The sequence below is a fragment of the Rattus norvegicus genome, chromosome X (genome assembly GCF_021556685.1).
Source record: "Rattus norvegicus strain SHRSP/BbbUtx chromosome X, alternate assembly SHRSP_T2T, whole genome shotgun sequence".
Taxonomy (NCBI): Eukaryota; Metazoa; Chordata; class Mammalia; order Rodentia; family Muridae; genus Rattus; species Rattus norvegicus.
Window position 1 is genome coordinate 158,251,351 of NC_141554.1, and position 72,089 is coordinate 158,323,439.

The 72,089-nt window shown below is 40.6% G+C and overlaps 1 protein-coding gene and 1 pseudogene across 2 annotated transcripts; one reads left to right on the plus strand and one right to left on the minus strand.

Annotated features, from left to right (window-relative positions):
• Window positions 1–3,214: 3,214 nt before the first annotated feature.
• Window positions 3,215–3,866, minus strand: LOC103694086 (low molecular weight phosphotyrosine protein phosphatase pseudogene; annotated as a pseudogene).
• A 43,465-nt stretch (window positions 3,867–47,331) lies between these two features.
• Vma21 (vacuolar ATPase assembly factor VMA21) lies at window positions 47,332–56,633 on the plus strand. 2 transcript variants are annotated; one of them, NM_001402260.1, is made up of 4 exons: window positions 47,332–47,580; window positions 47,717–47,945; window positions 51,813–51,922; window positions 52,578–56,633. In NM_001402260.1, exons 2-4 carry the CDS (start codon window positions 47,836–47,838, stop codon window positions 52,718–52,720), a joined length of 363 nt encoding a protein of 120 aa, NP_001389189.1. In that variant the 5' UTR covers window positions 47,332–47,580; window positions 47,717–47,835; the 3' UTR covers window positions 52,721–56,633. The 2 variants fall into 2 exon arrangements, with proteins under 2 accessions (NP_001389189.1, NP_001389190.1); NM_001402261.1 differs by lacking the exons at window positions 47,332–47,580; window positions 47,717–47,945 and adding an exon at window positions 48,010–48,186.
• The last annotated feature ends 15,456 nt before the right edge of the window (window positions 56,634–72,089 follow it).

The window sequence follows — 72,089 nt, forward strand, 5'->3', positions numbered from 1 at the left end:
GCAGGAAACAGAGAGCACACTGGGAATGCTATATAGCTGTGAAACCTCAAAACTTGACCCTGTGACTGAATTTCTCCAGAAAGGCCACACCTCCTAAATCTGCCCAAACAGTACCTCCACCTGGAGACCTGATACTCAACCATCGGAGCCTGTGTGAGGCATTCTCAGCCAAAGTACCAAGGTAAGGAAGGATGTTTTCTGTAAAGTTTGTAATATTTTAGGACAGGAGTCCTGCTGGCAGAGTAGACACAGTAGCATGCAGTTGTGCATATCTTAAGGTAGAAACAAACCTAGTAAGTATCCAAGCAGGAATCCTAGCCCAGTTCTCCACATCCAACCTCTCGGTGCGAAAAATATCTTGGCTGGGTTCCCTGCTCTCCACCCTCCCACCATTTCATTCTACGTTTGTCTTCTCTTACCAATTGCTGCAGGACTGCCCTGGGGGTTTCCATCCCCAGCCCCTGTGTGTAGCCTGTCAACCGTCCCCTGGACTCCTGCCCTACCTGTGTAAACACCAAGCTGTTCTTTTAATATTTGATTTAAAACTTCAGATAATTCCATTTTCCTCCACAATTAATTTTAAAGGTCTTAGCTTGCTATTTAAGGCTCTCTGAAGAGGGAACGACTCCAATCTTGTTGGCAAAAGACTCAAGAGAACTGACTTTTAGGTTTCAAGTTTATGCCAGTGTCACAAATTAGAACGATGGTGATTTCGCCCTTGTCTCCTAGCTTGTTGCCAAGAGACCCTTAGAGCTCTGTCCCTGATTCTCTCACAGGTGTTCTCAGTGTCTTCTGCCAGCCTTGCTACATTTCTGTGACTTAAGTCAGTGTTTCTTCAGCCACTATACCTGACTTTCTGAACCCTTTGTGACACGGGTGCTACTATCAGAAAATGAAAGCCAACCTGGCATGTAAAATTTATTTGTGAAATACTTTCTGTGAATGATCACAGAACTTATTAGATTTTAGTGGTGACCTCAGAGGTAAAGGTTCCCTCTGTTTGTTCACACTGGACACTGGTCCTTTTCTACTTAAAGGGAAAAAACTGTTTACATGAATTATAGTTTGAGGGGTCATTTCTAACACTTACTAGTAGAACATAATGAATACTTAGTATGTGCTAGGTTCTGAGGTCACAGTGGCAGACAAGACAGAAGGATCTACTTTAATGAAGCTTACAGAAAGAGACATATACTAGCGCAAGGTAACTAGTAAGCAAGTATTTCCACACAATTCCCAAAAATGACTGTTTAGCCACTGTTTGTCAATGAACATTCTCAGAGCCTTTCTAGCCACAAGGCTCCCACCACCCTGCCATCACCTCTCTTCAGTTACTCAAGTGATGTAATTGCATTGGTATGCTTTAATTTTATTATAACTTTGCAAATGTTCAACTAGGACACATGTCATTAGACAAGTCATGCCTACATTTAAAAAAGTTTAATGGCTATATTTTAAAGAAATGTAATTTGATTGAATGTAAAAAGTTAAGTTTCTCTGTTCATGAGCTTTTATAAATACATGGTGCTGTTTGGGACAGCCATAGAACAAAGCAGCCACCAGAACTCTACACTCCATGGATTTGTGAGTAAGATATATACATGTAAAATTTCAAGAAAACAATAGGATTGTATGACATGAAAGAGAAATCTGAGGTTCTGAAGCAACTACTGAAGTAGGACAAAGACCTTTTGACTAATCTATTTCCTCCTTGTGGCTAACTACTTGGCCTTTCCCTTCCTAGTTTTTAACTTGTGAAAACCCTGACCAAAACTCCACAGGAGCCAGAAACAGGCAGTTAAAGTCTCTGCCTTTGCTGGGAAGGACAGCAAGCCTTTCTGTAGGAGGGTGCTGGGATAGGCGCTTTCTTCTGGAGTCAGGTTTAAGCTTTCTTCCTTTGAGAGAGTGGGCCCTGGCCACGCAGATACCTGCATAGTCCCAGGTCTCTGGGCTTCCTTTCAGACATCGGGATGCCTCTTCTAACTAGAAGTTCTGTACCACTGGAGTGCACCAGTTGTGTCCAGAGATCTGAGACAGGCTAAAACAGACAATCCTCACCTTTACAGCTAGGAAGCGGGTAGGGAGCACTAGCTATATGAAGAAGGCCCAAGGATAAGGATAGTCCTGGAGTCTCTCAGTTGGACATCCATCGACATCCATCACAGCAATGTGCCTTTGTCTCGTCACTTTACTTTCTAATATAGAAGCTAAGTCCCCAAACCTCACACTATTCACAATATAGCAAATAAACAGGCACACGGAGCCAATGCTTAAGGTATCTGGTTCATTCGTCAATAAGAAAGCAGGTAAACACTGGGATTTGCATTTTTTGTTGTATTTGACAATGTCCCAGTTTAATTCACAATCATTTCTGACATGTATACATATAAATTTGAGGTCCCTTTTCTGAAAATACACTAAAATTACTATGCTTGCCTGTAACTTTGTAAAATGTTGATGAGAGAACACTTACAAACACACACCACTATTTAAGCATACTTGCTTTCTTTTTGAAGAAGCAAAGTGGCTCAAATAGGAGCAAAGCTCAAAAAACTACACAAAACCCAAGTAAGATTAAAGGTGTTAACTTTACCAACCTGTTGCTCCCATCTGTTAGTATTTGCTTATCTTTCAGATAGGGAGTCACTGTATAGCCCAGGCGGGCCTGCTGGAGTTCTAGGCCCATCATCACATCCAGGTTCTCCTCTCTCAAATACCTGAATCCCCTCAGCGTGTCTGGGTTTAAACTCCTCCATTGTTAAAGGGAAGGCTATCATGGATGGACATACTGTCACAATAAGAGACTAGAATAGAGAGTGTAAGGAAAGCAAACAGCACACTGGGTGCTAGCCATGCACACACTCCAGTTAGACCAAACTACCCAGGCTTGCTGGGCTTAGAGGCTGATCTGGACCTTGTAGGTAATTCTTACTTTATTGGGTTTTCTTTTGTTCCATAGTTGTGTGTTCCACTATTTTGTAATTATGGCAAGGTCAGAGATTTAGTTAGTGTAAGAATGCTAAGCCACACCTCAAACTGTCTGACTCGAATGTTTTTATCCTTCTGAACATATGTCTAATTTCCATGAACAATTATTTTAAAGATATACAGTAAGCTAGCTGAAAAGAGAGGTGGGGTATGGGACTAAGGACTGCCATCACTCTTGGGCACAGCACTGAGGAGTGAATTGCTCAATGGTGCTGGTTAGGACTAGCTAGTGAGTCTTCTCCAGGAAGGCCTTGCAGCACCTAAGGCATTGCTGGTACACCAGCTCCAAGTCAGAGTCATTGCCATGATAGTGAACTTCAATAATGAGCTCTTTCTGTGGCTCATAGCTCCCAAGTAGCTCAATTTTAGCTTTGCAGTTTTTGACTTGATTACTTTTTGTATTCAAATCTCTCAGATTGCTTTCATCCATACATAGTATATAATCGAATGTGGCAAGGTCTTCTCTTGTAATCTGCTGTGCAACATGTTACATGCGAACACCATGTTTTCTCATACAGTTCTGCCCTTGATAGTCAAGGGGTAGCCACACTGTCTGTCCTCTAATTATCTGAAACCTTTTCATCAGTTACTGACTTTCTGAACACTGCTTCTGCGATGGGTGACTGGCAAATGTTACCGAGACACAGGAACAGCACTGACTTAGACCCAACCTCTGCTATGTTTCAGTGCAGACCCTGGTGCCTAGAAACTCCATACCTATATTTTAATACTCCATTTGTCTCCCCTGGAAGAACCAGTTGAAGTGACATATGGGAGAGACAGTGTGAAGAAAAATGTCCACGGAGTTAAAATGCCTAGAGGATACTTTTGGAAAAGCTACCAAAGAGAGACCACAGTATACCTCTAGGCCTTAGCATCGTACCAAGACAATGGTGTGTGTGTGTGTGTGTGTGTGTGTGTGTGTGTGTGTGTGTGTGTGTGAGAGAGAGAGAGAGAGAGAAATGGTAGAACACAGTAGTCTCAGAAGAGATATTAAACCATCTAGTTCAGTGCTCAGCTGCACAATGATTTAAGATGTCTTTTCCATCCAAACCTGTGGAAGAGTACGTACATACCACACCATGCAGCCCTGGTCCCCAGAAAGCAGCTGCAACTATGCAACTACTTTGGCTACTATGGGTTAGTATACAAATGTAAGTGCTGTGAATTACTGAAATATAAAGTGACTTCTGATAAACTGAGCATGGTGGCACACACCAAAACCCCAGCATGGTGGAGGTGTAGGCAGAAAGATCAGATGTTCAAAGTCATTTTTGGTATAAGGTGATTTTGGGGCTAGCCTGGGATGGATATATATGTACATATATGTATATATATGTATATGTATGTGTATATGTATGTATATGTATGTGTATATATATGTATATATTCTGTGTCAGAAGAGTCTGAGAAATAACCACTTTATGCCCTGGATGGGTGAGGCAGGAATGGCCATTTCTTCTGGCCAGTGATTTGTTTTGGGTGTTCCCCACATGTGGAAGTGATTTCTGGGTGTACTCAGCCCAGAATCCTTCCTGCAGCAGATGGGATGTTGTGTGCTCTGAGACAGTTGGCTTGCAGATTCCTACCTGTACAGCAAGGAAGGCCTCTGGTTTTCTTCCTCCTGCTTCTTTATAATAAATTGCCAGACTAAAACTGAGCTGTTCAATAAATATTCTGTTTTATTACTCTTTTATAACAAGCAGAGGCTCAGGCCTCGGCTCCATAATTTATGATGGTGTTTTGTCTCCCACTCTCTTCTTTTTTTTTTAAAGATTTATTTATTATATATAAGTACACTGTAGCTGCTCCCACTCTCTTCTAGGGTTATCAAGATATAAAAAGTTTTGGCAGGCTCTTAGGTCTGATATGAAAGCCAACTCCTAGTTCTTCTATCTCTCTTGTTTCTCTCCAGTGCATCATGTTGATTCCTTTATCACCCAAGAGGTCATTTGCTCAGAAACGTTCTGACTGTTCAGGTCCCATAGAAGAATTCAATAATCCTTTATCATCTATAAAACTATAGATCCAAAGTCTATAGACACTTCCATGCCCCTTTACTGCTCAGATATCTCAAATGGCTTTTTAAAATTATGAAATATTTCAAATCTGTTTTTAAAAGTGTGGAAAGAAACACAGAAGGCACACCTGTGCTCACCACAGAAGGTTTGAGCTGTTCCGGGAGCATGGACTGCGAGCATCTGCAGAGTCCTGGATTCTGCTGAATCTACTGTCTCCAAATGTTCCTCACATTTTCCATTCCAGAGGCTCTCCAAAATTTTCCAGAGAATCACCTTTCCTCATTTCCAGGGCTGCTCGTTTCATCTATTTATGTCTGTATACCACATGCATGCCTGGGGCCCACAGAGTCCAGAAAAAGATACTGTGGCCCTTAGAACTAGAGTTACAGATGGATGTAAGATGCCATGAAGGTACTGGGAATTGAACTCAGGTCTTCTGGAAGGGCAGCAAATACTTTTAACCACAGAGGCAGCTCTTCAGCCTCTGTTTTATTTATTCTTGAGTCTATGGAAGACATAATGTAGATTAAACTGTTTCCCAGTTTTCACTACTGCCAGACTGAATTCTCATTCATTCCCTGGTCCTATAAATTTAGATAATCTCTCTGCGGGTCCAAAACTTCGCTATGCTTGTCTCCCTTTCTTCTACCACTATCAGACTAGGTGGTTAAATACTATACTGTGTTTTGGAGAGCGAGGGAAATCACATGCACAAGATAACTCTACCATCTTTACTGAAAGTTTGAGTTGAGCCTGAACTAACCAGTAGAAGCAAACTAAGGCAGGAGAAAGGCACTTTAGACAGAGGGAGCATGTTCAGAAGATCTGGGAGGTGTGTTAAGGACACCGTATGTATCCTGAGAACTCTGGTGGCTCTGTCATGAGGTGTAGGGGCTCTGATGTCATGGCTCATCATGCTTACTGCTTATTATTTCCCATTTCATGATGGACTGTACTGCCACGCTGTGAGCCAAAATAAACCGTCCTCACTTAAGTTTCTGTCCTCACACATTTGTTTACAAAAGCAAGAAAAGAAATTATCACCATCTGATGGATTGGCTGCACGGTCGGGACTGTGCTGGCTGAGTGAAGTGATTGCCTCAGAAACAGGGTTTAAGGGAATGGTCAGAATAAATATGATTCCAATGATGTATTTAAAAATTCAATATTTGAGACCTGGCTGGTGTTTTCATGAATTTTACTTGACATGAAGCCAGAATTTTGGTGAGACAAATAAGCCAGAGTTTCCTTTTTTTTTATTAAGGATTAATTAGTTTATTGTTTATCTTTTTTTGCTATTTTTTAAATTTTTTTATTAACTTGAGTATTTCTTATTTACATTTCAAGTGTTATTCCCTTTCCCGGTTTCCGGGCCAACATCCCCCTAACCCCTCCCCTTCCCCTTCTTTATGGGTGTTCCCCTCCCCATCCTCCCCCCATTGCCGCCCTCCCCCAACAGTCTAGTTCACTGGGGGTTCAGTCTTAGCAGGACCAAGGGCTTCCCCTTCCACTGGTGCTCTTACTAGGCTATTCATTGCTACCTATGAGGTCAGAGTCCAGGGTCAGTCCATGTACAGTCTTTAGGTAGTGAAAAAGCAATTATTTTAATGAGCACAATTGGATGGGTACTGTGGAAATAAACCATGCAGCTAAAATTATGGTTGCAGAATAGGATATACCAACTGGACCATTAGGAACTTCGTCCCATAACCTCATCTAGGTCAGAACATAGATCTATGTAGCTGTATCTAATATTGTCTTGTTTCCTCATGGTCTAGCCAAGGGCAGGTGGGCTCACTGGGGCAGTAAGGCCTAGTCAATAAGGATGAAACAGGACAAGCCTTATTTACATATGGGCGGTGCTTCTGGCACAGAGCAGAAATGGGAAGGTGGAATGTGGTGGCAGCAGGAGGACATTAAGCCATCAACACTGGAGTTTCAAATCCTAAGTACTAGCCATACTGCCTGGTAGGCATGGTCCATTCTGAGGAAACTTAGGACCCAGAAAGTGTATAGAGCAGAGTTTTCATATACGTCATGTTTGGATCTGAAATATGTGGAAAGGACTACTGTGAAGGAAAAGAACATAGAAGATTTGATATTTCTTTCCTGAAATGTTGACTCTGATATTAAATGATGCTAAACTAGAACTACATTCAGGTACATGTCAAATCTTGATGGCTAGCAAGTATTTTAGTTAGTAAAGAGAATGAATGATTTTAGGAATATCAAAATGCCAAAACAGAGTACATGAATTTGGGAAGGAAACAGGGTAGGGAGCAAAAGCAGGAGTTGAGGACAAGTAGTGGTAGACGGGAATGATGAAAATACTTTGTATAAATGTATGCGAACTTTCAAAGAATAAGTTAACTAATATAATTTGGTTTAGATATGTCAAATAAAATATTTCTGGTTAATTGATCAATAGGTAGAAGGGTCACAGCCATCACCTCTGTTCTCTGCCACCTTCCTTACATATCAACTTCCTCATTCTCTGTCTCTTCTTCTACCCCTTATGAGGGCATAAATATAGGAACAGCAGCTCATTTTGATAGCTTCAAGACCACCACATCTGCAAAGACTGCTTTCCCCAATACGTTCACATACACATATTGCAGAACAGATTAATGTCAGTGAAGCAAATGTTCCAGTTGTTTGGAGGGACACCATTCAACTCATGTCGCCTTGTCTTGTCTCACATTTGTTCTGCATTTGTCTTGGTAGAGAACAGCTGAACTAGTACAGCTGTTAGTGTGGTGCACTTTGCCAAGCCTTTCAGAGGATTCAAAAGCCCAATGAAGAGGCAACAGCTCTGCTGGGAAAGAGACCACAGCAAATCTCAGGTAACTGTAAGATGGTTTGCCTTTCTTACCATTGCTTGATATTTCCAAGTTCCTACAAATCTGTTGCTGAGAGATGCTTGCACATCTGTTCATGAATAAATAAATGGTCCTTTTCTTTCAGTTGAAAGAGATTGGGTCTTATAGATGAGTGTCATGAGTCCTTTTGTGGGTAGTTTTCTCACCTTTCAACTGTGTTCACATGGTCTGGCACAATGAAAGAAAGAAAGGAGGACAGAAGAAAGACTAATGGAAGATAGGTACCTCTCCCATCTAATGCTTCAGTCTTCAACTTTTAACATCCTTCTTAGTTGCAGATCATTCCTGGATTACAAGGGCTTCCCAAGTCTTATATTTTTCATACAACTGGAACATTTACTATAATTGGGATCAGTCACCAAGATGCTTTCTAGAATGACTCTATAGTCTTAGAAAAACTTAGTCTTGGGTTCATAATGAGAGTGTCTTGCTCATACATGGAGGAATACTCATTTGTTATTTGGGGTGGACTATCTCCCCAGTACCCTTGCTTGCTCTCATACCTTTAGTCCTGGAGCCAATGAATAGTCCTTTATTCTGTGGGGAGCAAAAGTGAGACCAGAAGAATCATGTCACATGCCCTAGCTAAGTCTTTAAGCACTCGCAAACTCATGCACATCCCATGCATATTTCCAGAGTCAACGTTTAGAGGCAGCTTGTAATTGTCCATTTCTTTGAGTTTGACTCGTCTCTTTTCAAAGAAATTGATTTTTCCCATGGCTCATTTATTAAGTGTTCTTTCCAAATTGAAGTTAGTAATAAATGCTCACCAGAGAGGGAAATAAGTCTTATCTTTTACAATCTGCTTCAAATTTTATTGGCTAACAAAGACAAGAGAAAATCAAGATCCTGCTAACATTTCCTAAGCAAAAAAAAAAAATACCCATAAGATGTCTTTTTAACTTTTAAAAATGCATTTTTTCGGAGAAAGGGATCAAGATGGAGACGATGGAGCAGGATGACCCAGATCGAGGGGGACTAGGTCAATTTTATCTTGTCTAGACCCGGTGAGAGAGAGACCCAACCGCCTGGTCAGGTGGGCACTCCTGAGGCTGCAGAGCGGAAGAGACCACCAACACTGCTCACCCCTGCCCACATCCCTGGCCCAAGAGGAAACTGTATAAGGCCTCTGGGCTCCCGTGGGGGAGGGCCCAGGAGCGGCAGGACCTCTGCGCCTGAGACACCTCCGGAACCTGAAAGAAACAGACCGGATAAACAGTTCTCTGCACCCAAATCCCGTGGGAGGGAGAGCTAAACCTTCAGAGAGGCAGACAAGCCTGGGAAACCAGAAGAGACTGCTCCCTGCACACACATCTCGGACGCCAGAGGAAAAAGCCAAAGACCATCTGGAACCCTGGTGCACTGAAGCTCCCGGAAGGGGCGGCACAGGTCTTCCTGGTTGCTGCCGCTGCAGAGAGCCCCTGGGCAGCACCCCACGAGCGAACCTGAGCCTCGGGACCACAGGTAAGACCAACTTTTCTGCTGCAAGAAAGCTGCCTGGTGAACTCAAGACACAGGCCCACAGGAACAGCTGAAGACCTGTAGAGAGGAAAAACTACACGCCGGAAAGCAGAACACACTGTCCCCATAACTGACTGAAAGAGAGGAAAACAGGTCTACAGCACTCCTGACACACAGGCTTATAGGTCAGTCTAGCCACTGTCAGAAATAGCAGAACAAAGTAACACTAGAGATAATCTGATGGCGAGAGGCAAGCGCAGGAACCCAAGCAACAGAAACCAAGACTGCATGCCATCATCGGAGCCCAATTCTCCCGCCAAAACAAACATGGAGTATCCAAACACACCAGAAAAGCAAGATCTAGTTTCAAAATCATATTTGATCATGATGCTGGAGGACTTCAAGAAAGACATGAACACACTTAGGGAAACACAGGAAATCATTAATAAACAAGTAGAGGCCTACAGAGAGGAATGGCAAAAATCCCTGAAAGAATTCCAGGAAAACACAATCAAACAGATGAAGGAATTAAAAATGGAAATAGAAGCAATCAAGAAAGAACACATGGAAACAACCCTGGATATAGAAAAACAAAAGAAGAGACAAGGAGCTGTAGATACAAGCTTCACCAACAGAATACAAGAGATGGAAGAGAGAATCTCAGGAGCAGAAGATTCCATAGAAATCATTGACTCAACTGTCAAAGATAATGTAAAGCGGAAAAAGCTACTGGTCCAAAACATACAGGAAATCCAGGACTCAATGAGAAGATCAAACCTAAGGATAATAGGTATAGAAGAGAGTGAAGACTACCAGCTCAAAGGACCAGTAAATATCTTCAACAAAATCATAGAAGAAAACTTCCCTAACCTAAAAAAAGAGATACCCATAGGCATACAAGAAGCCTACAGAACTCCAAATAGATTGGACCAGAAAAGAAACACCTCCCGTCACATAATTGTCAAAACACCAAACGCACAAAATAAAGAAAGAATATTAAAAGCAGTAAGGGAAAAAGGTCAAGTAACATATAAAGGGAGACCTATCAGAATCACACCAGACTTCTCGCCAGAAACTATGAAGGCCAGAAGATCCTGGACTGATGTCATACAGACCCTAAGAGAACACAAATGCCAGCCCAGGTTACTGTATCCAGCAAAACTCTCAATTAACATTGATGGAGAAACCAAGATATTCCATGACAAAACCAAATTTACACAATATCTTTCTACAAATCCAGCACTACAAAGGATAATAAATGGTAAAGCCCAACATAAGGAGGCAAGCTATACCCTAGAAGAAGCAAGAAACTAATCGTCTTGGCAACAAAACAAAGAGAATGAAAGCACACAAACATAACCTCACATCCAAATATGAATATAAAGGGAAACAATAATCACTATTCCTTAATATCTCTCAATATCAATGGCCTCAACTCCCCAATAAAAAGACATAGATTAACAAACTGGATACGCAACGAGGACCCTGCATTCTGCTGCCTACAGGAAACACACCTCAGAGACAAAGACAGACACTACCTCAGAGTGAAAGGCTGGAAAACAACTTTCCAAGCAAATGGTCAGAAGAAGCAAGCTGGAGTAGCCATTCTAATATCAAATAAAATCAATTTCCAACTAAAAGTCATCAAAAAAGATAAGGAAGGACACTTCATATTCATCAAAGGAAAAATCCACCAAGATGAACTCTCAATCCTAAATATCTATGCCCCAAATACAAGGGCACCTACATACGTAAAAGAAACCTTACTAAAGCTCAAAACACACATTGCACCTCACACAATAATAGTGGGAGATTTCAACACCCCACTCTCATCAATGGACAGATCATGGAAACAGAAATTAAACAGTGATGTCGACAGACTAAGAGAAGTCATGAGCCAAATGGACTTAACGGATATTTATAGAACATTCTATCCTAAAGCAAAAGGATATACCTTCTTCTCAGCTCCTCATGGTACTTTCTCCAAAATTGACCATATAATTGGTCAAAAAACGGGCCTCAACAGGTACAGAAAGATAGAAATAATCCCATGCGTGCTATCGGACCACCACGGCCTAAAACTGGTCTTCAATAACAATAAGGGAAGAATGCCCACATATACGTGGAAATTGAACAATGCTCTACTCAATGATAACCTGGTCAAGGAAGAAATAAAGAAAGAAATTAAAAACTTTTTAGAATTTAATGAAAATGAAGATACAACATACTCAAACTTACGGGACACAATGAAAGCTGTGCTAAGAGGAAAACTCATAGCGCTGAGTGCCTGCAGAAAGAAACAGGAAAGAGCATATGTCAGCAGCTTGACAGCACACCTAAAAGCTCTAGAACAAAAAGAAGCAAATACACCCAGGAGGAGTAGAAGGCAGGAAATAATCAAACTCAGAGCTGAAATCAACCAAGTAGAAACAAAAAGGACCATAGAAAGAATCAACAGGACCAAAAGTTGGTTCTTTGAGAAAATCAACAAGATAGATAAACCCTTAGCCAGACTAACGAGAGGACACAGAGAGTGCATCCAAATTAACAAAATCAGAAATGAAAAGGGAGACATAACTACAGATTCAGAGGAAATTCAAAAAATCATCAGATCTTACTATAAAAACCTATATTCAACAAAATTTGAAAATCTTCAGGAAATGGACAATTTCCTAGACAGATACCAGGTATCAAAGTTAAATCAGGAACAGATAAACCAGTTAAACAACCCCATAACTCCTAAGGAAATAGAAGCAGTCATTAAAGGTCTCCCAACCAAAAAGAGCCCAGGTCCAGATGGGTTTAGTGCAGAATTCTATCAAACCTTCATAGAAGACCTCATACCAATATTATCCAAACTATTCCACAAAATTGAAACAGATGGAGCCCTACCGAATTCCTTCTACGAATCTACAATTACTCTTATACCTAAACCACACAAAGACACAACAAAGAAAGAGAACTTCAGACCAATTTCCCTTATGAATATCGACGCAAAAATACTCAATAAAATTCTGGCAAACCGAATTCAAGAGCACATCAAAACAATCATCCACCATGATCAAGTAGGCTTCATCCCAGGCATGCAGGGATGGTTTAATATACGGAAAACCATCAACGTGATCCATTATATAAACAAACTGAAAGAACAGAACCACATGATCATTTCATTAGATGCTGAGAAAGCATTTGACAAAATTCAACACCCCTTCATGATAAAAGTCCTGGAAAGAATAGGAATTCAAGGCCCATACCTAAACATAGTAAAAGCCATATACAGCAAACCAGTTGCTAACATTAAACTAAATGGAGAGAAACTTGAAGCAATCCCACTAAAATCAGGGACTAGACAAGGCTGCCCACTCTCTCCCTACTTATTCAATATAGTTCTTGAAGTTCTAGCCAGAGCAATCAGACAACAAAAGGAGATCAAAGGGATACAGATCGGAAAAGAAGAGGTCAAAATATCACTATTTGCAGATGATATGATAGTATATTTAAGTGATCCCAAAAGTTCCACCAGAGAACTACTAAAGCTGATAAACAACTTCAGCAAAGTGGCTGGGTATAAAATTAACTCAAATAAATCAGTTGCCTTCCTCTATACAAAAGAGAAACAAGCCGAGAAAGAAATTAGGGAAACGACACCCTTCATAATAGACCCAAATAATATAAAGTACCTCGGTGTGACTTTAACCAAGCAAGTAAAAGATCTGTACAATAAGAACTTCAAGACACTGAAGAAAGAAATTGAAGAAGACCTCAGAAGATGGAAAGATCTCCCATGCTCATGGATTGGCAGGATTAATATAGTAAAAATGGCCATTTTACCAAAAGCAATCTACAGATTCAATGCAATCCCCATCAAAATACCAATCCAATTCTTCAAAGAGTTAGACAGAACAATTTGCAAATTCATCTGGAATAACAAAAAACCCAGGATAGCTAAAGCTATCCTCAACAATAAAAGGACTTCAGGGGGAATCACTATCCCTGAACTCAAGCAGTATTACAGAGCAATAGTGATAAAAACTGCATGGTATTGGTACAGAGACAGACAGATAGACCAATGGAATAGAATTGAAGACCCAGAAATGAACCCACACACCTATGGTCACTTGATTTTTGACAAAGGAGCCAAAACCATCCAATGGAAAAAGATAGCATTTTCAGCAAATGGTGCTGGTTCAACTGGAGGGCAACATGTAGAAGAATGCAGATCGATCCATGCTTATCACCCTGTACAAAGCTTAAGTCCAAGTGGATCAAGGACCTCCACATCAAACCAGACACACTCAAACTAATAGAAGAAAAACTAGGGAAGCATCTGGAACACATGGGCACTGGAAAAAATTTCCTGAACAAAACACCAATGGCTTATGCTCTAAGATCAAGAATTGACAAATGGGATCTCATAAAACTGCAAAGCTTCTGTAAGGCAAAGGACACTGTGGTTAGGACAAAACGGCAACCAACAGATTGGGAAAAGATCTTTACCAACCCTACAACAGATAGAGGCCTTATATCCAAAATATACAAAGAACTCAAGAAGTTAGACCGCAGGGAAACAAATAACCCTATTAAAAAATGGGGTTCAGAGCTAAACAAAGAATTCACAGCTGAGGAATGCCGAATGGCTGAGAAACACCTAAAGAAATGTTCAACATCTTTAGTCATAAGGGAAATGCAAATCAAAACAACCCTGAGATTTCACCTCACACCAGTGAGAATGGCTAAGATCAAAAACTCAGGTGACAGCAGATGCTGGCGAGGTTGTGGAGAAAGAGGAACACTCCTCCATTGTTGGTGGGATTGCAGACTGGTAAAACCATTCTGGAAATCAGTCTGGAGGTTCCTCAGAAAATTGGACATTGAACTGCCTGAGGATCCAGCTATACCTCTCTTGGGCATATACCCAAAAGATGCCTCAACATATAAAAGAGACACGTGCTCCACTATGTTCATCGCAGCCTTATTTATAATAGCCAGAAAATGGAAAGAACCCAGATGCCCTTCAACAGAGGAATGGATACAGAAAATGTGGTACATCTACACAATGGAATACTACTCAGCTATCAAAAACAACGAGTTTATGAAATTCGTAGGCAAATGGTTGGAACTGGAAAATATCATCCTGAGTGAACTAACCCAATCACAGAAAGACATACATGGTATGCACTCATTGATAAGTGGCTATTAGCCCAAATGCTTGAATTACCCTAGATCCCTAGAACAAACGAAACTCAAGACGGATGATCAAAATGTGAATGCTTCACTCCTTCTTTAAATGAGGAAAAAGAATACCCTTGGCAGGGAAGGGAGAGGCAAAGATTAAAACAGAGACTGAAGGAACACCCATTCAGAGCCTGTCCCACATTTGGCCCATACATATACAGCCACCCAATTGGACTAGATGGATGAAACAAAGAAGTGCAGACCGACAGGAGCCGGATGTAGATCGCTCCTGAGAGACACAGCCAGAATACAGCAAATACAGAGGCGAATGCCAGCAGCAAACCACTGAACTGAGAATAGGTCCCCTATTGAAGGAATCAGAGAAAGAACTGGAAGAGCTTGAAGGGGCTCAAGACCCCAAAAGTACAACAATGCCAAGCAACCAGAGCTTCCAGGGACTAAGCCACTACCTAAAGACTATACATGGACTGACCCTGGACTCTGACCCCATAGGTAGCAATGAATATCCTAGTAAGAGCACCAGTGGAAGGGGAAGCCCTGGGTCCTGCTAAGACTGAACCCCCAGTGAACTAGTCTATGGGGGGAGGGCGGCAATGGGGGGAGGGTTGGGAGGGGAACACCCATAAGGAAGGGGAGGGGGGAGGGGGATGTTTGCCCGGAAACCGGGAAAGGGAATAACACTCGAAATGTATATAAGAAATACTCAAGTTAATAAAAAAAAAATAAAAGCAAAGTTTTCTTTTCTTTTCTATTTAATAAAGTTTTATTTTCCCCCAAAAAAATGCATTTTTTCACAGAATACATCCTGACCACAGTTCCCCTCCCTCCACCTCCTTCTCCCTCAGAAAAGAGCAGGCCTCTGAGTGATCTCAACTAACATGGCATAACCAGCTGCACTAAGACTGGGCACAACTCTCCCCACCCCCACCCATTAAGGCTGGACCAGGCAACCCAGAAGGAGGGAAGGTGTCCCCAAAGCAAGAAACAAAATCAGAGAAAGCCCATGCTCCCACTGTTATATGAGTCCTACAAGAAGATTAAGCTCCACAAACAGCATATATGCAGAGGTCCTAAAGCAGCAGCATGCAGGCTCCATGATTGTCAGTTCAGTCTCTGTGAGCCCCTATGAACCCTGCTTAGTTCAGTTTGTGGACCATGTTCTCCTGTGACCACTTTGCTTCCCACAATTGTTCCTCCCCCTCTTTTCAGGGTTCTCTGAGCTACAAGAGGAGGAACCAGATGGGAATCTCCAATTTAGATTATCTGCCTAATGTTTGGCAGTGGGTCTCTACATCTGCTCCCATCGGCTGCTGGAAGAAGCCTCTCCGATGATGATTGTGGCCGGGGAGGCCTCGTTGTTGAGCAGACTGTGGCCAGGGAGGCCTCGTTGCTGAGCAGATTGCCAGGCCTGAAGTACTGTGATCTGGTCTTCAGAAAAGAGAGTGAAGTTTATAAGTGTATAGAAGTCAGGCCGTTGGAGGAGGCGTGGATCTGAGGGAGATAGGATGTGGGGAGGAACAGGGAAGAGTGGGGGTAAGGGAAGCATCTTAGATGATGATCACTCTGGAGGTCTGGCAGCCTGACTGAAAAATGGCCCTTCCCTGTGTCAACTGCATCAATACTGCGTGCTGGGGCTCTCTTCCGAGGTCACCAAATTTTTGGTCTTCCAGAAAGCATGGCTCTTATCTCTTGGAGTCCTATTACCTAACAGCAACTCTCAAATATCTGAATGTCTCAACTCTATGAAACTAGGGCTTCTTTCTTTCTATATATATATGTGTGTGTGTGTGTGTGTGTGTGTGTGTGTGTGTGTGTGTGTGTGTAACTCTATTCTATTTCTTACTGAAACAATGGAGTTAGAGGTCATTGACTTATCAGTCTGTGGACTGCCAAATCAAGTGTGTATTAGCATTACAAGAGGTGAAGCACATCTGATAGCAATACTCTGGAGAACTCATGCTGGAAGATCTGGAGTTCAGGGATAACTTTAGCTACATAGGAAGTTTGAGGCCAGTGTAGGTTACATGAACTCCTAATTCATAAGAGTAAAATAGTAATAAGATAATTAAATAAATCAATCAAAATCAGTAGGTAGAGACATGCCTAAAATATGGGAAATTGAGAGAAAGATGTAGCCTCTACTGAGTCCAGCCTTTCTCTAGTCTACCCGATAATTTCAGGCAGCTGAATACTGGATATCCAGCTGCCATTTGATATAACTTCTAAAGTTTTAGCAATTGGGGGACAGTTTCTTCACCCCAGTTGATCTAGGGCACAAATTAGATGTGATATTTATTTTTCTGAGACTGTCTTACTTCATTTAACATGGTGCCTTCCAGTTACATCCATTTTTTTGTATAATGAAAATATTTTCAGGATGTGTAAAATGGGGATTAGGTTTTTGTCCTGGAAGGGTAGCAGAACTTTGGAGAGAAATTAGATGCTACTCCAAAGAAATGACTGTGTATTTGAACACCACTCAAATTTTATTGAAAATGAAGAATGCTAGCACCGACCTGAGATTCATTATCCATCTGGCTCAGCCCAAACACCTTGACTTTTCCTGCCTCCAATACTATCTACATTAAGCATTTCCTACATGATGTCTAAGGTGAGGAACAAAGCAGACTAAATAGCTCTTGGTGTAGTTTGTGTGCTTGTCTATCCTGTAATCTCTTCAGGACTATGACAGTATGTGGCATTCTCATAGGGACAGTACTCTTTTTGGCTCACAACTATCATTGAAACTCGAAAACAACAGGCACCTAGGAACTGAGTTTATGACTGCCTCTCCATTGCCCACAATAACAGAACAGTTTCTCAGTACCTGGCTGAACATGAGCTGGTCTGCTGCAAAAGAAAATAAAAGCCAAATTACAGTAGGTATACTGTCCTGAGAATTCCATCTTAGGGGCTACTCCTTTTGGAAAGAGTATTTCTAGTGCCTTCTGTCTGGTGTGGTGTGTGAGGAGGAAGTAATAGTACTGGAGGGAGTGGAACAGTCTTAAAATGTTCATTCGTCACAAGCAGTGATGGCTCAAACTGAGCCACCTGAAGAGCACCGTCATAGTGACTAAGAGATGAGGTCAGCCACTCATGACCTGGGCTTCAGTGACATGGAGGAACTTTCTCAAATTCTTGGTTTCCACAGGCAACTTGGAATACAGCAAAACTGTGCTTGGAATGCACAGAAGCCTACACCATGAGTGGCAAGCCCATATGCGCAGTCACTGAGCTGAAAAGATAGACTAGGTGTATAGTGCTTGTCTTGCAGGCATGGGAACCTGAGTTTAATTCTCAGAACTCACATGACAATGCAGCTTGTAATCCCGGGGTTTAGGATGTGGAGGCAGAAGGATCTATAGGGGTCACTGTCCAGCTACTCCAACCTTTTGGTGAGCTCCAGTTTTCAGCAAGAGATTGTGTCTCAGAAAACAAAGTGGACTATGTCTGAGGAGGAATGATACAGAAAACTTTCTGGGGCACACATGCACACGCTTGTGTGTTTCTGTGCAAGAGTGTTTGTGTGAGCACACGCGCGAACGCGCGCGCGCACACACACACACACACCTTTAAAAGTGTAGCTGATAACTGCTGAATGTTATCTCACTTCATGCATAGGTGTCCTATGTCAGTGTCACCTTTGGCTAGGGCACTTGTCTCTCTCCATGTTCCCCTTTTGGAAAGAGAATTGTAAACTTCGGGAATGTGGAAAGGGCAGACATACAATGGCCAGACTATTTATTTCATTTTTCTTAATTGGAAGTGAGAGCAGAAAACAATAGCTTGAGTGCTAGCTTTCAAGTTAGCCATGGTTGTTTTTCTCAGAAGTATCCATTTTATTGCTGAATAAACACTTGGTCAGTGTTGATGTTCCACAAACATCAGGAAGACAACTCAGAGAGGAGAAACCAATTAGGTAATTTTTTCTCTAATTTTTCTATGGATGACACCAGACTTGTATATTTATATTCCTTTTTCTTCCGTGTGAAGAATGAATAATAGATTGTGATTTTCTAATTAAAGCTGAGACCTAACTAGGTCAGAACTGTCAAGGCCTATAAGGAGGGAAAGATTCCAGACCCTATTCATACCTCAAAGAAGTGACCTTTTGCTAGGAATTAATCATTCGGAGATCATATTTCTCATGTGCTTACCTCACAGGAGGAAGTGATTAGAGACTAAAATTAATTGCAACCTAGGATTAACCATTTGGTTTTATACAGTGGTTGAACTTTATTTTTAGAGTGTAGTAGCATTGATGCCTTTATGATGAGATGTTTCTTTACCATGTTGTTAAATCCAGGAAAATCCCAGGAAAATGGGACACATTTTAAAAATAAAAATAAAAACAATCCCCAAACTAACAAACCAAATAAACAAAAAACCCACCTGAATTCTGAGACAGGAAAGCAAACACTGACCTGGATCAGAAGGGCATGCTAAGAAGGTGCTGCTTAGTTCTTAGTCAGAAGTGGGTTACATCGCTCTGAAGGCTCAAGGGCAAAGGCCAGAGCCACTACAGTAGGGGACACTGCCAGTGGCTGGAAGGAAAGATGCAGTGACTGAGGTGCTCATTTCCCACCATCATGGCCACACCAATGCCAACACACTTTTTGAAGTTCTAGTTACTAATGGAGGACTGTCCAGACAAGAATTGGGAAGGAGTCTTCCACCCTGTGCATTGGAAAAACATCATTTGGAAGGCTGAAGGATGCTTGATTTGCTCTTCTCCTAGGGTCAGCACAACCAGGCCATGGCAAGGCCTGAGAAAGCACAGCTGAGCATATTGGAAAACAATAGGAAGTTCTGCAGGAAAGCCCAGTTTGATCTGTCTACTGGAGAGACTTCTAGTTCAGGCGTCTGATTCAATAAGCAGGACATGGCTGTTGCAGCATAAGGGGATCATTGGTAAAATGTCAGGAGACATACAGAGGAGGGTGCTGCCTTCCACCTGAGCCAGCTTTGTAGAGAAGGAACTTGGGTAATTGCTCTCTTCTCTGACCGCCCACAGCTCATTGTTTATTCCTATGGTAGAGTACTTGGCAGGCTGGGCTGCAATTGTCTATTTATACGTCTGTCTCTCCAATCAGCCCCCCATCCCCCCCAGAGGGCAAGGGGCAGGCTTTGTTCCTTCCCTTTCCAGCGACCAGACACAATCTCTGCACAAAGAAGTGCTTGGGGAAACTCTCCTAAAGCCAGCCAGGCAGCAGGCAGTGCAAAGCTGCTTCTGAAAGGGCAGAAATTCGGTTTCCTTGCAGAAGACAGAACGAAAGGACTCAAAAGATATCAGCGTGCTGCCTGTGCCACCTCTCCTGTGCCACCTCTCCTGTGCTGTGAGTGCCTTCAGGACATCTGTGGCCCCCTGCTTCTGTGCTTTGCTCAGAGCTCACCAACATGGAGCACTAAGGTGTTGAGATTCCTCCTTTCCCCAACAACTCATAAAAATACAGGGAAGATGAACTCCCAAACTCCTACTACTTCATAGCCAATGTGAAGGAGAAAAATGCAATGATGGAGAGATCATGCTATCAGTCTTGAACATTATCCTCTTCTTCATGGGACAAGCAGACCTCATGTAGCATCTACTGCGATGCAGTGGGAGATGCACCGCTTGCAAATGACCAAACCATTCAACCTAGCCTTTCAACCAGAGAAAGTATGGTGGCCGAAAAATTAAGTTAAACAACCTTTCTTGTATTTAAAAACTTGTTTTGTACACTTCCAACATATAGGTATGTGATGTAAATCAGACAGAGTCCCTGTATTTAATTTGCTCTCAATCTATAGGATAAGTGAACAGGAACAGTGACCATATGGTGTCTTAATGCTATGATTGTGAAAAATAGAAGTAGTCAATAGAGAAGGATTAAAGAATAGGGACTAGGGATTGCTTGAAGTTGGAATCCTTTTCCCTTGGGGGCACATACTGTGTTGTAGGAAACCGAGGATAGAAATAATTGACATCCCCTGGTTGAATCTGAAAAGGGACATTTGTGAGGAGCCATGTATTATGGAAAGCCAGAGAGATATGTGATATATGACATAAGAAGTCCGCAAATTGAAAGGCATTTTTAATATTGAAATGCATTTGACTATAATTTAGAAAACACTTAAATAGGGAGGGACTATTAGATTGGAAGCTTTAGTGAAACATTGTGCTTCTGCTACCCCTGTCATCTACTCATACACGCTTACACTTAGAAGTCAGCTGATGGCACCTGTGAGAGACACTTTCCCACAGTGCCTTCTGTGTGCATGAGCTGGGGTACCAAGAGATAAGAGTGCGTACAGCCTTGTTCTGGAGAGGAAAGCATAGAACAGAACTTCTCACTGTTACTCATCTGTCACTTAAAGACAACTTATTTTCTTAGTTTTGCTTTACAATTTTATTCTTGAAACAGTGGTAGATGCTTGTTCAAGTCAGATGCAAGAGTGATACATTTAACTGCAGCAGAGAGCTGGCACAGCATGAAGGCAAGTTGTTTAGCCCCCACAATATAGATTTGAATGTCCCACAGAACTGGGTTGAAATCTCAGGTCCATCTCTTACTAGTTGTGTGGCTTGGGTAAGTGACTTGACCTCTCTGTGTGCCAGGTATGTTGTCTGTCAGGTGAAATTATCAGCATCTGCTTTAGGCATGAGTTGAAGAATTCCCTGAGATATATATGCAACACCAGTCTGCTCTAAATATATAATATGTGCAAACTAGTGTCATCATCAGGATCATTCAAGGTGTGGGATGGAGCTGCCTGTGTTTTCTTGTTAGGTTCTCATGTTGTCCAGGGATACCCAGCACACATTTTCTGCACTGTGAACACAATATTTACTTGATGCATGCTCTTCTCCTCAGGCTAACACTCTCCTAAAGCAATTTCTCTCATCTGCTGCCATGTTCCCAACTGCCATCTGTTGCTGGTGATTCTCCAAACTTTAGTTTAGTGTAGATACCTCTTGTGAGAACCTAGATCCCTTATCCTTTCATTTGAATTCACGGGTTCCTACACAGCTCGACCTTATATGTCCAAGACATAACTCTCCTGAGGAAGTTTTCAGTTGCAGGGAAACCTCATGTTTTCTATGGCAACTAAGAGGCACTTAAGGGAGGAATTGGCATGGGTCGAGCCTTCAAATAAGGAAGAGTAGGATTAAATGTAAACTTAGTCAGAGGACTAGGAAATCATTTCAATGAAAGACAAGAGAATAGACTCAAGAGAGTTTCAGGGTGTCCAATAGAGCAGAAGGTTCAGTCTCATACCTTCAAATTTCCCTTTTTTACTATTTCCTTTCACTCCTTAGTAAACACTCATGTTTTGTGCATTAAGAGCCTCTAGGCAGATCTGTTCACTGATCCCAGCATTGCAGAGGCACGGTTAGCCAGATCCCCTTGAATTCAAGGCCAGCTTGGTCTACCTAGTGATTTTCATGACAGCCAGAGTTACATAGTAAGGCACTGTCTCAAAAAGCAACAATAGCAAAAACAAAAACAAATCAAAAAATATAAAAGGGCCTATAGTCTAGGTATGGACACAACACACTTGAAATTTCTCCACCAAGAGCCTCTGAGCTTGGTATAATAGCATTTATTTGTAATATCAGCCCTGGGAAGGCTGGGTCAAGAAGATTGTGATCTCAAGGCCAGCCTGGGCTATTGAGAAAGTTCCTGTCTCAAAAGACAAACCAGAACAAAAATAAAAATAAAAGAGCCTCTGAGTGTGGCTGTTTCCCATCAGGGAAATGCATGAGTGGCTCTGTGATCCCACCATGAACTGAATGATAACCCTTGCTGATAGAAGCATGCATGTGGAAGAAACAAGTGTGTAGACTCAGTTCTGTGTTAGCAAAGTCACTTTGTAAAACAAGGGCCAGAGAGCCTGAGCAGCATCCACAGTCAATTACTACATGCTAAATTAGCATCAAAACTGCCTGATCTTTTCATAAATAATTATGGCACCAATACAATGCAAAACCAATGATTTTTAGCAAGATATACATATGCTGGTTGCAATTACTTTTTGTTAGCATTTTGAGAATTTTAATTTTTGTGTTTTTGTTGTTTTACTTGAAACAGATCTTTGCTATGTAGCTCTGACTTGTCTGGAACATGCAACATAGATCAGATTGGTCTTGAACTTGTAGGAATCCTATCTTTGCTTTCTGGGTGCTTAGACTCCAGGTATGTACCACATCCCTGACTGAAAATACCTTTTTAGTGCTTGGATTCATCCACACCACTTATTTTTGCAAATAATTGACTTGGAAGAAGTTCTATGGCTTTTATTTAAAGAAGACATGAGTATGATCTGTTCCCTGTATCCCTCATTATCAATGATCTGCAGCCTGGTTAACTCCATCATGACCTCCCTGCCATTGAAAAATTTAGTCCTAGGCTGGATGACCATATAGCAGGGAACTAAAGTGGGGATTTAAACATCTGGACATATAAATGGTGTGATTTTTTTGCTATCTGTGAATATGTTAGTTTCCAACAATCAGTTGCACACTAGTGAAAATCTAGTAGGTAGCAAAGAAGTCATGCCTCCTCTAAACAAGGACCACCTGTGTGGTGATTATTTGTGACTTTTTCCTCTGGCCAGGAACAAATTGAAAAAGGGATTCTGGGAGCAATTAGACAAATGGGGGAATTCTTGTGTGGCTTAGGCCTGAAATCCTTTGAGATCTCACTTCTTGGACCCTTTCTTTCTAATAGTATATGTTTGTTTGTGCCTTTTTTTTATTTGGCTGAAGTTTGGAGTAAGTGGGAGTCAGGCGAGAATCCATTTCCCCCAGATGCAGGAAATTAGGAGATTGGGTGTCTTAGTTAAGCAACCCTTCAGGCCCCATCCACAACCCCTCACAGCCGCGTATCAATCTCCTGAGGTCTTCTACCCAGGATATTGTCCTGAGGAACTCTTAACTATGCTATCGTGAAAACAAGAGAGTTAGTTAATCCACAAGCTTCCCACTTGGGAACTGTTTTTCCCCCTTTTGTGTTTCTACATTTGGATATGTTTTGTGAAGTTTCAAGTTCCTGACTCCTGTATGGCTGTGCTTGGTCATGGTTGAAGTCTTAAGACAGACCTGTGTTTTACGTCCAGTTGGATGCTATCTAGTACAGTAAATTGGAGTTCTTGTCTCTTCATTTCCTTCCATATCCTTCCTTCCTTCCTTTTTCTCCCCCTTTTCCTATCTATGTTTGTTTGGAGACAGGGTCTTGCCTGACTAGAACTATGTACTCCAGGCTGATCTGGACTTTTCAGCCATTTTCCTGCCTCAGCCTCCCAAGTTCCAAGGCTACCAGGCACAATCTACCATCTTTGCATTTCCTGATCATATTTCAATAATTATCTCTCCATCTTAACTCCGTACATGTAGCACTACTCCTCTTACACCTCATTCCTTATGAGGCATTTAGTTAGAGGATAGTCAATCATGGCTTGCCCTAGTTTAATCTCTAACATTTTATCTATGCCCCACACATCTGTTACCCATTTGTCCATATTTCCACCTTTTTCTGTCCAAGTTCTAGCATGGGATTTTTTTTAAAAAATTGTTTCTCAGTGTGCTGACAGTCATTTGTCTAATTGTCTGCTAAACTAATATATTAAAGTGGTCATTTTCAATTATTGTAAACTTCAATACTAAAATTTCTCTTTAATTCTAGATTTTCAATTTTCTGCTAATAATCTATTTAATCTTGTGATTTCTCAGATTTAGTACACTGGGTTTTATTTTTCCATTTAAAATGTAGAAAGGTACTTTATTCTTTACTTTTCTATTTAGTTTTTAAATTAGCTTGTAAAGAAATGGGTTTAAAGATGGTCCTTTCATACTGACTTTGTTCTTTTGGATCCCATTCCCACTTCCTTCTCCCATGTATCCTTTGGTGCTCTGGCTGATCAACTTGCTTTCCACACCACACATACTCTATTCCAGCCATGCTTGTTTTGAAGCTCATGTTGGATATGTCTGTATGACTCAAGTTCAAGTTCCATTGCCTCTTTTTCTCTTGGCTTTTGGTCAAGAGATTTAGTTTCCTGGTGTGTGTGATGCTTTTGACTGAATTCTAGGCATTGTTTATGATTATAGAAAGAGAAGATCTTTGGCGCTGGATGATGTGACTGTCAGAAGGAAAGAGATTGCTTTGATATCTCCACAGATGTCCCTCAAATCTAAGGATGCCTTGAGTCAATTCAGAGTTGTTCTTCAGTCTTTTCCTGCACAGCTCACTTTCTAGTTCCCTCCAATCCAGGTTGGAAAACTTAGAGGTTCTGAAATTTATTTTCAGTGGACAGGGATAGCAAACATATACACAGGAGACCACAAGACAAATAATCTATAGTGATTAATCCCAGTACTCAGGTTGTAGAGGCAAACTGATCACTGTGAGTTCTAGGCCAGAGTGGTCTCTATCAAGTTTCAAGGCTACATAGTGAAACCTTGTTTCAAAAATCAAACAAATAAATCATCAACAACATAACAACAAAGAATTCATATCAGTGGATTATCTTCAATCAATAAGAAAATACATTTTGCTTAAATTTTTTATAACATTTTCTTTCACACCGAAAGTAATTTTCTTGATAACAATGATACTGTCATTTTTGCACCATAATATGCATGTATATATAATTTAAAATTATTATGTATGTGCTAAAACATCAAATTCATAACTCCTAACAAAAGATAATATGCAATCTAAGATTACTTTTCTGTCTTTCTGTATTCAATGTGTATATTTCCCCAGGGATATACAGTCCAAATATTGTCAGACAGCTTCAAAGTATTCTGCTGTATATGATTATGACTTCAGTTTGATGGACAGGTAAGTTTATTTAGCTGAATTTGTTTTCAATTTAAAGGGATTGATATTTTCTCTTTGATTTAATTTTGTTTTAAAATTCTATGAAATATTAAATGGCTCTCAATTCAACAGTACACAAGAAAACATTTAGAGATTTGATTCCTATCTTGGCCTCTTCTTTCTGTCCTTTATGTCCTGACTGCAGCTCATTGGCAGTCACATTTACTTACTGTTATATGGCTTTTGCTATGATTATATTTCAAGAATGATCCTACTTTCTTTGCATAAAATTGCCTTTTCTATACACCTTTTTGTATATTTCTTTAGATTGTGGTAGAACAGTATCAAGTTTCCTTGTTCTGGGTCATAGCCTTTTCTATAGGATCTATGTGATCTGCCAAACTGGTACCGATAGATATGAGATTGTTCTGAAATGTTTGAGGATAGAAATGTTGCTGCAACGAAGAGCCTGTGCACATATGACTGTATACTTTAGGGCAGTGCAGGAAATATTGTTGGCTCAAAAGGCAAATGAGTATCAAAATTTACTGGATAGTGCCAAATTCTGATACTGCCAAATTCTTCTCCGTAGAATAGGTGTATTTGTGTGTGTGTGTGTGTGTGTGTGTGTGTGTGTGTGTGTGTGTGTTAAATAGGTACTTTTATTAGTGTATATGTATTTATAGGAAATTTTTGCTTAAGAGAAGTGTCCAAGCCACTTGGCCTTGTCACCCCTGATTTCTCCTTGTGGCCTCTGTCTCCACAGTCTATTTTCTTCCTTTGAGTCTTATGTGGTTTTATGATGTACCCCCATCATTTCTAGTCACCTGTTTTTACCCATTCTCTATCTCCTTTTTAGACTTCTAGGCTAATCCCAGATATTTATGTTTGTATACATACACATAGAAGTTAGGATCCATATATTAGTAAAAGCACATAGGTTTTGTCTTTCCGTGTTTGAGTCTGGTCTTATTTCTCTCTTTTTCATTCTCCTTGCAGCCAGAGGGGATTCTCAAAACACTCTGCATGGAGCAGTTTTCAATCTTTCCTTTGGTCAGTCCATCCTAGAATCTGTAGGAGGCTTTGCTCTCTTCAGTCACTTGAGCAGCAGCACATCCAGCACCCCTCAGCGTTCAGCCTACTCCTACACACTCCCCACTCCTTGCTAGCATGTACCCTATATTGCCAGTTACATGGAAGTCACTCACTGGTTCTCCCCAGGGAGGGTCTCTGATGTTCTCTTGGAAATGCTCTTTCCTGAGTGTCACCTGGATGGATTTGTAGCACAGTAATGGTGTTACATTCTTACATTTGCCAGAGGTTTTAAAACTTGCTAGTTCATTTCACAAGTGTTTCTCATGCTATGTACCAAGTTTATCCTCAGATGTGGAGAATATGGCCATGGTTTCTGCCTCAGTGTTCTTCCCCTATGGGAACCCCTGCAACATTCTGTTCCACCTATTCTAGGACTACTTAAGAAGAGCCTAGGCTCTGTCTTGATGGCCTTGCACCTGCAGCCTCAGAGTGTGGTTCAGTGCCAAGTAATCTGGAGAAATAAAGCATGAAGACCTGAGGGGCAGTCACCTCTCCCAGCATCCTATTACTCTGATTCCCCTGTAACTGCCTAAAGACCAGACTTGGACCTCCCACAGATCCCCAACCTCCCTCATAGGTCTACACCGCTGGGCAGCACTGAACAACTCCACAGTGCCACCCAGAGGTTGCCAGCCACACAACAGAGATTTTATTATTTTATCTTATCTTATCTTATCTTATTTTATTTTTGCATCTGAACATGGGTGTAAGGATTTATCATCAATGTCTGCATATCTGGCATTGCATTCCTGCCCCAGCCACAAACACACTTAGGATCCCTATGACTGGAAAAGCTACCTCCAAACCTTTAGTCTTAACCAAGTGGTAGTATGAGGAGAGTAAGCCCCTGCAAAACAAAGTTGTTCATTAGATGACATAAACATCACACTCCCAAGTGAATCCAAGCAGAGGGACCATCAGTGTAACTGTCGGGGCAGTTAGCTAGTTCTCTTCAAAATGGTACCATACACACAAATAATATTCATGTGAACCGAAGAATGCAGAGTCCCACTGGACGACAGTGTGTGTAAATAATTCTTTATGTTCCTAGGAGGGATAGTATTCTAAATGTTGCACCACAGGGGAAAACAGTTCTTAAAACTTGTGCATTAAAAAGTCATAGCTAAAAAAAAGTCATAGCTACAGCTAAAAGCCAAGGTAGCATAGCAAGTAACCTGGAAAATCACCACATGCTGCAGAGACGGTGATTAATGTCCTTAATACACCAGGCACATTTGTAAATCAATAGGAGAAGACAAACACCTCAGTTGAAAAATTGGAAAAAATACACGAATAAATAACTCATCAAAAGACAGAGTACTGAGAAACACCACAAAATATTCAGCCTCAGAAACAATCAAAGTTAGGATAATTAAAATCACATGGAGATTTTCCCCACCTACCAAAGGAACAAAGATTTCAGAGTAGAACTAACTCATGGAGAGTTCTGTGGCGCATTGAACAGGCCCACTCTGATGCTGCTGGAGAAAAAGCAACATCAACGCCATTCTGAAAGGTGATTAATGTCACAGAGTAAAAAACCTTAAGCCCTGAACAGCAATGTCTCTTTTATGAATTCAGCCTAAGGACATAATGTATGAAAAATGTAACTGCTTTACACCTCATAATAGCCTTGCTTTATAATACATGCATGAAAAGGAAACTACCTAAATAAGTCTATACTCATTTTAAAATTATGGGAGGCATAAGACTTGGGAAGATGTTTATGCCATATTATTAGGTAGGAAAAGCACAAGAAAATTATATGTACAATAGAATTCATTTTTGTGGATAAAATTATGTAGCTATTACACAGACCAGAAACAAATTAAGCTTCACAACAAAACATCAACAGTGGCTGTCTCGGAGGAGCCTGCATTATCTGTGGCTGTGTGACATTTCTTGCTTTCTTCGCTTATATTTTCTTTTCATTTCAACATAGAATTATCTGTCCTGCTCTTCTTGGCCTCTATTCATTTACTTCCTTGGAGTTTTAAAATTACAAGTGTAATAGAGGCTTATTACAAAATATCTAAACCAGACAGAAGCACATGTCCAAAGGCTTTCTTTTTCATCACTCTCCTCCCCAGAGAGCTCAGCTGCAAGCAGCTTGCATATATATATATATATATATATATATATATATATATATATATATCCAGACTCATGTGTATATCTAAACACATTTATGGATAGCTTCATATAAACAGATCACACTGTGCCATGGCTTGCTTTTCTCACTAAACAATATGTCAAGGATGTTTTTCACGTCAGTTCATATAGATCTGCCTAGTTTTAAAGGTATGCTTTTCAGCAGCTTTTGTAGACAACGCCATCCAGCTTTGCATAGGGACTGAACTGAGTTGCTAGATTGTACTGAGTAGTATGCCGATCTTAACCATATTTGCAACCGCCTGGAAGTGTATGAGGATATTCTACAGAGAGATATTTATACCCCTCTGTTTGGCTATCAGACTATTGAGAAAATAGTCCCCCAAGGAATTGGAATTTACTCCATGAATCTCAGTCCTGGAGAAGAAAAGGCCAGGAGCCTGATGACAGCCAGAGGAGGAACTTGTCTCCCAGATAGACATTTTACACAGTTCTGACAACTTGTTTGACTACTTTTCAAGAGAGGCTGGAGCTGAGACAATGATGAGTTGATGACCCATGGGACCACACCTTGGCCATGATACATGATACTTAATCATGCATACCCTCTCTTGCTGTTTAAACTTAAACCTTGAGTCTGGACACTAAGACAAATTGTTATTGTTGTTCTTGTACCTCTTTGTTCCTGCTCCTAGCATCACCACATTGAATATGTAAACTAACCCCCCTTTCTACTGTTTACAGTTTCTTTTCATTTGGCTACCAGAGACCAGTGACTGAACATGGCTTGTTTGGACCCTCAGGACCCAGGCTCATGACACTAATTCCAGCAACATACCGATTCATCCAATCTACAGACAGTATTTTAAAGGATTCTGGAGACCTTTTGAAGTGGGGTGTATTTTATATTATAAAATAAACATGAGACTTAGGAGACAAAGTTATAGTTTTTAAGATTTATTTACTGTTTACATGTAGGTGTCTGTGCCTGCATAAGGTTATGGCTTAAAGTTATATGTTTGCATATCAGGTTGACAAGGGGTAAATTAAGGTGGTTGGTTTTTTTTTTTTTTTTTACTATCAACTTGTCATGAGCTAGGACAACTTGAGCTGGGTGCGTCAACTGAAGAACTGTCATGGTTGCCTTAGGAAGCTCCATCTCAATGTGGACAATGCCTTCCGACAGTAGCGCAGAGTTTCAAAAACAGCATGACAGAAGGGATATTATCCTTCTTTGCTCTCTTGACTTTCGCTTTTGCTACCAAGTTGATTTACTCTGTGGCAATTGCTGATTCTGTTGCTGATAACAGAAGCAGTGTCACCAGGCTCCCTCCAGAACGAAGGGCCAGAGGCTTTCCAGATGTTCCAGACAGCTGGTGTGAGATTTGAGATTGCTGAGAAACCCAGCCTCATGCACTGAACAACTGTGGCATCATGGGCCTCTCTAGTTTAAGAAATCCACTGTGAAATGAACTACTGGGATCACTGAAGGAACTACTGGATTCCCAGCCTTTCCAAAGTGATAGCACTATTTTAATGTAAGCTGATTTAATAAACTCATTGAATATATACATCCATAATATTGGTTGGTCTGTCTTTTAGAAATCCTGACATCTTTCCACTTACTTGAGTCTTCTTTTCTGCCTTTCATTGATGTCCTATAGATTTTACTGTCCATGTCTTTTCCATTCCTTTGTTGAATGTACTTACATGTGCTTCCCAACCTTCTGATCTCCTTTGTTTGTTTTTTTTTAGAGATAGGGTTTTTCTATGTAACCCTGGCTATTGTGAAACTTATTTTTTAAGACCCTGAATTCAGAAATCCACCTTCTTCTGCTGTGAGTAAAGACAAGCACTGTCATGCAAGGCTCAACATTCTGAACTCTTACCCGGCTGCTGGACACAGCCTTAGGGTAATTTCCCCTTTCCCTACTTCTACAGCCTGTTTGCTAATGATTACTACCCAAACCTTGCCTAAGACGTCCAGTTAGCCTTCCTTATCTTTTTCAGACGAGGATGAGGAGACTTAGGGAAGAGAAAAGCTAAAGAAGGGAAGCCTAATGGAGTCAGTGACCTGGATCCCAGTGAACTCACTGATCCTTAATCTTGATTTGCCTTCTCTTCTCCTCCCCACCTCTCCCCTCCCTTCCTCTCTCTCCTCTCTTCTCCTTGTTTTCTTTTTTGCTTACCGAGACAAAAACATCTTATTTTTCATAAAAAATCCATACACATAACTTTTGCAAAGTCAAGACAGTAAGCATAAAAGCAAAAGAAAGAAGCAAAGCCTGAAAGTATTTAACTCAGAGGGGACATTGTCAGAGGGGACATTGTCAGAGGAGACATTGCTTTTTGTTACGGTTTCTTGAACAGACAGAAGCACACTACCTGTGTACAGTTAAGCACCTTTAAGCCAGTGTGGTCTGACATTTTCCACACTGCATATCTTAGATTGTACCTTGGGGACATCACACATTGTTGCTTAAAGAATTGTGGCTTATTGGCCCTCTAAGTATAAGTAGCACACTGGTCACTTTACAATTCTCATTCAAATGCTGAAGCCCTGCCCAGGCTTTGAACATAGTTCTTCACTGAATCTTTCTAGCCAGGGAAGGGTAGGACCTTGCATTGTGCATATCAGAATTACTGGTATTCAATGGGTAGCTCAGGGATGTAAGGTTTCTGGAATAGTCCTTCCTTATGGGAATCATTTCAAGTGTTTGCTAAAAAACAGTATGGAGCTTGCTATATGAACGGGTACTCAGGGTACCCCACTTGGAGACCCCAAGATCCATAAAAAGGAGCAGTGTTTATGAGTTTTCTTTCTGCCAAATGAGAATCTCACACTACTGTTAGTCTTAAGACCTTAGGAAATTGCTGAGGCCATTTCAGGTAATTCCAAAAGTCTGGTGATAGTTTGAGGACAGGCTCTCTTCCTATCATGGCCACACTCAGAAAATGAATAGCCTTGAGCTGGAGAGATGGCTTAGTGGGTAAAGGTTCTTTTTTCCCAAGTCTGACTATCTGAGTTCGAGCCTCTGTATTCCTTGGTGGAAGGGGAGGAAAAAGTTGTCTCTTGACATCCAAATGGGTGTGACACCACACACACACACACACACACACACACACACACACACACACACACACACAACCACACATGCACACTGTGCATGCAATTTAAAAACAGAATAAAGACAACCTAGAAGCAGTTTGTGTCCCTTCCAGATCCCCACAGGTCTTGGTTCACTTCTCTCCCTTAGCTCCTGAGGATGGCCTACCTTTCTGTTTTATGATGCTCAAACTTCTCTCCTTACATAGGGAGCAGGCCAGACTTGATGAAGCTCAAGGTAAATCACAAATTCCCCAGAGGAAAGAATATCTACTGTCTGTCCTAAGATTTTATTATAGAAAACCTGTCTGTAGAGAATTTTTGTAGAGATTCATTTGTGTCATGAAAGGGACCAAATAAGTCAGTCAAACCAGAGAAAAGGCATGTAGTTGTGCTGGTGGTTGGCTGCCCTGCTATGTCGATTGCTGTGGGTACTCAGTGCCTTGGGGTAGCACCCCATGCAAGACACTGCCATATCTCTTCCCTCTGTTTCTCATCAAAGGCCACCTAGGAACAGTGGCCTGAACCTGGGGAAAGAGCACAAGACACATCACCTGGAGGGGTTCTATCATGGCTGACTTTCCAGATATGAAAGTTAGGATGCAAATAAAAGATTAACAAGACACATCTTGGGTCTTAAAAATGAGACTGAAAGAGAGACGGAGGTGCAGTACCCGCACCTGCTTGCTGGAGAGAATTGCGAATCCTTGTGACTGGGTGTTACAAGCTTGGGAGCCACATAACGAACTACTGGGGGAGAGGAGAAAGATAATATGGAAAAGAACACCCTTTGAGTATAAAATTGCAGTAGTTTTATGCAAACATATTCAGTAGGCCTTTCAGAGACTAATCACCCGCGCTTCACACAATTAGGTCTCTGCCATTATCTCATTTGAGCCTCACAGCGACTGCGGGGGCCCTAGCAGGGAGGGCAGCCGGCCCATTATCCTCATGTCTGAGATGGAGAGATGGGAAAATTGCAGCTGTTACTGCCAAAGAGACAAAAGACTGCTGTGGGCAGGACCTAGAACTCAGGGATGGGGGTCTGGAGACCACCTCACCTGCTAAATTAGCCTCCCTAGCCCCGAGACTCCACAGCTGAGCTCCCAACAGGCTTCCAATAAAGAATTTACCACAGGTGGGAGACAGGCAAAGGACAGTGCACCACAGAGCCAATAGACCCTTTCTACAGGCTCACTCTGCCCTAGTACTCTATGCTGAGAAACTCCAGGGATGGGTAAGGTCTGTATTCTGCTTATTTCAGAAAGGAGAATTCAGAAGCACAGAGAAGTTAGGTATCTTGTCAAGGTCACACAGCAAGTCAATGAGATTTCAATCTAGCTGTTTTGATTCTAGAAATCCCACTACAAATGTTGATTATGTTGCCTGCTGGCTACACCTGTTTTGTACTGTTGAATTCCAATCAATACCTTATATCCTAAGAAAGTTTTTCCATTTTCTTGTGTCCAGGGAACTAGTTCCTTACAAAAACAATGCAAACCATTGTCCACCTTTACACAAATAAACATATATGCAAATATGTCTGTAGACATACTGAAGCTGAATGAACATAAAATCATCCAATTTGGATCTTGATTTTTAAAATCATGATGCTGGTGATTCCCTAATATCATTTAATTCGTTTTTAAAACAAGAATTCAAAGTCACACATGGTGGCTCTTGTCTGTAATCCCGGTGTTTGAGAGACTAGGGCAGAATGATCGCTAGCAAGTTTGATGGTAGCCTGGGCCACATAGGGAATTTCAGGCCAGCCTGAGATGCATAAGAAGACTCTTTTTTTTAGAAAGGCAGACAACAAACATGCTACTGCACATTTAAATCATTTCAAAAATTTCCCATTATGACTACTCTGGAGGGCAGTGATAGACAGGTTTGTTCAGGACTTTACATGGTTTCAGGACTGCCACATAGGGTTCTTAGCAGTGGTGTTAGCCAGGTGTCATATTGGTTCAGGAAGACTGCCAGGTGTTGGACTTTAGCCTGGATAAGAAACAATGTCTGACCAGGTACAGGTGCCCTCTGGAAATTTCCCTGAAGTCCCGTCATAAGAATGGCCTCCTTGGTGCTACACCAGGAGGCACTGTTTCCCTCATTTTGCAACTAAGACAAGCAGCATGCTAGCCTGATGACTTCCTTAGAACAAAGGATCAGAAGCAGAAGAATACACCCAGTCAAATATCCTTATGAGCACGTGCATTCACATCTCTCTCTTCTGAGGCAGATGTTTCCTCTTCTTATAACACTATGAAGAAACAAGACTAAAATATTTGCCAGACTTACACATGAGAACCATCTTACTTAGATGTCTGTGTTTGCTAGGAACATTGAATTTTTTATGATTCATTTTTTATTTATTCATTTTGCTTGCTTTTATTTTGAGACAGTATTTCACTTAGTCCAGAATGACCTCAAGTTAGGTTTGTAGTTGAATAGGACCTTGAAGTTCTCATCCTCCTGCTCCCACACTCATGAGCTGGGATTATTGGTGTGCACCACCATGCCTGGCTGTATTACTTCTTCTTGTGTGTTTACTTCAATCTTTTGCCCTGTTGCTCTTGTTACTGTTTTATAACCAAATTGTCTGTTGCCCTCTGATTTTTATATTGTGATTGTACACACTACATATTGACAAGTGATAACATCAGCAGGCTTTGTATATTTGTGTATTTTGCTTATTAAAAGCAAACAAAGACTTAAATAAATAAAAAACAAAACCACTGTGCATATGGTTTGGAATTCTTTTTTTTTTTTTCGGAGCTGGGGACCGAACCCAGGGCCTTGTGCTTCCTAGGCATGGAATTCTTAACAACATGATCTTCCAAATAGATGTGCAAGCTTCATACATTTCTACTAAAAACAACTCCACCATATTTGCAATGGTACTTGACAATTAGGTTGGAGCCAAATCTCTAATACAAAGCAGGATGTCTGGATGAGAAGAGGGTCTAACACTGCCAGAGCTCACGGGATTCAGTGAAGGCTATTCACAATTAATAGGAGCTAAATACCTAATGATGCAATTTGTAACAACTTGAAAAATAAATTACTTGTTAATCTGATTGGCTGGCTGCGGTGGTGTAGACCTTTATGAGGCAGAGGTAGGCTAAACAGTAAGTAATGGTGCAGGCAGAATATCATAGTTAAATCTTATGTCTAAAATCTAAAATCCAAAACAGAAGGAAGTATGCATGAAAACACTTGAGAAATCTGAATGAGTACTAAGATAATCTCCTCGGAACAATGTCAGTGCCCTAGTTGAGATCATTGCTGTGAAGTAGAAAAACCATTCAGAGAAGTTTGTTTGTGTCCAGAGAGGACACCTGACAGAAGCTACTGAACAGACCCAACTCTTCTAGTTCATATTCCTAGCTCTGCTCCTTCTTCAACCATGGCAGACAATCTCCACATAGCTGAGATGGAGAAATTTGACAAGTTGCAATTGAATGTGGCAGAAACACAAGAGAAAACTCCCCTGCCTTCAAAAGAAATGATTAAACTGGAGAAGCAAGTTAGAAATTGCAATGAGAAGCCAACATGTACCATACATTCCGTAATCATGGCCTTCTGATTTTCTCTCTTTTATCTGTTCAACTTTGTAGAGTGCAAAAAGTTTGGATTAAATTTAAACGACTCTGCTGTTCCTTCCACCCAAAGCCTCAGAACTACTCGCAGTGAAAGTCTCACTTGCCCCTCCCATCCAGACTGGAAGGAAAAGCACTTGCAGGTTGGCGAGGGGAAAGTACTGGGTGGTAGTGAAATATACAGTGAAAGTCATGATGGTCCAAAGTGTCCTGTAGGCTCAAAAATGCAGTTTAATCACAGCAAGCCACACCCATATTTCAGACTGGGGATGAATGCTTCACTTCCCCTTCCTTCCCCGTAAGACTAGGGAGCAAAGGGAGGATGGCCACAGTCAACATTGCAATTCACCTCTATCCTTGGGAGTGCATTCGAGGAAAGAAAAGATGTGATGCATTTAGGCTGGAATGCAAAAAGAAAGTACCCTGTGCTCACAGACAACATGACTATTTATGTAAAACTTCCAAGGAATTTTCATAAACTAAATGGTATAAGACAGATATAAAACATACAGAGGCAATTATGCCTCCCTAGATTAAGAAAAACAATTGCAAAAGTGAAATTTTGAAGAAGTGTCCATATTTCAAAGGATCAGAACCGAATGACTCAGACAATCAAATTTCCATACTTCCTATAATGCTACAGTAAACCAGATGAGGAGGTGACATGGATGACACATAAATCAATTGAATAGAATAAAGAACAGAAATAAACAAACACATTAAGCTGGATTTTGACAGGATGCAAAGGTAATTGAACAGAGAAAATAAGGTTTTTGAGCAGATGGTGACCTTAGCTTATACCAAGCTTGTTTAGATAGGACAAAGTATAAATCACAGTAGAAAATTTTATAACATAAAAATTGGACCTCATCAAAATACTAGAAATGAACTTATAAGGAACAAAGTTAAGGCCAGTCATGGTAGTACATGCTATAATTCTAGTGCTTAGGAGGCAGAAGAAGGAGATTAAATAAAATTTCAGGCTAGCCTGTGCTACCTATCAAGTTTCATTCTACACAGGACTACAGAGTGAGGTCCTTTATTAAAACACCACCACAAATAACAACAATAATGAAAAGAAATAGTGTTCAGAGCCAAGTATAAGTACCCCATATCTGTAGTACCATCACTGGGAAACTGAGTGAGGAAAAGAGGAAATCTGAAGCCACTGTAAGATATATAGCAAGACTGTATCTCAATAACAAAACAAAATGCAGTTAAGAAAATGAAATGATAAGTCTAAGATAGGAAGTACATATCTTCTAAAAGGCTAAACCAGATCTATGAAGAACTCTTGAAGTCAACAAGGTAGGTAGAATGTTACTCCTGAATAAAATCCCTGAGCTCTTCAGGCCATAAGCCATGTACCCTGTGTATGTGGCCTCATAGGTGAAGGACGTGAACTGAGGATATTATCCCAGATCATCCAGGTCTTTAATGAAGTCACATGCATTCGAATAAGAGAGGCAGGAAGGTTCACCTGTAGACAGAAGAACGCACTAGAACTACAGGTCAGAGGCAGTCCAAAGCCCTGGACACCAGCAGCCACCGTATACTGAAAGAGACAGGGACTACATTCTCTCCTGGAACACCAGAAAGGAGCAAGGCATGATCACATGATTGATTCCAGGATGGTCTACCTGTGAAGTTGTGTGTATTCATTTCTTCTCTGGTGAGAGTCATTTCGCATATCTTCTCTATTTCCTAACTGAACTGCTCACTGTTTGGCCAGGTTAGTTTCCCAGGGTTATGACAATGTAGTAATACAGATGTGGTGGCTTACAACATAGGCAACTTAGCAACCTTAGGAAAAGAGGATCAAAATTTTAATTATAAATCACACTAAAACCTATGATGAGATTCCCATGTACATACATTAGATAGCTAAAATATAAACAAATAACCATACAGAGCAATTAGAATCATAGTGTTTTGCTGACCAAAATACAAACATGGTATTCATGTTAAACTCTCATAGTTTCTTATAGAACTAAACATGCTTTTAGCATTTCACCTAGCAATCTTGGACCCTCAGGTACTTATACAGGAGAAATAAAGGTAATTTCCTCAAAAAATGTATATGGAAACATTATTATAGTAGTTTATCCATGATCTCACCACACTGGGAATGGCCCAAATGTCCCTCTGCTGAAAAAGTCATTCTCTTGTCATGGCTATATACAATTTGCAAAATGCATAGAATTGTGCACCTATTTGGGTGAATTTTTCTTTAAATAAATTATATCTCAAGACAGAAAAGTTTGATATAAACAATGGAGACTGATATTTGATGCTGAAAATTGTATGATGACTAGTGCTGGTATTACTAGACATATGAACTCTATGAAGAAAGAACTTATTTTGTTCCCAAGCAGTGAGCACAGAGCACATCACTTAGTAGATATTCAATAAATATTTATTGAATAAATACTTGAATGTGCATTCTCTAATGTTTCTTTAGATTTTTCATGCTCCAAAGACAATCCCTGATCACAGGGAACTACATTCTAAGAGCAGGCCCTCCATCGCGGAATGAAAGACCTTCATGATAGCTCAGGAGAAAGGGCTTTGCGATTGCGAATGACTTTACAGTAGTAGAACTCTAAGGGTTAGATTTGCATATTCCTTAACTTTGGAGCTTGTGTTTAGAGAATACATCTCATGGCTTCTTCTAGTCAGTAATCCCCAAAACACAGAAAGGACTCTATGAATCTCTCATAGCAAACTCTTCTGTACTTAAGGCACTCACAAATTCTGCCCACTCCCAGGCTGTGCCATCACTCAACCCAGATAAGAGTAAGCTCTGCTTGGAGAAAGACTAATGTGCTCCCATTGAGGGGAGCAGTGGAGCCACACCCCATGCTGCAGCCCTCATTTGCTAAGATCTCCCAAGTGGTTTGGTTCCCCATAGTTGCATTTGTATCAGCTGCTAGGGAAGTGTTTGCTGCACAGAGCTCAGCAGTTGCCAGCCTTGGCTGCAAGGATTCACCACGCTGTCCAGACAAAGGCCTCAGTGCTTTGCCAACTTTTTTGCCTTCCCTTCTTCATTGCAAACAGCTTTCAGCCTTAAGGCACTTGATTCCCAAGGGTTTTTTCTCAAAAGACTTCCTGTTCCACCATACTCTCCTCAACCTTGGGTTCTTTGACAGACTTCACAAAGGTAGAAGACAGGCCACCTCCAAGCTGCAAATTGAAGCTCATGCAGTCAACACGGGGTGAGGGGGTGTCTGTTATGCCTGCTCTTGCTTTAACAGTCATACTTAAAACACCTTTGTATTCCAAACCTTACCTGCTTTGCCTTTAACAGGTCATGTCATATTTGCCTCTTAAAATTTTCTTTGTTAGTAATATTATTGTCCATCTCTTCCTTGTAGAATTTAAATCCATTATGGACAAAGATTTTATGAGTTAGTGAATCTTCACACAACTCTACCTTGATGCACATTGTCATGGTTAGTATTCATGGTCAACTTGATTGGATTTAGAGTCGTCTTGGAGATCCAATTCTGGATATGTTCAAGAGGGTGTTTCTAGGATCTCTTAACTGGGGAAGGAAGGCACAAGTGGATATAGTGGTGTCATCCTATGAGCTGGAATGCAGGACTAAATAAAAAGAGAAAAAAGGAGGAAGGAATGCGTGTTCCTGGTCATCTGTTTCCACTACCTGACCCGTGTAGATGAGAGCAAGTAGTTTCCTACTGCCTCTCCGCCATGATAGACCCTCAGACTGTGAGTCGGAAGGAATCCCCTTCTTTAATTGGCTTCCTGTTAGGGATTCTGCAACCAGGCCACTAGAGTTCACAAACAAAAAGCAAAAGAAAAAGTGTTCTACACATAGTAGGCATTCAATAAAACAGGGCAAGGCTAAATCAAGGAGCAGAGCCCTGAAGTGCACCCATTCTGCTTGTGTAAGGAATATGGTGTGTTGGTCCAGCAGCACCTATCTGCCAGGAGGCCCTGTGTGTTCTTAAGAGTATTTATCTCCTCCCTAGTTCCCCCTAGTCATTCCTACCTTCTCCTTTCCCTTCACTGCTTTCCCTAGGTGCTGCACAGGAGGAAGAAAAGAAAAAAAGCCATGCAACTATTTAGTCCCTCTTTCTTTGGGGGCTTTGAAAGGACCACAGTTGCTCTCTGAGTTGCTGTAATAATACTAGAGGCTAGAGAAACCAAATATACATACATACACATATATACACATATATACACATATATACACATATATACACATATATACACATATATACACATATATACACATATATACACATATATACACATACATATACATATACATATACATATACATATACATATACATATACATATACATATACATATATATATATCACTTTAAAGGAGGACCAGTCAAGGAGAGATACCTTCAAACAAATCAGACTGAGGGGCTGGAGAGATGGCTCTGATCTAAGACCCTGGCAGAGGACCTGTGTTCAATTCCTAGGACCTGTGTTAAGTGGATTCCAACTTCCTGTAACTCTAGCTCAAGGAGATCCAACACCCATATCTGCCTTTCTTGAGCACTGCATGCATGTTTAGAAGCTCTCTCTCTCTCTCTCTCTCTCTCTCTCTCTCACACACACACACACACACACACACACACACATGCACACAAACATAATTATAAATAAATCTTTAAAATCAAAGCAGACTAAGATGTGTAAAAGAGCAGAAAATGGGAGCTGAGAGCTGCTGAATTGGGATCTGGAGTTACCTTTCTCTTCACTGCAGTCCAGTATCTCACAAAGAAGCAGCTTAAGGGAAGAAGGTTTATTTGGTTCATAATCTAAAGAAATACAGTCCATTATGGAGAGGAGGGAAGAGAGACACACGTGGCAGGAGTGTGCAGCCATTTATTTTCTTCTATGAAACATTTTTAGTAGCCCAATCCCAATTCACCTGTACCTGGGGGGCTGCACCAAGTTGAAGACCTATGGAGGCTGTCCCACATTTCCTGGCATCTTCTTCCTTAAGTTTTCATTTCTCGCTCGGAAGAGTCCTAGCCTAAGTGGGCTTTCACTGCTGCTTCTGCTTGTGTCATGTTTCAGGAAGCCACAAGGGAGTCTTGCCTACCTAATCCCCTTTTCACCGTTCTTTGATCTCCCATTTCTTGCTTTCCTCTGTCCACAAGACCTGTTTTCAACTCCTGTGTGTATATGTGTATGTATGTATGTATGTATGTATGTATGTATGTATGTATGTATGTGTATATGTATGTATGTGTATATGTATGTATGCATGCATGTATAAATATTCAGATTTCAGGATTCTAACATAGCCCCTATTGATTTCCTGGGTGGTAACTACTTTGCCACCACACTCTGTCATGGCCTTCCTTGGCATACTGTCAAACAGGCAACAGCAGCCTATAATAAAGTGGTCCTTAACCTGTGGGGAGTGACCCCTTTGGGAGGTCCAAGGACCCTTTCACATGGGTCCCATAAGACCATCAGAAAACATAGATATTTACATTATGATTCATAATAGTAGCAAAATTACATTTATGGAGTAACAATAAAAATAATTTTATGGTTGGGATCACCACAAAATAAGGAATTGTATTAAAGAGTTGCAGAACCATTGCTCTAATAAGTTCTTGCCGTGTGCCAGGTCCAAGTCCAGGGAAGACAGAATCCTCCTCATACCTACTCCCACAGAGGATGCCTTGGCTTCATCAGGAAAAGGAAAGGATTGGATTAAGTGAGGTAGTAACTTCCTTCCAGGTGCAGTATTCTAGGGGAGTATTTGAATGTCTTCTTTTTGAAGCTTCAAGGGCTGTAGGAAATGATTACCATAAAAATATTTCCAGGTTGGTGGACTGACATCTGTCAGGATCCTATTGTTTAACAACTGCTGTGCAAACTTAAGTGATGTTTACACACAAAAATGTTTTACTGTGGAATGCCATTATTATCCTGGTGTTAGTGGCCAAGTTACAATGCTTCATTGTAAGTCTTCCCTGTCCTGTGAAGGAACATTCATTTACTTATTCAATTGAGTTGATCTGTGTACACAGATGGTAAAAGGGACAGATAGTAACCTGTGTATACAAATAGGCCTGATCTTACCACATGCTGGGAGAGGACAAATCTGGCTGTGATTTAGAGGAAGGGACAGTTAAGTAGCAGAATTCACCTTTTACTTTCAGCTGAGGGCAAGGAGCCCACTACTCTATCCAGTGACTCTCGGGGAATCAGATTTCGTTCTGCCACAGCTGCAAAGGTCTAATAGTTATAAATCAGGCCTTAAGAAGCAAGGCTTAGAGCACTGGCATACTTCCTTGACTCCAAGCATGCCTTTTCCTCACATCTAAGGACAGAAGGTGAAGACATGTCATGGGTGCCTTGGATAAAGTCACATTTGTACTTAGACTTTTTACTGGTGTGGCTCTTCCTCCCATGGAGCCCAGGAAACTTTTAATCAGTACTTTGCACTATAGAAAGTGATGGCTGCAGCCATCACCCGCCCATCTTTACAGGAAGTGATTACCAGATAAGGTAAGCAATTGTTCAGAAAGAGGCAGATAGTAAACTGTGATATTATGGATAGAAAATTATGGATGAACTGATTCATCTCCAGAACTTTGGGAGATGTCAGAGTGAACAGCAGCAGACAGATTTTTTCCATAATATCCCCTGGAAGCAGGTCAAAGAAGACATGGAACTGTTCGCATGGACACTTGAAGTCTTTTTGACAGGTCAATCAATGTAGTGAAACATTGGACAAGGTTAGTGAAGTCCACATCCCATATGGGGTAGGGGATTAGTTGACCAGCAAAGGGCTTTTTCACATACATATACCATTGTGGGACAGAACACTCTCTCCCTCCCCCTCTCCCCACAGTTTTTGACTTTTAGCCCATCGTAAAGGCACATCCAAATCAATAGACTTAATTTTCCCACTGAAAACTATGATACTTCTTCCTTCCCAATATATTCAGAATTTTGTTGCTGTTGGTTTGAGATTGGACCTCAGCACAAGCTGGTCTGGAACTTATCCTGATCCAACTTCTTGTGCATCCAAAACGTTGGGATTACTCTTGTGAGACACCATGCCTGACTTTCCTCTTCCTCCTCTTTACTTCTTTTATTTTTGAGATTATAATATAATTATAGCATTTGTTTTTTCCCTCTCCTCTTTCCAAACTCTGCCATATCCCCTCCTTGCTCTTTCAAATTCATGGCCTTTTTTTCATTAATTGCTGTTATATGCACATGTATGTGAATATGTATTCCTAAATAGACTCTGTACAGTTTGTATAAAGTTAATTGTACACTTACGTTTTTAGGGCTGACCATTTGGTATCGTGTAACCTCTTTGTGTGCTCTTCCCTGAGGAAGAATATTTCTCCCACTTTCAGCATTCCTTAGTTACCTGTAGTTCTTTGTGTAGGGCTGAGGCATCCGGGGCTCCCCCACCCATATCCACATTTTGCTGTCATTGTTCATCTCCTAGTTGAGCAATCATGCTGGTGAGACTTCATGGGTGAAGCTTTTCCCATTCCTAGGAGACACAATCTTATAATACTTATTCATACGTTTTGTTTAGTTGTTTGTTTCTCTTTCTCACTTTCCTCGTGTGGTTTTTCTAGGTTGGGAGATTTTATTTTTCATCACATTTCCCCAAACACCATGTATGACTGCACAAGCTCACAGACACACAAGAATGCACAATACACAATGCTCTCACTCTTGGAGAAGCACACTCCCATATTTACATTCACACACGTTTGGTTTGTGCACTCCCCTTAACCTTTCCCCCGTTGGAAGGGGGTCTCTTCTCCCTAGGACTGGAGCCAGAGGGGCAGCTGGAAGAGAAAAGCCACAAGCAGGCTGCTGGTGTGCTTACTCTGTTACCCTCCCCCATCCCTCTCTGACCTAGTGATGGAATCCAGGGCTTTGCTCTCACACTAAGCACGTCCTCTACCTTGTCCTCTACCACAGAGCAGCCCTCCAGCCCTGTCTTTTATTATCAGTGATCAAAACACTGACTCACCCTTGTCTTGCCTCTAAGTTTCTTTTTCCTATAGCATCCTTAGTTTTCCTTTTTCTGGAATCTGGGTTTTTTTTTTTTCATCCCAGTGATGGAAAAGAAAAAAAATATCCTTAGATGTCTCTCATCCTTTCATCAATGTACTTAATTTACTCAATGTTGGGAGTGCAACCTTCTCCAGGAGTGGATGGGGGTTGGGAACCTGAGGTCCACTGTCCTCAGGGCTCACAGACTTCCTGAGAAGAGTTTCTGCCCAACCCTAGGTTTTTGCCAGAAGGAAGCTCTGCTGAGGTCCAATCAGAGCTGCCTTGCCCTTCCCTCCCTCCAGGAAATCTGAATCTAGACTCTAGTTCAGACTGAACTAGAGGAGCTCTGTCTTTGGAACCCACTGACTCTGGTGTCCAGGAGTCCTGGATCAGCTCTCCCAAGGGACAACCTTCCGCCTTTTGTTCTGCCCACAGGCCACCAACATCTCCTCAGCACTCAGCCTTCGCCTGCCAGAGCATGGGTATATATCTGTTCGGTTGTGGCTTTGTTGTAATGCTTCTCTTCCGGTTTCTACAGGCCTGCTTCCAGTACTGTGGGAAGCCCATCTGAAAGTACTTGGGTCAGGATCTTTGAACTTTCAACTAGCAGCTAGAGCCTTGCCTCCCCATGTGGATAGGCTATTATAGATGCTGTTATAGAACGTGAGGATCAAAACCTGTGCCCCAATCCAGGTCCTCCCTGCTACCAATCCTTAATAATTGAAAGCAGAAAAGAGAGAGTTATTCAATGGGGCCACATTGAGAAGGTGGACAATCTTTGGATTGATTTTTGGACAATGATTGGATGATCTTTGTGGTCTGTTTTGGGGTTTTGTTTCAGAAGTGAGATTAAAATTCAAAAAGAAGGCCAAGTACATGCATATTTAAGTGTGGCCATGCCCCCCTCCCTTCTCCATTGAACCATCTTGGTCTAGGCTTTGCAGTTTCAATGTGTAAGGTAGTCTGATAAGTTGCTAGATAAATTCTCCCTAGCTGTGGCCTTTTCCTTCTCCCAATGTGAGTTTCCTGGGGGGGTTCCCATTTCTTTGGGGTTCATTGTTTTGATAGTCTTATATTCAGATTGAGCATCACACGTCTGTTTTTAGAATACCTACCGTCATTTCTGCTGGGTTTACTAAATATCAAACCACTGGAGTGCCAAACAATATGGGCTGAAGCCATACTTCTAAGTGTATACTTCCTTTTAAGGGTTCTAATACTTCATAGACATGCCTGCTGGGCAACAACAACTCTGAGCCGTGGACCCAGAACAGCTTCAGGCTCCTTTATCAAGGGCCCTCCATAATGTGAAGATCCCAGCTTAACTGTGTAACACAGAACTGGACAAGGTACCTTTATGGCACACACAGAATTGAGACTCAGGAGGCAAGGGGAAGTAAGGCCGTAACTAAACTCTGGAATTTTCCTTAGCTTGACATTTCCAACATATGAAATGGGGGAGGCATACAAATTGCAGAGATTGTGATAGGATAGTAGTAATCAGGGGGAAAGTGGGAGGTGGAAAAAGGTGTAATTCATTGCTTAGGGGATCCTGAAAACTTATTTTTATCATATTCTTTTCTTCTTTTAATTTTGGTCTAGAAGTGGAACTATAATTTTCCCCAAAGGCTGTATTTCATGAGTGTGTATTTTCCAAAAACGACCCCCACTGACCATTGTAAGTGTTAGAAACAAGCAAACAAAAAACCGCAATAAGCTCAGTGTTTCACAATGGAGCACATAAAGAAAGGGAAAGTGTCTCAGCAAGACAACCTCCTTTGCAAAAGGAGGCACCAAGACCCAACCCTCACTAGCAAGCACACTGGGGCCCGAGATGCCGCGTCTTGTATTGCTGACTAGGTGCTGACTGCGTTTTACCCCATTGCTAGCAGCTCAACTTCACAATCCAAGACAATTGCTATTTGACACAAATGGGAAGGATTAAGTTTCAGGAAGTATGGGTCCTTGTTGGACTAAATACCTTTGATAAAACAAAATGAACAAATGCACCCCCACTCCTCACTTGAAGAAGTCAGGGCAGTGTCTTTATTCTCTGCACAGATTTTGTTGACTGGTTGGTAGGATTTTTGTTTTCCTCATATTTCACTTTTTGAAATGCCGTATTGTGTAGACATAGACTCGAAAAGTACCAATTGGTCTTTCAAGTATTTGTCTCATCCAAAGCCACAGTGAGAGCTCTGAATGGAGCTGGGTGAGAATATGGCTTTGTGGGACACTACTAAAAGCCCAGGTGTTGAGGGGTAGCTCAAAACTTCAGTTTATTTGCATACCTTCTGTCCTACCTGATTAATATCACTGGCATTTACAATAATATTGTTCAGAATGTACCAGACCAGGAGTTAGGAGCTATAAACTCTCTAATCACATCAATCCAAAAAATCTGGGGTAAGTCACTTCCCTAAATAGTTCTCAGTTTTCTCAACAATGGTAAATGTCCCAGACAAATATTTGAGAATCATTTCCTCATTCTAGGGGAAATAATGATGTCACTACTATACTCTCCTACCTTGTGACCATGCCACACCTAAGAGTGTGACCTTATTTGGAAATATTGTTGGTCCAAATATAATTAGTTATGATACTGTCATATGAAAGTAGGGTAATCCTCTAATGCAAATAGGATTGGTGTCCTTATGAATACATGACATTTGAACACAGATGCATGTGGGGAGAATGCCATGAAGTGTGAAGGCAGAAATCAGGATGACACTTATACAACCCAGAAATGCTAAGGGAGAAGCACAGAATGACTACCTTTGTCTGGTAGAGCTCAGACTAACCTTAAGCACATCTCCATCTTAGACAGCTGGAGGTGGGAGATGATTAACTTGCTGGTTAAACAACCCAGGTGGTGGTCCTTTGTTATCATGATCCTGGTAAACATTAATGCATCTACATTGTTTTGGCAGCCACAATTCAGTTGTTTAACATATGTTGTGTAATATATACTATTGGGTGCACACAATTACTCTTTTTACATTCATATTTTAAAGATTTGTTCTATCAAGTATATAATAGCATATTTTAGGTTTTAGTAATGGTCTTTCCATTTAGATGAACAGGATTACCTTGTCAGTGTGACATAGTTTATGCCTCAAGTCAAATAATGTGATGTTTAGTTGTTGAAGTTCATTAGGTTTTTAGAAATACCAAAACTTGTTCTCAAAATACCCATTATTATGTTTATGGATTCCATAGGGATTTAAGGACCATGGGGGTGATAAGCAAAGTCAGGAATCAGCAAAGTGTTCCTGCAAAGAGCCCTACACCATCATGTCTACTGGTATAATAGATCCGCAGTCTCAGCTACTTGGGAGACTGAGACAGAATAATTGAGTCCAAGACCTGCCTGAGCTGTGGAGTGAGTTTAAGGCTGGCTTGAGGACGTGAGTGAGACCTTCTGTAAAGTTTTACAAGTGGATGGGGAGTTCTGGGAGTTCTCTTCAGTGGCAGAGCACATATTCGACATGCTACAAAGGTCCTGGTTTCCATCCCCACCACTCCTCCAAATCCACATAGAAAATATGTTAGGATTTATGGAACTTGCCACTTAAGTCACATCTACCCAACATTAAAGTTGTAGAGACAATTCAAATGAATATGCCTGACTCAGTTCCAGAAAGTTCTATTTATAAACATTAAAATTCAAATGACTTTCCTGAGTCTTTTCTGAAATATTACTCTTTGACATTTTCTTCCCCTCAAAACAGAGACAAATTGGCTACAGGCTCCATATATTTGACTGGCTGCCCAGTGGGTCACTTGGGGCACCCAGTTTTCCATTGCCTGAATTCACACATTAGGTTCACCTAAGGATTTGCATGAGGCCTAGAGAGGGGTTATTACATTTAAACTGAGATGCAAGCTTCCTACAGCTCAATCAGGACTGGTTTATTTGTCCTTTCAGATGTGCTTAGTATCCTGTGGTGCAGAAAATAGGTATGTGGTCAGCAGCCCTTTCCGGGCTTGACCATTTAAGGGCTGTCACAGCATTAGCAGCCAGAGGCAACCTAATTTTGTTAAGCCAGTCCTAGAGCTTACACACCCTTTTCTGTTGGTGCCTCTCGGGTTGCCTGGGAGCTCAGGCCCATCTGTCCTTACTATTTTTGAGTCTCTGTTGTCTCATTGGCGGCTTTCTGAACAGCTGCAAAACATACTTTTAACTCTAAGTGGAAGTTTGGGTCACTGGCTACCCGCGTGGAACAGTCACTCTCATCAAGGGTTCTTTCAGCGGAGAGTTCTCTAGTTTTACGGATTCTCGGTGAGTGTTAAATTAACTCCTCTCGACTTCCTGCTGGACTGCCAAGGCGGGTAGGAATGAATAGGGTCTTTGCTTATGGGCTGGGGAAATAACGTGCATTGCTTTTTGTGTTATCGGAAACTGCTCGGTTGCCTAGCACCACAGCGGACAGCTGGCTCATCCTTTCCGCGGCTCCTCAACCTCGGGTCACTAGGCTCCGGTGACACCGCAAGCGGGACCGAGAGGCGGACGGCAGGCACAGGGCCCGGAAGGACAATGCTGCGCGGAAAGTCCCGGCTCAATGTGGAGTGGCTAGGCTACTCGCCCGGCCTGCTCCTGGAGAACGATCCACTCGCCGCGGGACGGACACCACGAACCCCCCGTGGGTAAGTCACGTGAGTGTTTGCAGCACACCCGCGCCTGCGCGCGCTACCGTCGCGTCACTACGTCGCGCCACCGGGAGCGTGTTTCAGCCGGGGCACTTCCGGCGCGACCGGCCTAGTACTGCACCCTCCTAGCGGCCGCTGCGCCCCGCTAATTACCTAGCACCTGCTGTTGCCCTCCCGGCCACGCCATGGAGCGTCTTGATAAAGCGGCACTGAACGCGCTGCAGCCTCCAGAGTTCAGGTATCCCTGAGTTCGGCTGGGTAACCGTGGCGGGTCAGCTCTGGCCTGGCGCTTGCCCCAAGGCAGGCAGGAGGCTAACAGGGTGGGCTTGGGAACGGCCCCTCTGCGCTTTACCGCAGGCTGATGAAGAGGGAAAGAAGTTTGAAACCTGCAGCTTCTGAGTGGTTGGGGCCACCTTTCACTTGTGATCCAGGTTATAAGTGAACGGGCCCTCAGTTCATGTTTCCTTGAACTTCCTCTCCCTGTTTGGCGACTTTTCTGCTTTGCAGTCTCCCCTTTGCTAGGTGTCTCTTTTGGGGATAGGCTCCCAGGCTCCTTTATCTTGAAGTCTGTTAGCCCCTCTTTAATCTCTGTGTAAATATCTGGTGGTATGTGAATGGAGTGGAGGCTGGCCCTGATGTGAGGTCACTTCTCTTGAGGGGGATCAATCAGTAGGGTAAGGACGGGTGACTGAACAGAAAGAATGTAATAATAGACCTTTGCTACTCTACTGATCTCCCAGAGGCAAGGAGTTTGGGGAAGAAGTTAGCAGCCAAAAATTGACATCATATTTCTTAATTCTTAGTTTGACCAACTACTTAGTTTTTAACTTTGGAAGAAAAGGAAGTTAAATTCAGATAAGTGACTTATCCAAGATCACAAAATTAGACCACACAGCTACTATGGCCTGACAGCTGACTCCAAAGCCGTGCATTCCATTTTACTCTCCTGCAATGTTAATGGGGATTTTTTTTTGTAAAAATGCCTGTTTATAAGAATACGAACTTTTTTTATCTGTTTGTTTTTCAATACAAGGTTTTTCTGTGTAGCCCTGGATGTTCTGGAACTCACTCTGTAGGCTGGCTTCAAATTCACAGAGATTTTCCTGCCCCTGCCTCCCAAGTGCTGAGATTAATACCACCATGCCCAACTACCAACAGATATTCTTACTAAGTACATTAAGAATACAATCTGGTTTTTCCATTTATTCCTGATTTCTGACAGGTCTCAGCAACCCATAGTCAGGTATAAAATCAATCAATCAAATGGCATCTATTGCTTTGTTTTATGTCACTGATACCACCTGTCCTGATTTGTACCTGCAGAACCAACAGGTATCGTGGGCTATGGTTAGAAGCTAAGGAGAAAAGTGCTATAAATGCTAGGGGAAGTTGGGTAACTACTTTTCTTTTAAGTTTGTTACATCCTTAACTTTGACTATCCACTCCTGTTTTGGATGTTTTGATCAGTAACAGGCTCCAATAGTGTTCCCTGTGATTGTATTCTCTAGTGTTATTTCATCTATCCCAGTTTGTATGAGTATCCACCATGATATTTTTGGAGTGATAGAATCATCTGAAAATGCATTTCTCAAAATATTTCCGTTTTTAAATGGTGGATGACTACTTAAATTACTCAAGTTATAAAAGAGAAAAGTCATTTTTTAAGTTTAAGATAGAGAAGAGAAAGAATGTATTGAAAATAATAGGCCATAATTTAGCAACATATGTACATACAGGCTGTGAGGGCCTAGATGTTAATATATAGAAAAGATTATATTTACATGATGGAACTATGATTTTGTTCACACTAACATTTTTATTGTGTTGTATCATTTTTTCCAATAAGTGTTTATAAATTTATTTTTAAGCTTTATTAAGTTATGTGCATGACAGAGAAAGAGAAAGAGGGAGGGGGTGAGAGAAGGGAGGGGAGGGGGAAGGAGAAGGAGAGAGAGATTGATTGATTCAGGTGCCTGAGGAGGTCAGAGGCATTGGATCCTCTGGAGCTGAAGTTAAGGCAGTTGTGAGCTGTCTGACATCAGTGGTGGGAATGCAACTTGGGTTCTCTGGAAGAGCAGTACCACTGAATCCATCTGTCTGGCCCATGCTTGTAAAAATTATAGCAGATAGTAGATATTTAAGAGAAATAATCTAAAGAACATACTAGTTGCAGTGACATAGGCCTCTTAATACCAGCTATTGGGAAAGCTGAGGCAGAAGGATTATCACTTCAAGACCTGCTTGGGCTACAGAATGAGTTGTAGGCTAACATGGGCAATCTATTGAAACTGAGTCTCAAAAGGTAAATAAAAGAGTTAGAGGTAGCTATGTGGTAGAGCATTTGTCTAATATATAGTAGCTCAGTAGTGGTAGAGCATTTGTCTAATATATAGTAGCTCAGTAGTGGTAGAATATAGTGAAAGGTAATACATTTAGGTACCAAAAGATAATCTTAGAATGTTTTGTTCTGCCAATGTACTGCCCATGACAGTCAACATAAGATTTTATTTTTCCCACATGTACAAGGGCTGTAATCAACCCAGAAAGCTTGCTACAATGCATTTTTCTGAGATACAGTTTTCTTGTTGTATATTAGTTGCCAGTGTTTATTCTTTCTATAGATTTGGTCATTTTCTTAATTGAAAAATTGGCACACACACACACATACACACACACACACACACACACACACACACACACACACACACACATATATATAAATAAAATTGTGGAATATGTCTACTTGATTGTGTATATACACACACACCCAAACACACATATTCACTGACTGACTCTCTCTCTCTCTCTCTCTCTCTCTCTCTCTCTCTCTCTCTCTCTCTCTTTCACACACACACAAATTAAGTAATTCCTGTGTCTGTTTAGAGTACTTAGCCATGACTGGAGTTGTAGACTGAGTTTTGTTCTGGATGAGCATGGGACACACTAAATTTACTCAATTTTCTTCAATTCAATACAAAATCCTTCAATTTTTGTTTGTTGATATAACTTTTTACTGCCTGATTTTCCTCTCCCTCTTTCTCTACTTGAATAGTTAAAAATACATTTCTATTTTCTAGGATTTTGGTTGATTTTTCTCCATCAGACTTTTGAAAAGTAATTACATTAAAGGAAACACAATTGTTTCAATGATGTAGTAGTTAAAAAGAAGGCCTTGATTTTTGTGAAAATGCATTTCTCTGCAACTTCAGACTAGTTTCAAATTATGAAAACTAAGCAGTTACGTTAACTATGGATTTTACATCTAGTCTTTGGAAAAATGTGTTCTGCACTCTTTCTGCCTCAGTAGTGTGACCAAACTGCCCTTTTTTTTTTTTTGGTTCTTTTTTTCGGAGCTGGGGACCGAACCCAGGGCCTTGCGCTTCCTAGGCAAGTGCTCTACCACTGAGCTAAATCCCCAACCCCCAAACTGCCCATTTTAAGCTTCATTTGGAGTCTCCTTGAATAGCCATTAATAGGTTTCTCTTCTCTGTTTACTCACCCCCAGTTGTATGTTCTGTGAAGCTCTAACTGGCTCTTGAATCAGTTTGATTCTAGAATGTTACTGTCTTTTTTGGTTTATTTCTGGTCTAGTCCTTCGATTGGAGCAGAAGTGTGTACAGTCCTCGGGGAGGAGCTGTTTGATTGCAAATGGGTTTGGATTTTTTCACTATAATTTTTAGGGGTTTACGTGCCTGCACATGCACATAAATCTCAGGATCTGGCTTGGGTATACACATGCACATGATTGCGTCTTTCCTGCGTTCTGCATTGCAGAAGCTATTTGCCTCAGGGTTCTTTTATCTTCAGGAAGTTAATTATTATATTTGGATATGGTTTGTGAAAACTTTGTTCACTTTCTTCCAGAAATGAAAACTCTTTAGCTGCGACCCTGAAGACACTCCTGTTCTTCACGGCTTTAATGATCACAGTTCCTATCGGGTTGTATTTTACAACTAAATCTTATATATTTGAAGGTAATTTTTACATACTTTAAGATATATTTTCTAATTTGTTCTGAGCTTTTATGAATCTTTTTGTTGTAAAACTTGTTTTCTTCTTCCTTTTGTTTAAGTTAACTACATGGCCAACAACAATTCATACGCTTGGTTGGCTGGATGTGACACTGCATGTCGATAATACTTGGGTGGTGAAGGCCAAGCTAGGCTACATGAGATCCCATCTCAAGAACAAAACAAGATTTTGGAGGATATTTATTACTTACAATATATTGCTTTAAATGTTTACATGAACTCACCTATAGAATCCCCACAACAATCTTCTAATTGTAGTATCTTCATTTTCAAAGTGTAGAAGAAAAACATTTGGTAATTTTAGTCTGCACTACAAGTGCAAATGGGAGGTGAAAAGAGGGTACTTGGTAATTCCCATATCTGTGTTATGGGCACTGTTCTGACCTTCCAAAACCTCCTATATGCCCTGGTTTGCTCTCTTTCAAATCCATGCTTGAGCCTTAGGGCACAGGAGTTTTGTCCTGTACCTATATCCTTTGGGACTGAGCTCTACAACTTGGTTTTCTGTAATGGTCTTCATCACAAACAGAATTCTTAGGTTTGGATTTTGTAGTTTGGTAAGTGTGTAATAAAATGAAATATTTTCTTTTCTTGATAGGTGCCCTTGGAATGTCCAATAGAGACAGCTATTTTTATGCTGCAATTGTTGCTGTTGTTGCTGTTCATGTGGTTCTGGCCCTGTTTGTCTATGTGGCCTGGAATGAAGGCTCACGACAGTGGCGTGAAGGCAAACAGGATTAAAGCGAACATCACCTTTTGATAGCATGAAATTTATTTTTTGAATATGTTAAATAATTGTGGGATATTGATAATAAATACATTCATTTGAATAAAATTAAAAGAACATGGTAAAATCAAGTCTTAAAGAGTCAGTCGCATTTGGCTAAATTTTGACCCACCCAATAATATGGTTACTTTGAACTTTGAATCTCCATTTGCAAATGAAAATTTGGGAAAGTTGGATAGGTACAGATATATATGTTAAACGAGTTATTGCTTATCCTAGCAAGAATTTACATATCTTACAATAACAAAAAATTATAGTGATTCGGCTTATACTTGCTTTTCAGTTTTATTTATTTGGATATATTAAGAAATACTTAGTAAAGCAAATAATCTAAATTTCCATTTTGGGTTGGGGATTTAGCTCAGTGGTAGAGTGCTTGCCTAGCAAGCGCAAGGCCCTGGGTTCGGTCCCCAGCTCCGAAAAAAAAAAAAAAAAGAAAAGAAAAGAAAAAAAATTTCCATTTTTACTGAAGGACTTCCCTGGAAAATACGAGGCAGGCTCTTGGGTTTGAGATTCTACTTTTCCTAAAAGTTACTTACATTGTAGGCATTTTCATTAATCTGACTTTTTAGTCAGTGAGTAAAGATCGCTCTCACATTCCATTATTTTGTGGGGAAAGTCACTGAAATCACACTATTCATGCAAAAGGACTTAGGGTTACTGAGGACAGAGGACTGGGCTGACTGTCAGCATTGTATCACACTAACATTGTGCCCTCATTTTGCCTTGAAATTAGGTTTCAGTTGCAAAGGTTATCGAAATCCCATTTAATGTGTTGTCTTAGTTTAAAATGGTAAATGATAAGTTTTAGAATACCGAAATGTTCAGCATCCATCCACTGAGAGTATACAGTCTTAAACATCACAATTCGTAGGAGGGGTTCTTGAAGGTTTTTGTCTGTTAATCTTTTTTATGACAGCTAAGTTACATCCTGAGCATAGATTACATCTTAATATAATCCTTGAAGTCTTTTTTGATGAGAACAACCTTGTCCCAGAAAAAAAGCCCAGTTACCTTGGTACCTTCAGTCTATGGTCAGACAAACCACTTGATACTGTGTATATATATAAAAACACCGTCCCCCAAATATTTATTTCCAATTAAAAGAACATAATATATTCTGTAAAACACTGGAAAATACATATAAAAATTTAAGGGTAAAAATTTGCCCATAATGTTACTACTTGCAGATTATCAGTAGTGTAGTTCACAATCCCTGTACAGTTTGAATGATGTTTCTTAATGCTGGTTACATATATACTAAAACCTTGAAGTTGATCTTGTCAACTTCACCAAAGAGCTGTTTGCGGTTTTTCAGATGTGTGATAATTGCCCATTGTCTTATAAAGCATATACTATCTTTATTATTTTAACATTCCCATTTCAATGTTTTTACCATAAAGAAATATAAAAGTCTGAGGTGATAACCCAGTTTAAATACTATATAACATGCATATCTCAAAATATATGGCACTCATAAGCATGTATGCTCCTTGTTTTTAATATATCAATTAAATTGAATTGTAAAAATGAAGAAAGTTCAAACACTTGTTACTGGTAATCCTAATATAATGAATGGCCCCTACTTTAATATTTGCCATTATTGATTTGTTGGTCTGCTGTCATTTTCCTGGTGTGGAACTAGACTAGAAATAGGTGATTAGGCATAAAAATCTGTGCTTGTGTTACATTATTGTTGCAAAAAACAAGATTAACGTGATTATTAAAAGATTGTTCTTAATTCTTTAATGGTTATATGTAGTTTAAATGTATTTAAAACTGAGTATTCTAACTATGAGAGTCTTATTTTGTAAAGTCTGCAGTTTTTAGTATTATGCTATTTGAGTCTTAGACATTATGTGCTTGATTTCTAGTTAGTTTTCTTATTAGGTGGCCTATTGTATTTAGAATTGTCCACTCAGTTTCTTTTTGTGTAATGCCAAGACTTTTTTTCTTGTATTTTAGGAATATTGTACTATTTGTAAAATATACTGTTGGATTACTTTGTTTTATTTCAGACATTTGTTAATTAATGGTACAGGTCTTTTTAAAAAGTCTTTTAACCAGGGATACATGTAAACACATGTAGTTTTCTCCCTTGGGAATAAAGTATAATGTGTTTGAAAATTAAAATATTCACATTGGTGTTTAGAATGATTATAAATTTTGTTTTAAAGCCATTTTTCTAGGATTTTGACTGCTCATTTAGGAGTTTGCTGCTCTTAGCTAACATTTTTTCAAGGTTTTTATCTAGTTTCCTCTTTCACAAAATTCATATTTCATGATGTGTTCAAAGAAAAGCTCCAGCTGAACTGCTAAGTGTTTTCTGGCAGGAATATGTTCACTGATGTTCAAAACCTGATCGTAATGGTGATCTCAGTTAGGGAATATAACTTGAAGTGTGAGTGCCAGCTCCTGATTTAACCCCATTTGCTGTAACAGTACTTTCCCCATCTCCTCATTTGCCTCCTGAATAATCCTTTCTCTCAAACTAATGCTAAACTAATGGAAGTTCCTGTAGGATGTAGCTGGTACCACTGACTCTTCAAATGGATGCCATTTCACAGGTTAGGGTAGTGTTCTGGTTTACAGTGATAGTGAAGAACTGGGTATTTCATGGGAATCTAACAGTAATTAGAATAACTTGAAAGTTTACATCAGAAAAGTCATATTGAACCAGCTATGCTGGAATATGCTTGTACTTTCAGTATTTTAGGAAGCAGATGCAGGAGGATTAGGACTTCAAGGCCACCCTGGGACGTCATGAGACCCTGTCTCAAAAGAACAGCAGTAACAACAAAACCTACAAAAACAAACAATTTGGCTTTATAGAAAGAAGCAACCAATGGGCTTGTGCTTATTTTCATATAAATCTCATGTAGACAGGACATTCAAATGGGTAAATAAAAGTATACAAGTAAGACGTACCCAAGGAAGGCTGATGCTGAAGGTGTGTGAAAGAAAGGGTCCTGTTTTACGTATATCCATTGTATCTCCAGACAGTTTTGTATTTAGTGTCTAAGCATAGTAAAGCTGTAGACAGGGTTCAATGACAGGATGGTATTTGTCACTTGTCTTCAGTTAATAGCAGGTTTCTTTACTGTGTTATTCACTAGTAAAATACACAACTATTCAGATTTTGCTCCTAAATTTTAAGGTTATTTTTACCAGACCTGTGCTGGAGTATACTCTAATAGTTCGACAAAACTTTTTTCCTTGGGGGGATGGATTTACCATAAAAATAAAGGACTTTCAGAAAGACTGGGAATCTACCCACCAATGCATAACCTGTGAATTTCTTAACTCTTTATTCATTTACAAAAGTCTAGAATCTTTCCATATCGCTGCTGGCCACACTTAAACCTGTGTTAATTTCTACGTGTGCTTTTAGTATCTGTTCTTTTAAAAATGTTCTGTAAGTCATATTGTCAATTTTACAATCTAGTCTTCCTTCCATGTTTGGTGAAATCTCACTGAACAGGAATAATAGCAATAGCTAACAACATCTGCACAGCACCTTACAGTTTGCAAAGAACGTTCACATATTCTTGTCTGAGTGAACATGTTACAGAGATGTCCCTTGATGTCAATGCTAAGTGTTAGAATTTTCAGTCACAGTGTTACTGGCCTTGTTGTGGCACTGATTAGCATACTGATGGGGGTGGGGGTGGGGTGGGAGTGCCAATGTGCTGTCTGTGAAGCTTGTATCATCACAATGGGGCCTGGATGTCTTAGCCACTTGCATCAGACTGACTTGTTAAGTGATGCTTTTCTAGTCTACCTGAATGGGTTTTGTATTTAGCATATTATGGCCTGTAATTTTATTAATTTACCATTTGTTGTCATTAAAAAGTGTCTGTAATGCTACTGTGCTGTGTTCTCATTCAGTGGATATTGTTATATTAACCTCTGGTTTTAAAAAAATCTTTGTGAGCTTGTTTCTGCTTATAATGTAGAATGTGCAGATCTCAGTTTTTCAGTGTGTTTGCTTCTATGTGTGTTATATAGCATAAGTGTAGAGTTGTCAAGGATAAGCTTTAGTATGTCACGTGGGTAGAATGGAGATTTTGGGGTTCGCTGGGGTACTGATGTAGAAGGACTGGTTATATTCCAAGTAGGTGGAGCAGTTAGGACTGATATGGGGTTAGGTTAAAGAAGCTCACCCCAGTCAAGTGTAATGAACACACCTATAATCTTAGCACTTGGGAGGTGAAGGAAGATCAGATGTTCAAGTTCATCCTGAGCTGCATAAGAAGCGTAAGTTCTACCTGTGCTACATGAGTTTCTGTTTGCAAGCACAAATTATCTTGTAGGTTTTCGGGAGTAGATGGGTTTCAAATACCACTAAAGGAATAAGGTTGAAAGTAATAAGTCATTAGACTTATTAAAGGCGAGAAGAGAATTCCTGGAGACCTTCAGCATGTTCAGCATTACACACACACACACACACACACACACACACACACACACACACACACACACACACACACACACACACACATTTTCCTACAACTAGTTTCCTGCATCTTGTTTATTGCACTGGCTCCAGATCTTTTTGTTGCTCCTGAGGACTCCCAACTAATCCTTAGTAATAAATACCACCTCATTCCAGCTATCATTTGAAATGTCTTAGTTTCAAGAGTACAGATAATGAGCTGTCCAGGGAGCTCGGGAGGCAGACAGGTAATAGCACTATAGAAACCAAAGCGTGCTGCTGCTTCTATGGTGACTGGAACCAGACTGTGGAATGTAATTAAAAATAACCAATTGTGCAAATGTAACATAGACCTTTAACTCCAGACCTCTGAGGGTGCAGCCTGGAAATTATGGGCAAGTTAGCTGGCCCACATGTGCTCCTGATGGAACTTGCTAAAACACATTGTATTTTTAAATGTGGGACTTGATGCTTGTTTAAAACATGACTATGCTTCACGGTAATTATTTGTGTTGGATAAAATTTTCATTCAGGGTTCTGTGAACCCAGCAACAAGTTGTGTTGGGCACATTTTCATGACAATGCACTTTGGATCGTGGAGCAGATGTTCATTTGGGAACAGAACAAGGCCAAATGCTGGGACCATCCCTTAGTGATCTCAGGTCTTTGAGGACTCTCCTTTAAGAAATAGAAAGATTGTAGTACGATCTTCCTGTACCATATTCTATCAGTTTTGACTCAGGAAGAGAACTAAACGGTTGGAGCAGGGTCATCAAGTTCTTTTCTCTATCTGTACCTATAGGGTTGTGTTTCTAGGACTCTGAAGCCCTATAGCACCCCCATATTCTAGCCTCCCTCTTTTGTATCAGCACCACATCTCCATATCTTTGCACATCTCAAGTTCCTTAATGTAAACTGGCAGAGTATTTGCATAGAGTGAACACACATTCCTTTGTACACAGTGTCATCTATAGCCTGTTCATAATGCCTAATACAATGCAAAGTATATGTAAGTAGCTGTCATATAGTATTTCTATACTGTATGGGGCATAAAGTAAAAAAAAAAAATCTGTCCAGTGAATAAATAAACAAATTAATGGAGGGAGAAAAAGCACTCCCGAATATTTGGATCAATCTATAAATGGAATGCATTATCTAGTGAATTAATGAGCATCTGAATCAAGTGATCTTAAAGGTACTTCAAATCTAAAAATTAATGACCTATGAATTTTGAAACATAATCGACATAAAAAAGAACCACTATTATTCTGGTATAAATATCCTTTAAGTATTTTTCATACAAATTTACATGCAAATTTTTCTTATTTTTTGTATGTCATATTGAATATGATTTTTCGTGTGAGGCAGTAGCCATTTTCTGTATCATTAAATAATTTTTATAAACTTTTTATGGACCACATGGCATAGATTCCCTAGCTCCCTATTTTTTTTATTTTATTATTATTTTTTATTTTATTTTATTTTATTTTATTTTATTTTGGTTCTTTTTTTCGGAGCTGGGGACCGAACCCAGTTATTTTATTTTTTTAACTTGAGTATTTCTTATTTACATTTCGAATGTTATTCCCTTTCCCGGTTTACGGGCCAACATCCCCCTAATCCCTCCCCTCCCCTTCTTTATGGGTGTTCTCCTCCCCATCCTCCCCCCATTGCCGCCCTCCCCCCAACAATCTAGTTCAGTCTTAGCAGGACCCAGAGCTTCCCCTTCCACTGGTGCTCTTACTAGGATATTCATTGCTACCTATAGGGTCAGAGTCCAGGGTCAGTCCATGTATAGTCTTTAGGTAGTGGCTTAGTCCCTGGAAGCTCTGGTTGGTTGGCATTGTTGTACTTTTGGGGTCTCGAGCCCCTTCAAGCTCTTCCAGTTCTTTCTCTGATTCCTTCAACGGGGGTCCTGTTCTCAGTTCAGTGGTTTGCTGCTGGCATTCGCCTCTGTGTTTGCTGTATTCTAGCTGTGTCTCTCAGGAGAGATCTACATCCGGCTCCTGTCGGTCTGCACTTCTTTGCTTCATCCATCTTGTCTAACTGGGTGGCTGTATATGTATGGGCCACATGTGGGGCAGGCTCTGAATGGGTGTTCCTTCAGTCTCTGTTTTAATCTTTGCCTCTCCCTTCCCTGTCAAGGGTATTCTTGTTCCCCTTTTAAAAAAGGCCTAGCTCCCTATTTCAAGACATACTTTCTCCAATGTTCCTTTTTATTCTTCTTACATTTGTTTCTCTGATAAACCTTCATGCTATAACTTCAGCAAAAATGGACTCATTGTTAAGAGCATATTGGCAAAAACATAAAACAAAAATCAAAGTAAATAAGAAAACTAAAAAAAAAAAACCTTTACCAGTACAGTTAAAAATTTCCAATGATAAATATCAGTGACTGATCAAATCCATAAACATGCAAGGCTTCTAGTTAGAGACAAGGTCCTCTTCCACCACTCCTTTTCTAGTCCCCTTGAACCAACTAAAATTACAAGGTGAGTAAATTAGTAAATGGGGGAAATAGTAGAAAGCCCAATAAATGAAGTAAGCCCCCACCCCCGCCAAAGTTAAATCAGTATTTTCAAATGAGTTGGCTGAGGGGTTTTGTAGAACTGCCATTGTTGTTGACAGGACATTAGTTGACAGATTTTACTATGGCCCAAGATCCCCTGGACCCCTGTCACTTTTCCACTCTATTTGAACACTGGTAGAATTCATAAATGGGATGCAGCAGTAACTCCATCCCATATTTATTTGGGCTACCTGAGGGTGCTGTAACAAAGCAACACTCAGTGGGTTAAAGAACTACAAAACCAGGCTTGGTGGCACGGTCTTGTGATCCCAGTGCTAAAGAGATAGAGTCAGGAGGACCAGAAGTTCAAGTTCATCCTAGGTTACATGGCAAGTTTAAGGGCAGCACAAGATATATGAGACCCTGTCACTCACTCACTCACTCACACACACACACACACACACACACACACACACACACACAGAGAGAGAGAGAGAGAGAGAGACAGAGAGACAGAGAGACAAAGAGACAGAGAGACACAGAGAGAGATATGGGACAGACAAACAGAGGAAGACAGACAGACAGATAGAACTGTGAGGAAATATGATATTAAGGTGTGGATAGCTTTCCGCCGGGGCAGCCATCTTCCAGTAACTCGCCAAAATGACGAACACAAAAGGAAAGAGGAGGGGTACTCGGTATATGTTCTCTAGACCTTTTAGGAAACATGGAGTCGTTCCTTTGGCCACATACATGCGAATCTACAAGAAGGGTGATATTGTAGACAAGGGGAATGGGCATTGTTCAAAAAGGAATGCCCCATAAGTGTTACCATGGCAAAACCGGAAGAGTCTACAATGTCACCCAGCATGCCGTGGGCATCATTGTAAACAAGCAAGTTAAAGGCAAGATTCTGGCCAAGAGGATCAAGCACAAAGGGTTGAGCACATCGAGCACTCGAAGAGTAGAGACAGCTTCCTGAAGCGGGTGAAGGAGAACGATCAGAAGAAAAAGGAAGCCAAAGAGAAGGGCACCTGGGTTTAGCTGAAGTTCCAGCCTGCGCCACCCAGAGAAGCCCACTTTGTGAGGACTAACGGAAAGGAGCCTGAGCTGCTGGAGCCCATTCCATATGAATTCATGGCCTAATGTACACAAAGGAAATAAAGGACCTGTACTGCAAAAAAAAAAAAAAAAAAAAAAAAAAAAAAAAAAAGGTGTGGGTAGCGCTGATTCTCCCTGGAGCCTCTGTCCTTGGCTTGCAGATGTTTGATTTTTGTTGTTTTGTCCTCAAAGAACCATCTCCCTGTGTAAGACTGTTCTAATGTCATCTTATGAGGATTCCTGTCATACTACATTAGGAGCTTCCTAAAAAATCCAAGATGAAGATGAGAAGGACTCAACTTGGCATTCATGTATAGCCAACAAAGAAAACTCCAAGCCAGGAAATATGGGTAGGCTGTAAGCTGGAACCCCAATTGGTTTGAATTTTTTGCATAGGTCATGAGTTTCTCAAAACACAAATGACAATGGCACAATGATGTGCTTCAGGCAAGTTGAGAGGGTAGCTTCAAGTCCTCAACAGACTTATTTGCATTTCTGGTGTCTTCCTGGTCTAGACACAAATGCCATGTCAGTCAAATTAGGCCCACTGTATGTGCCTAGTGCTAATTTATGGGACTGGCACAAATTAGATGTCAAATGCATGTACCGAGTAAGCAAAACACGCTTTCTGTGGTCCTGCAGAGGATTCTCTTTCTCCCTCAGTATGTGCTGTCTGTATTCTCAAGCCACAGAGTTAAATGGTGCTGACCTGTAAGGAACAATTGGTGAAGTGATTTCCATCCTTACCCGCAACACAATAGTTTCTAGAAAAATGCTCGTTCTTTGTTAATTGAAATAATTTGAACACAGTCCTCATGGCTGTTTCTTGGAAGAGTAGGAATGGTGTGACAGCACACACAGGCAGGACAAAGACATGAGCACTGGTGCTCAGATCCCCCTTCTATTGACGCCTCATTTGACTGTGGAACCAGTTTAACATTCAGGGTGGTTTATTACTTTAATATTTTTTTTTTTTGGTTCTTTTTTTCGGAGCTGGGGACTCAACTTGGCATTCATGTATAGCCAACAAAGAAAACTCCAAGCCAGGAAATATGGGTAGGCTGTAAGCTGGAACCCCAATTGGTTTGAATTTTTTGCATAGGTCATGAGTTTCTCAAAACACAAATGACAATGGCACAATGATGTGCTTCAGGCAAGTTGAGAGGGTAGCTTCAAGTCCTCAACAGACTTATTTGCATTTCTGGTGTCTTCCTGGTCTAGACACAAATGCCATGTCAGTCAAATTAGGCCCACTGTATGTGCCTAGTGCTAATTTATGGGACTGGCACAAATTAGATGTCAAATGCATGTACCGAGTAAGCAAAACACGCTTTCTGTGGTCCTGCAGAGGATTCTCTTTCTCCCTCAGTATGTGCTGTCTGTATTCTCAAGCCACAGAGTTAAATGGTGCTGACCTGTAAGGAACAATTGGTGAAGTGATTTCCATCCTTACCCGCAACACAATAGTTTCTAGAAAAATGCTCGTTCTTTGTTAATTGAAATAATTTGAACACAGTCCTCATGGCTGTTTCTTGGAAGAGTAGGAATGGTGTGACAGCACACACAGGCAGGACAAAGACATGAGCACTGGTGCTCAGATCCCCCTTCTATTGACGCCTCATTTGACTGTGGAACCAGTTTAACATTCAGGGTGGTTTATTACTTTAATATTTTTTTTTTTTGGTTCTTTTTTTCGGAGCTGGGGACCGAACCCAGGGCCTTGCGCTTCCTAGGAAAGTGCTCTACTACTGAGCTAAATCCCCAGCCCCTACTTTAATATTTTTAAACGCCTGTTTTTAATGATGGTTCTTAAACTCTTTAACCTCCCTTGTAGCCCACCACGCACCAGAGGTAGTGGAAAAGAAAGGGTACGGGGGAAGTGAACATGTTTAGGAAGGTTCTTTGGAGCAACTCCCGTCTGTGTTGCCAGGAAATCAGCTGTTCAGTTCACAGGTCAGCAGTGGCAGCTCCATTCACTCGCACACACTTCACAGATACACCAGCAGTCCAATTAGGTAGACTTGGGATATCAACAGGAATCAGCAGCAGTGGCACTACCTAGCCAAGGCAACCAGGCCTCTGCCTCTGCACAACTCAGCAGGAGGAACCAGGAGAAACTCTAAGGTATGCCTCTCTCAGGGAAGACTCGAGACCAACAAATATAGGCCAGCCTCCCTCACTGTCTGTAGAATTTTATACCCTCCAAACAGGGGTTTTGCCTCAGCATGTGCATCTGTCTCAGCTAACATCACTTTGCCAATCAGCCTGAGTCCACAGAAGCAGCAAGAAACTGCAGCAAGGCACAGCATACCATTAGAAGTTTGTTTTTTTTTTTTTTTTTTTTTTTTTACTACTGGTATTGTATATGGTAATAGAAAGAAATATATAACAGAAAAAATAAATGCAGAGAAGATGAAAGAAAAGGAGAGAGGAGAGGGGTAGAGGAAAGACATGGAGACAGACAGTGCGTGTGCGTGCTTCATGAGGTATACGATGCTTAAGCACCAGAGGCTTATACAAAATCAAAACCATATAATAAGACTGATAATGATAATGTCAAAAAAAGCCTTTTTTTTTGGTGTGTTTCTCTCTATGGAGTCCCAACAGCCTCAACCGCACAATATAAGGCAGACCAATCCATGTTGTTAGTAAGGAATTCTTCATCATGTGTCCTTTCAAGTGCTTGCCTTAGCAGAGTTCTCCTGTGTCTACTTCAGAAAAAAATGTTCCTTCATGTGTTTGCCCCAGCAAAACACCATCCAAACAATTTTCCAAAGAACCCTTAAGATTCCACTTCCTTGGTTCCTTACTCCTCAGGGATGCCTCAGAGGAAAGGTCCTCCCAGACATAGCTGAAGTTGTGTCTCTTAGGAAATCAGAAAATCCAATCAAGTTGACAATGAAGATAAACCACTACAATAAATAATTACATGTATATTATTTGTATCACTTGTTTTCCTTATTAGTACTAAAACAGGTTTCCTTCTTATTATAACAATTGACAACTTATGATGATGGCTTATAACATGATCATATTTCATTGAATAGATTTAAACTTTAAATATGTATTATTTTATTATTATGTGTGTGCACATGTGAAGGTCAGCAGACAACTTGAAGGGTCAGTTTTCTCTTTCCACCATGTGGGCTCTAGAGATCAAAACTGGTCATCAGGCTTGAATCAAGAGCCTTACAAGCTTCACCATCTTGGCAACTCAGCAGGGAACTCAGAGGAAGCTTTCTGAGTTCTGATCACATATTCTAGTGCATGTAATTAGTTAAACAAAATAGGCTTTGATATGTTGAGTAGTTATGAATATGCAATATGTGCCCTGTTAATGTGATTCTCTCTACTAATTAAGAACTTCTTAGTAGTAATTATTTTTCATGATCTAAAAGAATAGAGCCTATAGTACAGGGAGTCACTATTTATCTCCTCTATTCACTCAAGCCTTACCTTTATCAACATAAATGTACACTGACACATCTTTATCATCCAAAGTGCACAATTTGTATTAGGTTTCATTTCCTGGGTCTTAAAACATGTGTAATGATATGTTGCCACCATTATATTATCCTGCCTCTTGTGTGCCTCATGCTCATTCTTCTTTCCCTCCCTCCACATCCTGTTAACCACTGATCATGTGCACCTGTGGAAGTCAGGCGAGCCTTGGGTGGGATTGTTCAGAAACCACACACTGTTTTTGAGAGGTCTCTCACTGATCCTGGGGCATATTGGCCACACTAGTCTGTCTGTCCAGCAAGTGCTAGCAATCTGCCTTGCCCCCCACCCCCAAGTGCTAGATTACAAACAAGTGCCAAAGCAGCAGGCCTTATGTGTGTGCTGGAGGTAGAGCTCAGGCTTTCACGCTTGGGCAGCCATTTTGCACACGGAGTGATCTTTCCACCATAATTAAAACACACCTTCATAGCCTTGACAAGGTTGGCAGATTTCCAAAACGTCACCTTGTCTGTTTTGCCTATTGCTTCTTATTTTTAAGAGCAAGTAACATGTTTTATAAAAACTAAAAGTAAAATGAAATATTTTAATCAAGAATGTCTTGAAGTTGGTTCGGGCCCTGCCTTCTTTTCAAGTAAGTGATTGTCTAAAGGATTTACTTCCTTTATAGAATCTCAGTGTGTTCTGTAAAATAAAAGAACGATAAAGATAATTTAAAAAGTTTTGTGGATTTGGTTTCTTTTTGCCCCCTCCCACTTTTTTGTATTCTGTATCAGCTACTAGAGTGATCATATCAACATTCAGGCCTCTGAACCTTTGGATGCCTTGTGATACATTTATCTTGAAAATTTTCCATATTTTGTGTCCAGGTTGAAATGAAGAGCTCTGAAAGAGGTGGATACCTAGCAACCAGATCTCTTCAAATATCACGTTGGATGTATTTGCAGAGAGTACCAGGGGAGAGGAGAGGATAGACAGCAAAACCACGCTTCCCTATTCATTTCATTTGGTGACTCACCCAGTCTGTCACGCAAAGATGGCATTGATCTAAATTGTGACCTTTTCTTCTATCTTCTATCATTAAAATAATGCCAGTAAAAGGGCAGTGACTCACCACGAAAACAGATTCTTTTTCAGAAAATTAGCAAAGCTTCGTCACGAAGCGCTTGGGCGAAGGGTCTTTTTATTCACCTTACCTGGTGAGCAAGCAGCATCCTTTGCCCAGCTCATTAAGTGCCTCGTCTATATCATGTCCTGTGGATTCAGTCTAGCCTGTTATTTTGTTGATTTGCTCTCATTTTGAGCAGTATTTCAGGCATTGAATGCACAAGGTAATTTTCCACTGATTCAGTTGCTAGTCATCATTGCCTCATAATTCAAGGGGGGCTTAGAGGATTCTTTTACACTGCGAAATAGTTTTTACATGTAGTCTGTGGATCAAGAGTCTTGCATATGTATATATATTAATTGTAGGTTTTCATTTTTGTAAGTGGATACTTGGAGTGATGGGAATGTTGAAATTATTGCTTTTAAATTACTAAATAGGCACATCACTAAGAAGTGAAACCACAGAGTTTGGCTCTTAAAAATTAGGCCTATCAATTATACACATTTTACTCATTATTTCAACCTGGCCTGCTCCTATTAAAATGTGCATCAAGGCAACATTTAAGGACAACAATCATCACTTGTATTTCATTTAAGCTGTATTTATTTCTCTAGCCTGCCAAATTCTAGAAGGTACCAGAACACAAGGCTTATATTCTCTCTGTGAAATAAATGGTGTATCAATATAACTTGGTGAAAATTTATGTATAAGTTTTAAACCATATGTGTTCTTGAAAATGTTATGAATATACACAGCTGGAAGTGACAACCTCAAAATCATCCACTGTCAAAAACTTCATTGTACAGAAGTTAAGGCCAGAGGGAAAAAGTGATAAACAGCTTCTTGGTGGTCTTATGCCAGCTCATGAAAATGCCAAGATAATAACTCCATCCTTTAACTTCTTAATATGTTCTCTTGCTAGCTTAGCCTTTGACAGCAGAATGCCTAGGGACAATGACTTTGGGAGAATGTTAGCCTCATTTGGGAAAAAAAATGTACAAAGACTCCAGATGGATAAGCCCTTGGATTAAAAGGAAATATTTGAAGATATGTTAAAAATGACCTCGTATCGCCCCCCTAGTCCTCAGTGAAAAAGATGTTTTTAACTTTGTATGGTATCTATAGGAATTCTTCCAAATAGGAGAAATTTTATGTCCCAACTTAATGGGCATCTACTTGGATATTATGATGTAAAACTTATTGGATATAAGTCTCTTTTTTAAATTTATTTTATTTATTTGTATATGAGTACACTGTGCCTGTCTTCAGACACACCAGAAGAGAACATCAGATCCCATTACAGATGGTTGTGAGCCACCGTGTGGTTGCTGGGAATTGAACTCAGGACCTCTGGAAGAGTAGTCAGTGCTCTTAACCGCTGAGCCATCTCTCCAGCCCCAGATATAAGTCTTTTAACCCATTTTACAGACAATAGCACATTTTGTTGATATGTAATTTAGTTTTGAAAAGGAATATAAGCATTTTATTACAGTGCATTCCGTAGAAAGACTTTGTCCCATGATCCCACCAGTAATGTGTGACTATTGGAATAGAAACATCTGGTGACTAATGAGCCCGTTACTCACTTTTAATTTTGTTAGGGGTGACATTAACTCTTGGATCCATGCAGTAGCCACCCAGGATGCTTCTGCTTCTCTCTTTTAGAAATTCATTTATAGCAATTGTTCTCAATCTTCTTAATGGTATGATGCTTTAATACAGTTCCTCAGATTGTGGTGACCCCCAACCATAAAACTATTTTCATTGCTACTTCATAACTATAATTTTGCTACTGTTATGAATCCTAGTAAGGATATCTAATATGCACTATATTTGATATACGTCCTTCCCCTGAAATTGTCTTTTGACCCAAGTGTCCCAACCCACAGGTTGAGAAAGGCTGACTTTTAGCAACATGAACTTACTTCCCTCTAAAAGTTTTATTAGTTTTACAGGAAGGCTGCCAAACTCAAGGTAAATAACTGTTTCAGAATAGTTCGAAGTGAATACCTAGAGCAGCCCAACAATCTGTTGTGTCATCTAATGAAAGCAAAGCAAAACTTACCGATTTCAAATTTCCATGGGGAGAAGTCTGTGCAATTGGATTCTGCCAGCGTCACCTCAGACTGTAATTCTTGAGCTCATTTTCCGGGGAACTGGTGCTGTGGAGATGAGATTTTAAGTTTCTATATGGACATTAATATATCAAATATATAGTGAGTACAGTCTGTCTTCTCAATGCTTGGGACACAGGGAAGCATGAAAGGCAGGGTACAAGAACACAGAGGCACCCTCACTGATAATAATAAACGGCATGGAAGAGTGATACTCCAACAGATGTTAAGTGATGTGTAGACAAGAGTCAATTCTGTGTGTGGCACACAGAAGTTGATTCCTTTAGGGGGAAGGGCTTTATTCATGTGACAGAGGGCTTCATATGGTGGAGGTGGGTGCCTTTCACATAATTTCAAAAAACATAAAATAATGGGGTACATTGTTTAGATGTAGTTGGATCCATGCAATTATTCAGAGTGTGAAGGACACTAGCTATCAAAAGCAGATTTTGCAACCTAACTTTAAAATGTTTTGTTACCATATGTTAAATACACACAATGGGAATTTTTATTATTATTTTTATATATGCATATAATACTGTATTTTGATCATGCTTGGGTGCTGACTGAATTATTGTTTGTGTTGCAGCTCTGAGAACAAAAGCGTCCCTGATAGACATGCTTCAGCTCTCCTCCGACATGGAGGTTTCCCCATTGCAAACATGGCTCTGATGCAGTCAGGAGCCAAGGAATACCACAGAGTCACACCGCACGCACAACAAACCCCACAAGGAGATTTATTAGGAGGGAAACCCCAGGAAGGTGGTTGCCTATTCTTCAGAGAGAAGCAGCAGAGAGCTGGGCAGAGCACAGGGTTTTGTATAGGGTTTCTTTTGGGGTGGGGATTGGTGTAGATTTCCAGAGTGGCCTATGATTGGAGGGATTATAATGGTCTTTATGATATTTAGGGGAGTCTGGCCATTGGATCTCCTCAGGCGGGGACCTAGCTGTTTTCAGGCCCTGCCAGAGTAGTCTAGGGGTGGAGCCTAGTTGCTGGGGGTCTCCAGGGATGGGGCTTATAAAAAGGAGTATTTTCCCTGGCAAAGAAAGACATCTCCACCACTCAAGTTGGTGTGAATAGGCAACACTTTATGATTTTCGATGTGTTTAAAATATTTCCAACATTTTTTCAGTAGAAAGATCAAAAAGGAAGTCTCTAGTGTTTGTTAGTGTATGTAAAAAAAAAAAAAACGTGGTCTATAAATGGCCAAGGAAAATGGTTTGATCTTTCTTCCCTTTTACATTTTAAAATGGACTACAGTATCTACTACTCTCTGGACCTGTAGCAACGTTTTCTGACAGCTTCCTGTTAGTGAATAAACTAGCCCAGAGAGAAGGGGTGGTTCCGACCAGAATGTACCACAATGTTAATGGTTTAGGGAGAAGGACATTGTATATTAGAATTTTCTAGGCGGTCTTGCTTAAATCTTACTGGTCAGGAAATCGTCACATGGTTCTGGGGCTGGTAGAAGGACTGGTCTGATTTTCTAAATTTAAGGAAGGCTTCAGTTGGAAGGAAAGGGACAGGAGAACAAAAGGATGGGTGAGAGTACCTGCCCCAAGTATACGCAGGAAAGTAAAGATTGGATTGGGGAGGCCAGAAGAGAGGTGGGAGACTGTTTAGGGGACCAGCAGCCCATTACCTGGAAGAGAAATAGGAAAATGATGTCTGCGATCACCAGGGGCAATGTATAGAGAGGAAGCAGTTGGATTTCATGTTTTGTACATTTGGCACCCTGGAACATAGACATGAACCAAACAGGACTCAAGTTTCTTGCCTTGCAAAGTTAGGGCACCTGCAGTTTGAGTACAGGAGTAAGCTTGTCATACTTAACCATGTTTCAATTAATAGTTAAGAAAATAAAGCATATTTTGAAAATAAAATATGAGTGTTAAATTTATTTTTACGACTATACATGGACTGACCCTGGACTCTGACCTCATAGGTAGCAATGAATATCCTAGTAAGAGCACCAGTGGAAGGGGAAGCCCTGGGTCCTGCTAAGACTGAACCCCCAGTGAACTAGACTATGGGGGGAGGGCGGCAATGGGGGGAGGGTTGGGAGGGGAACACCCATAAGGAAGGGGAGGGGGGAGGGGGATGTTTGCCCGGAAACTGGGAAAGGGAATAACACTCGAAATGTATATAAGAAATACTCAAGTTAATAATAATAAAAAAAAAACATTGTTCCTGAAACAGATTATACACATCCTAAATGTTTGAGCAAAGGACTAAATGAATGTTGTTAAAAAAAAAAGAATTGGTTGATTAAGTGAAGAGTTGGGTTAATGAATTGAAAGATGAAGACTCTGGTATTGAGCCACATTCTATGAAATTATCTTTTACAGTTATTTCTTTTGCAATTAAATATCTTCCTTGATGGTAAAAAAAATTTATTTTTACTTTAGAAAACAGGTGTTATTCATGACTAAGTGAACCAATGCCATGCATGAACACAGCCTTATGACAATTTACAAAGTGGTGGTTGTCAGGCTCAGGTTATGCCCTACTCTAAGTTACTAAATAAAAAGTGTGGGTTTTTTCTGGCTATGCCTTAGGAAACTCCATTTTAGAAGTATCCTTTGACTCCATTTTGGGGAATAAGAATGACTGGAGCCCCTGGATGTACACAGAAACTGCTTCATCTGCCAGGTAACTCCATGTGGCACAGAATGATGAATGGCTTTTTCCTGAGAATAGAAAGGAAGCCACTATGTAAGCGAATGGAGAACCAAGATTATGGGGACACACTGGGCATATTAAAATCTTATCAGGGAAAGCGGCCCAAGGACTTATTAGACACAGCAGACCAAGGAAACAGCAGGTTATATCCAGGTACAGGCGTAAAGGCACACAAAGACTGAGGACTCCAGGATGGGGCTTGTTCATCTGCTGTTGAGGTAGCTATTTGAAAGCCTATTGTTATACCTGTTCACCTGTCTGTTTTCTGCTCCTGCCCCACTTCCTGATTTGAACACTTCAACCTTTTTCTCTGCAGCTAGAAGTGTTTCCTCCTCAAAGCCCGACTCTAGCAGCTCCAGCAGCAATTCCCTCCAGGCACTGGTTTGGTTCATTCCAGTTCCCAAACCTTCTGAACTCTCATGCAGCCTCTTCAACTTGTACTCATTTTGTAATCCATGTAAATGCATGTAGAGATACAGATATTTTTACTGTGTACTTTATGATGTGAACGTTAATATCAGTAATTAATATTGGAATAAAAAAAACCTTATATTCCCCTCCACTGTGCTACTAAGGCAAGTGAATTCTATAATTATTAAAATGACTAAACCTTGTAAATACATTGCTAGTCAATAAACAATAGGTTTATATGTTTGTGTTCCTGGAATAGCACATTCATGAGGTTTTTTGTTTTTTGTTTTGACAGACTCTTACCTTTACCCCAAATTGCTGTGAAGCTCACTACTTTGCTTAAGATACTATTGACAATTTGGCAATTCTAGGACTTCAACCTCTTAAGTGCTGAAATTTGTAGGTGCGAGCCACTATGCCTGATTCTACAGAGTGTTTTAATATTTCTTATTCAATTTGACAGTCAATTCTGGGAAATAGCTACAGCAGGACTCATCTGCGTGTTTTAAATACAAAAAAATGAAAACTCAGAGTAAAGAGAAGTTCAAAGACTATAATGCAATGTATGTGTATATATATATATGTGTGTGTGTGTGTGTGTGTGTGTGTGTGTGTGTGTGTGTGTGTGTGTGTTCCTGTCCTTCTAGGTCAGAACAGGTATCCCTATGTGCCAACATTATCCTAAAAGGTCGAGTTAGATTTTATCTTGAACATGTAGCCAGCTAAGGTGCTACTTTGTTTTGCACTCTCTTTAATTTACACAGAATTTGTTATTGTGCATTTAAAAGTATCTTTCTATGTTATTTACTGTTTCCATATTTCCACACCAGAAAATAATTTATGTTGTTCACTTATTTTTAGACAATTGCACACAACTGTTTGGATTCATTTTTAAAAGCTTATTTCCACAGCACCTAACAAAATTAATTCAATTGCTTTTTGAAATCGAGGCTGCTTTGTTTCCCAGTGAAAGCATGACTCACGAGGGCCGCCTAGGTCTCATTTATATTCCTCCCCAGCAGGTAATTTAAATGTAATTTATACAGAAACAGCAAGAAAGGAAGAAAAAGAAAGAAGGCAAACGTTCCCCCTTGTTTCCTTCTGACAACTTATCCAGAATGCCAGGTTAACCAGAGAAAGTTGCCACATTGTTTCCTGCACCAAATGTTCTTGACAGCCATGTTGGTCACTGGCCTGTGTCCCAAGTGAAGGGAAAGTAGATTTTAAGTCAATCCAAAGAAACACTTTCTTTCAAAGTGTTTTAAAATTAATTTTCTGTGTATGGGCATTTTGCCCACGTGTATGTCTTTGCACCACATGTGTGCAGTGCTTATGGAAACCTGAAGAGTGTGTCAGATGCCTTGGAACTGGAGTTACAGAAAGTTGTTAACCTCCATGTGGGTGCTGGGGATTGAGCCCAGGTCTTCTGGAAGAGCAGCCAGTGCTCTTAACCACTAAAGATATCCCTCTAGTCTCAATAAACACATTTTGATCTGCAGAGAC

Bases quoted from the DNA above. Each gene is read 5' to 3' on its own strand.
- Vma21 (NM_001402260.1), top strand. From the start codon at position 47,836: ATGCTGCGCGGAAAGTCCCGGCTCAATGTGGAGTGGCTAGGCTACTCG. The intron at 47,946-51,812 runs GTAAGTCACGTG...ACTTTCTTCCAG, and splicing joins ACACCACGAACCCCCCGTGG to AAATGAAAACTCTTTAGCTG. The intron at 51,923-52,577 runs GTAATTTTTACA...TTTTCTTGATAG, and splicing joins TAAATCTTATATATTTGAAG to GTGCCCTTGGAATGTCCAAT.